At 32.2% G+C, this 72,089-nt stretch overlaps 1 long non-coding RNA gene across 4 annotated transcripts; it reads right to left on the reverse strand.

Annotated features, from left to right (window-relative positions):
• Positions 1 to 5,214: 5,214 nt before the first annotated feature.
• LOC129231514 (uncharacterized) lies at positions 5,215 to 42,759 on the reverse strand. 4 transcript variants are annotated; one of them, XR_008581259.1, is made up of 6 exons: positions 42,714 to 42,759; positions 40,683 to 40,784; positions 30,256 to 30,368; positions 11,980 to 12,075; positions 9,931 to 10,025; positions 5,215 to 5,817 (listed from the first exon to the last, which is right to left on the reverse strand). It is a non-coding gene; the product is annotated as an uncharacterized LOC129231514 (long non-coding RNA). The 4 variants fall into 4 exon arrangements; XR_008581260.1 differs by having other exon boundaries at positions 9,922 to 10,025; XR_008581261.1 differs by having other exon boundaries at positions 11,976 to 12,075.
• Between the last annotated feature and the right edge of the window lie 29,330 nt (positions 42,760 to 72,089).

Raw genomic sequence — 72,089 nt, forward strand, 5'->3', positions numbered from 1 at the left:
TCATAGAAATATCCTGCATGTCTTTACCATTTGTAAAAATGATGTTATCATGATGGCCTTTTACTATTTACATGCTGATTATCAGAAATCCAGGACAATTCCTACTAGACAATTTTAAAATTTTATATATAGATATGGAGTATTAATTTTTTTTTCAAAAATTAGCATTTATTTTCTTGTTATTTGATTTGTAATCTTACATATATTTTTTGAAATTTTTGTCATTTATTGTGTTTAAATTTTCAAAGATTACAAAATGTATTGATAATTATTAAAATTCAAACAATAGTAATGAATTTAACTTGCGAAACCAATCATATATTTTTACCCGACTGTGCGTGTGCGACGCAAAGGAGGGTAATGTGTTTAACAGTCTATGTATGTAAGTCCGTTTCTATGTGACATTCTACAGACTAAACGCCTTGTCCAATTTTGGTAATTCTTAGGTCAATCAATTTGTCTTAACCTTGGAAGTGTCACTAAACACATGACAGTAATCAAAACTACCATTTCAAAAACCAGTTGCCATTTTGTCAGTTTGGGATTGGCGCACGCTGGGTTTCGCACACTGTGTCGCACGCTACCTATGTGCGACAAATGCAGGTAGTTTTCACTGCCCGAATTTTTTGTTTACTAAGTCTACTAATTGGAGTCTCAGTGGCCAAGTGGTCTAAGCGATTACTTCTTCCACTTGTGGCGGTGGGTCAAGACACCCTCGCTCCGGATGTACATTCCTCTCTTTCTGATGTAAATTCTTTCATGTGTTCTTGAAATGAATTCTGTACTGTAATAAAAATAAATGATGGGTCATTCCATACAGATTCAACGGATGAGTACACTTGACCATTTTTAATTTTTTTGAAACTCATATCCCAAAAAGATGCTTATGAATGATGTTTAAAACCACTTTTATTTTTTCTCTAACCTTAACCCTTGATTTTTTAGAGGTTATAAAAAGTCATTTTCGCAGTCAAAAATGGGACTTTTAGACCTTTGCATTTTGGCCAAAATCTATTTGAATTACATTTATGGCAGCTAATTTTACGCTTTGATGTTAAAGTGCATAAGATGATAGTCTTACATGCTGAGTTACATGGCTGTAACTTAATAATTAAAATAATGGCAACAGGTTAAAGTTCAAGGTCTAATGTTAAATTTTTACTCATTTCAAAGGGTTATAACTGGCTTAGGGGATAAAAACACAAAGTGAAATATGGCAAAAACTAATCACTGGAGTCACAATAATGAGAAAATATAGCTGTAATTGTGTGTTTGTTTACCCTTTATAAATTAGGGCCCTTCAAAGATCAGAAAATTGAGAAAAATGACATTTTTAGACCCCTGTAAACCAAAAGGGGATGGAATTAAAATTAAAATTTCTTGGCCAATTGAATATTCCATTCAAGTACTATGCATGCTATATATATTGTTTTGTGTATTTGGTTTGTAAAAAAGATACAGGTCTTTGAAATTGAGCAATGTTGCTAGTTAATTTACGCACTAAAACAGTAATAAAAAGGGTGAAAACTTATTGCACTTTCTTAAATGGCCTATATAATATATTGTACTGGAAAACGATATTTTAAGTTTAAAAATAATTATTTTAATTTGATAACTTAGAAATATTTGGACATGAATGAGTAGTTCGTACATGATTGACAGCTTAAGTAGTTCATTTATATACTATCTACACGCACTAATTTTCAATTCATACAGACATAAGCTCTGTACATTAACTTATGTAACTTGCCTAACGTGCAAAAGCATTATCTACATAGTTGAAAGGAAAAAAAAGGTGCGTTTTTTATTTCTTGCTTCAGTGTAGTTTTGAGAAAATGAACTCACACAGTAGTACTATTGTTCTGGTGGTGACACAGCATGTGGCGTACTGAAATACTTTACTCAAATACATAACAAGAATAGAAAGAACTTTCATAATTTATGTAATCACGAAACGGATGTCAACTTGAGAGCTGAATGGCATTTCTATGCGATATCACACGGTAATGGACATTGTAACAGAATCAGAAGAATCGTAAAAAGAATTAATACTATTAAGACTAGCTTGCAAAGAACTACTAGAAGTCACATTTTACTTCCTACAGAAATGCATACCTTCTGCATTTTTGCTACTCAACATTGCATGTATCCTTGTGAGCATTCAGTATATTTAACTAGCTGAAAAAATGCTGCAACAGGGTGGCGACAGGAATGGCGAAAAAAAGTTCCCTGACTTTTCCCTGATTAAGTTCACTGAATTTCCCTGATTTACGTTACCATGGATAATGGTTTTCTTCCTTTACCCTACCTGAACACCATTGCATATTAAATAAAATTAAGTGTTTAAAACGTTTTAAGCTATTAATTAAAAATAAATTTTGAAAATAAGCTTTTTTTTTAGTAAAAATTGTATATTAAAATATCTAAGGAGAAATATTATAGGAAATCTAAAACAAATACTTTACTTCCAGAAACCAGTAAACATAAGAATTCTAAGAAATTATTAAAACCACTCTTAAAGACATATCTAATCATGATAAAACTAAAAAAGTTTATTTGGAAATAATTTTGAACTGAATTTTCAAGCAGCATAATTGTTGCTGCGAGAATAACAAGTAACTGTAAAAGTATAGAAATAATGCAGTTTTACTTACGTAAATAATGGACATAATTATGTAAAACAAATTGGAACCTTTAAACAACCAATCATATTGAGCTATTCTCTAATCAAGAACTTAGGTTTTAATGAAGGAATACAGCATTTTAACTATTAAAAAATAGTAAAAATATTTGCTTATGTACACAACTCAATTTCAAATGATTTCATTATTAGTCGGAAAAAATCTTTTGTAACAAATATTGAAATGTAAAAAAAACAGTAATTAATTTAATAATTTATAGTATATAACTTGGTTTTAAAATTAAAGAATTTTAAAGTCTGAAAAAGAAAAAAAAACCCTTCATATAATCTAAAGCGTCAGCGAAAGATAAAATGGCAAAAAACAAAAGTTGATTTTCATTTAACATTCAATTTTAATAATTAAATCAAAAATGCCAAGTAAAATACCTTTCAGCTCTTAGCAGAATCAATTAAAAAAAAAAAAAGAAAAAAGAATTTTTCTTGAAATTGTAATTACAGTACGCAAACTACTTCAAGACAATGAGTAGAGGCTTTAATGGCGGCTTCCTCTTTGCATGTAGGGTTGTTTATTTTACGTAGCATTAAAGGCCTGGCAGAAAAATTCAAACTACGTAAAATAAACAACTTTACAGACACAGACGCTTAGAAAGTTTATCCTGTGGTTAATAACTTAAGATTCAATACTTTGACCTTAAGGGAAAAAAAATGCATAAACATATGTAAGTGTATAATCGCACCTCAATAATTTTACTTTTTTAAAACAAATAATTGGTGGAAAATGCATAGGAGATAAAAGTATTTGATTTCGCAAAGCAAAAAAAAAATTTTTTTTTCTTCATTTGATCAATTTTCCCTGAATGTTTATTATTTTTTCGAAATTCCCTGATATTTCCCTGATTTTTCCCTGATTAATAAAGTTCCCTGACTTTTCCCTGATTTCCCTGATCTGTCGCCACCCTGTGCAAGAAAGGTTAGACTCTGCAAATAAAATTCCCAGTATAAGATTTAATCACTGCTTTATGCCATCGTATTTACATATTATCTCTGTAAAATTATTGTCCCCTAGAAATAGGTATGAAGAATAGTGTGTTACTAAAAAGATTATCAAAAGAAAATGCCCATTATTGTCAAAAAAGTTATTACACAGTTTGTGTTGATCACTAAATATAGAACTCCTGTCATTGTCATGCTCCTAGTACATTTTTAAAGTATCAAATTATAAATGTGCCTTGGTAAAGCATTCCAAAACGCCATATACTTGAGTCACCATTACAACTAGAGGACTACTAGGTGAGTTCATTTTTTCAAAACTACACTCAAGCAAGAAATAAAAAATGTGCTTTTTAAACTTTAAATTTTGTATATATAATGTTTTTGCATATGTTTAAGGCAATTTAGATATGTTAATGTGTATTGAAAATTTGTGTGTGTAGATAGTCTATAAATTAACTACTTAAGCTGGCAATCAAGTATGAACTACTCATTCATGTCCAAATATTTCTAAGTTATCAAATTAAAATAGTTTTTTAATACTTAAAATATCGTTTTCCAGTATAATATATTATATAGGCCATTTAAGAAAGTGCAATAAAGTTTTCACACTTTTTATTTATGTTTTAGTGCGTAAATTAACTAGCAACATTGCTCAATTTCAAAGACCTGTATCTTTTTTACAAATCAAATACACAAAACAATATATATAACATGTATCGTACTTGAATGGAATATTCAATTGGCCAAGAGATTTTAATTCCATCCCCTTTTGGTTTACAGGGGTCTAAAAATGTAATTTTTCTCAATTTTCTGATCTTTTAAGGGCTGTAATTTATAAAGGGTAAACAAACACACAAATAAAGCTATATTTTCTCATTAGTGTGACTCTAGTGATTAGTTTTTGCCATATTTCACTTTGTGTTTTTTATCCCCTAATTGAGTTATGACCCTTTAAAATGAGTAAAAATTTTACATTTGACCTTGAACTTTGGCCTGCTGCCATTATTTTAATTATTAAATTACAGCTACATAACTCAGTGTGTGAGACTATTATCTAATGTACTTTTAACATCAAAATGTAAAATGTTCTGCCATGATTGTATTCAATTAGATTTGGACCAAAATGCAAAGGTCTAAAAGTCCCATTTTAGACTACGAAAATGACTTTTGACGACCTCTAAAAAGTAAAGGATTAAGGTTAGAGAAAAAATAAAAGTGGTCGAGCGCACTCATCCGTTGAATCTGTATGGAATGACCCAGATGTGTAACAAAGGCAAGACACTCAGATTGTAGTCCTCATCGAAATAAACCCGTGCAATATAAAATAATTATATGTAAATATATTGGATGTTGTGATAAAATTCTTTTTCCTCAAAACCCACTTGACTAAAAAGTTAAAAAAAACATATATTTCAGAGCAATGGAATCTGCTGACAAAATCACAAAAAAGAACGAAAAATAATAGAATAAATTGTGCTTTAGTAATTTTTTTTTCCCTTCTTCTGAAAACAATGACTTGCAGCTTTCTGGAGCTAAAAATGTGGGCAAATATATTAAAGAAGACAAAAAAAGTACAAATGTTTTTAATTTCAGGAAGATTAGAATAGCTTTTCGAGAACAAAAATGATTTCTAAGTTATGTACTCATTTAGTTTTCTTTGTTTATAGAATGCCTTATTCCAGCAGAAGTGTGCTTTAAAAATCAGGGCAATTCATCCTAGGGGGAGCCAATTGTTGTCCTAAGAATAGACGCATGTAGTTTGAAGGATATCTTTTGGACAATTAATATAGTCCATTTGATGTACTGTGGATGAACCATAAATTTTGTCCGAAAGATAGCCCAAAGGTGAATGAATGTTGTCATCTGGACGTCCTGAGGATGTTGTCTTAAAAACGTCCTGAAAATCACAAAATGCTTTAGTCCTCGGGAGAGCCGCTCATCCAAGTCAGACATCCTTCTGATCATCTGAGGATGCATAATTAGTGGACATTCACTGGTCCCTGGGATGTCCTAGAATCACTGCGGGATAAAATTTAAACGTCCTGAGGATACCTATTATTTTGAAGATGCACTGAAATTACATTATTCGGACGGCCTGAGGAGGACCAAGTTGTGCTGTCTGGGCAGTATCTCTCAACTTAGCATTGTCACCACCTTCATCTTCCTCATTGGAATCCGAGTACCTGAAAGGCAACAAAAAAAAAAAAAGGTAATTTCCTTTCTCATGTAAGTTTATGACTTCCACAAGTTTCTCGAGTATGAGATAAACTTTTTTGACATTTTGACTGCAATGTATGGTGATGAAATGCAGAATGCAACTTCACTGAAACCAATTCTTGAGCTATTCAAAATGTGCTAAAAGTAGATTTTGACCTCTCTAATGAACTAGGAATGCTTCGTTCTAACCCCCCCTCTCCTGATAGCAACTAAGAAATTCCAAAAAACACCTTTTTAGAGAACTTGGATTCTTATCCGCCTCCTGCAATGACAGGGGCACATGCATGACTTGCCTCAACCCTTTGACCTTGCATGTGACACCTTAGCTTCCCAAGGTCCAAAAAAAAGGCCTCCTTTTAGTGAACTTTTTTGAGATTCAAAACAGGGAGTGCTAGAGAGGAACATGTTTGGACTCACAAGATAATAAATTTTAATCCCTTATTCTGGTTTAGTTCCACTTTGACTAACAAGAGAAAACTGATCTGTGTACGGACTAAATGTTCTCTTGCTTTTCCTTTGTTGTCTCTCTCTCTTTTTGGGTTTTCTCTAACATAAATTCCTATATATTTGTCAATGATGAGTTATACGATTTGCCGGTCCTTGTGAGAGGTTTCAGTGGTCTTTCTCAGAGGTATTTTAACATTGGGTATATACGGGGTAAAATCTATTCCTCAGAAAAGTGGTCGTTAATGGAGGTGGTGTCTATATAGAGGTGGTTGTTCATAGAAGTTTCACTATTTTCAAATACTTTTTTCTCTTATTCTGCAAATTATTCTAAACCTTCTAGTGAAAAAATATTTGTGATATCATGAAAATTGCCAAAGTTATAAATATTTTGCTTTACCTATGTCATTAGCGCAACACTTCTTGGAAAAGCAAAAATGTTTTTAAATACATTTTCAAAAATTAATGTCTCAAAAAGTATTCAAGATATCAAAAAAAAAAAAAAAATCACAAGGTTAATTGTGATGGTAAATGGAACAAATGAAAAAAAAAAAAAAAATCATTGAAATTTGAGACCATGGGTTTCATTTTCATTTGTGGCTAGATGATTTGATATGGAATGACCCATATGGTATTTCAATACACAATCAAATTCTCCAAAAACTATGAAACTGTTTTTTCACTTTGTTTCTAAATTATAACCATTCAAATTTTGAACATTTTCAAAAATGACTATTTTTGACCACTCATTACTTAAAAAGGGGAAGCAGCATCCACATGAAATTTGCCATGGAAAGTATTCTATATATAATGTTTACAATTTGTGATTTTCATTCTGTTATTCAAATTTGTCTATGAGCTAGACTTGGAACTGCAGAAATGATCATCAACTGTGAAGGGTTTTGTAAGGCATAATTCACACTAAAATGCACTGAAAAACACTAGAACACTGTTATTGATATTTTTAAATTACTTCACTTCAATGTTTTATGATTTATTTACTGAGGCATTTATAGTGGGTGGAGGGATTATTCATGAAGATGATAGGAAGTGGCATTATGTCATTTTGTCTTCATGAATAATCCCTCCACCCTCTCTAAATGTTTCTGTAAATAAATCATAAAGATTAATTTTGAAATGTAAATAAGTGTGCAAATGCTCACATATTTTCTAATGCTCTTCAAATTTCTAATGCTTCCTAATGCTTTTCAATGTGAAATAAGACTAACAAGGTTCTTCAAGGTTGATAATAATTTCTGCGATTTCAAGATTTCTCTCTATTTCATAGACCAATTTCAGTAACAGAAGGAAATTCACAGATTGTAAACATTACATGTAGATGTATTTCCTTGACAAATTTCATGTGAAAGTTAGATCCCCTTTTTAAGTTACAAGCTGTTAAATATAGTGTCTTATGAAAAATTTTCAAACTTTGAATGGTTATAATTTAGAAACTAAGAGAAAAAACAGTCGGATATTTTTCTTAAGCTTAAAAGCTATTATGATTCTTGTATTATTTTGAAACAACTGATTAAGATGTGAATTGTAAGATATGTATACAAAGAAAATATTAAAAAATTGCCTCGTGATTTAGAACTGGAAAGTACACTGGTGGGTAATTGCTAGGGACGGATTCCAATGGGTTATGTAGCGAGTAAAAAAGTAAGTGTAATTCGATGGTAAGTGAAATAAACTTATGCCTTAACTCTAGAGCATTGCAATGACGATAATTTATTGTGCCCTGAAATCCAGAAGGTGTTGAAAAGTGTTTAAAGGACCAAACAGTCATTTTGGGCTGAATACATAAAAGTGAATAAATGAAATTACCGTCCCCAGGCATTCCACCATTAGATATCAATATGGGATATGGCCACCACAGAGAGCGATGCAAGCTTTCACACGTCATGTGATGTTTCACACAAGATTATCCAGCAGCTGTTGGGGTAATTTATTCCATTCTTCTGTCAGTCAGGGTAAGGGTGTCCTTGCTTATTGGAGGGGGTTGTTTACCAGCAAGTCTGTTCCAAAAAGCATCCCAAATATTTTCAATATGATTCAGATCTATAGAACATGGTGCTGGCCACCTGATTGGTTGAATATTTTAAGTGAGCTAGACACTCCTGGACTGCGATTGTTAAAGACATGTTACGTTGCCATCCAAGAAAACAAATTTATTGCCTACAGCGCCACAGAATAAGAGAACATGAGGCAGTAGAACAACATTAATGCATCAGTAGCTGTCATAGTCTTGTTTGGAAGCAGAAGAGTGACATACAGCCATTGATCATAATCTTACCCATACCATGACACAACTTGCAGGATACTAGTCCTTTTCTTTTATGTTTGCCGGCTTGTATGCTGTACAACTCGCATGCCAGGTTAGTTGTTGTCTACAATTAGACAACAGACTGAGCCTGCTTTCATCTGAGAATAGTACACAAGCTCCGTCGACTTCTCTCCAATAGGGATGATGAAGACATCATTACAAACAAGGAAAACACCGACTTGTAGACAATGGGATGTACAAATCAAACAGACGGGTGTATAGTCTTACTGCATTCAAATGTCTGGCTACAGTTTTTCGGGATATTTGCTTGCTAGTAGCAGCAGGAACTCACTGCCTCACCTTTGCTACACAACCTTTGCTACCTCAGTAGCTGTGTTGCGCAGGTTTGAAATAATTTCCAAACTATCGAAACAACCCTGTGGCTGATGTCGAACTCCCTGGCAACACCTAACTTTTTCTGCCCTTCTTTGATGTTGCCAATGGCAGGGCCACCCATAAAATCATCTAAGGGATGTCAGAAAGACATACCAAAAAAATGCAAGTTCATCTATTGTTTCTTTCCCGTAAAACGTTGCTTTTCAACAACAATGGTCATCAAACGCCCAATCCTTTATCACTATCGGATTGGCCCCAACGCCTTATCAGCACTATCATGTAACCAGCAACGTCATGAGTCTAACATTTGCATACTCACAAGACGTTTTACTGTGTCCCAAACTTATGCTTATTTCCATATTTCCTTACCTTCCATTTTGTGGTTGCTAACCCTGCTATTGCTATTCGCCCTTAGCAATTGTCCATCATTGTATAAAAACTGACCCATATGCAATGAGGGTTAAATTGGGATTATACTGTACTATACAAATTACAGCAAATTTTTAACTTCTTCTGAAAAAAATTCAAGCTAAAAAAGTAAGAATTTCTTTTCAATGGAAGGATTTTTCCAAAAGTAAGAAAAATGGGATGCAAATGAGCCCTGCATATATCAAAATAATTTTGGTACAACAACAAATTCCTGACTGTCTATCATTTTGTAAATAAACTGCTCACGAAAGATTATTTGAAAAAAATAGGAGAAAAAAGTAAGAAAGGCTAAAAATTCAAAAATTAAAATTGATTTTTAAATCTAGGTAACTAAGTGGTGCCAAATGCCTGTCTTCAATCTTTTTGCTTTACTTTGATTTCTTACTGTTGTCTATCATCCATGTTTCGAATAAATAGACAAAAAAAAAAAAGAAGGATATATATTGAATGTTATAGAAAGAAACATTAAAATGAATTACATGGATTAAATAAATATTTACAAACATTATCCATGCACTATCAATAGAATACATACTTTGCCTACCTTTAGTAGAGTGCGGCAGCTTTATCACACAATGCTGAAGTTGACAGCAACTCATAAGAATGCTTTTGCATAGCCAGGAAGGGACATTTGGTAAACTAAAATACAATGATGAAATTAAAGTTTCTATGTACTTTGTTTGAGGAAAATGTTTTAATATTTGCACACTAAACTTTATAATTATATACAGTATAACTTTGATTTAATGATACCCGATTTAACGATTTCCTCATTTTAATGATACATTTCACTAGTACAGATTTAATTGCACTGAATGTATGTTCTCCTTGATTCAAAGTATCCCTGGTTTATGTTAAATTTCTTCTTGTCAAGTTTTTTTTTACCATTTATTAAAAAATGCACCAGTTTTATACTCAAGCAGATCAGTTTGAAATAAGCATGCATAGAATGTCAGAGTCCTTTTTACAAGCTTATTTTATTCAAATGGTAAATCATAGGATACATGGGGAAAAACTTTTTTCAACTAATCTTTTGCGGCACCCCCCTAAAATGTGCCAATAGACTACAAAATGTGATTTGCAAAGTTTCAAGTCATTTCGATGATATTAACACATGCCGCAAAGAGGGTAAAGTTACGAAAAACAGTAATTTTTACCAAAAAATTGTAGTTTTTCATCTATAAAACCAAAACTATTCATTCTAGAAACTTCGTTCTGGTCTCATTTTAAAGGGAATTTTATTCTCTTTAAGTCTAATTTCATCTAAATTCTTGTAAAAATTTATTGAACATTATTCAGGATTTTTCAAGTCAGGTCGTAGCTAATATCCTCAAAATCGCGTAAAAAGAACAAATCATTATAATATAAATTGTATTGCTTCTTTTAGTTAATTATTGTAACCCCTTACAATGTTAAGCTATCAGAGCAAAAACAGCAATATTATCAGAAATAAATGCAGTGAAATCCCGTTACAACGAATACTGATACAACGAAATATCTGTTTCAACAAAAGAAATTTTCAGCTCCGATTTGATTTCCATTACGTTGCTTGAATTTCATTACTACTAAAACCTCGTTACGACGAAGAAAATTTCTGGTAATTTGAAGTTTGTTGTAACAGGATTTCACTGTACTATAGTTATGTCTCTAAAACTCAAAGCTAAAACAAATATCTGCATGTAAAACTTATGAAATTAGCTGTAGAGGCCATAAATACGGAACGTTGCTTTCCTCCTCGGTGGTCAGCGCTCCAGTCCTGTAAGGGTTTTCAACCCTAAAGAGAAAGAAAAAACTACGATTCCCAGGATAGTAGCCTGTGTTCTTAGACGAGGACTTGTTAGGGCTTTCCTTAAAATGACAGTCATTTTATGGCTCCTTTCTGCAGTACAAACTCGCGTTTTGTGAGTACAGTTTGTTACAGAAAAAGTTTTTGTATTTAGCTTGTTGCTACCACATCTTAGAAGTTGGTTTGAAAGGAGTTTTGATTTGCAAAGTAGGTACATCAACTAGTACCTAGTATTTTTCAAGAATTTCAGGATGAATGATAGATAAGAAGCAATTCAAAGCAAGTATAGAAGAATAAAAACAAAATAAACAATCAAGGTGAAATTCCAAGCTTTCTTTTTGAGAAATAAAAACAGTAGCAGCTTAAGGATGCCTATAAGAAGTTTATTCCACTTTGCTTAACTTATTTATGGAGTCTTTTTCCAAACAATATTACTTTTCGAGTACCTGGCGCTATTCATCACACAGGATGAATGGAAAAGGCCATATGACGTAGTGAAAAGCAAAGGGATGCAAGTTGACTTCTTAAAGTTTCTTATAAAATGCATTTAAAGTGCAGATCCTAGGTAGATTTTCACTGAACTGTTTTTCTAAATCATGCTATATAACAGCCCCTACCAGAGCTACTAGTACCATCAAGACTTTAAAATGGTGCAATAATGCTGTTTGTAAAATGAGAAATTTTGATCATTAAGTTGTGCACAATTATAAAGCATGAACAAATTTGAGTGTTATCACACATCTACTCTTTATTCTTTCACACACACACTAAATTCTAGAACTGTCAAAGCATGATACACTCACTCACTAGACAGTACATCATTGTAATCCAGTAGATGTAGCTTCAACAATCTGTTTGTACACTATCTTGCCTTAAGCAGTACTCAATAATTCACAAATTTCTCTGAAAACAAAATATATGACTTGTTAAAATATAAAATAATTAGTGAAAACAATTATTGCAAATAGTATGCATCATTTCTTTTCAGGAGCAATACATATATTTGAAACCCCATATTATAACTCAATATTGATCCATTGTGTATATTATTATTTGTTTTATGTATTGTATGTATATACAGGATGTTCCGTTTTAATTTGCAAGACCTTTATTTTTGCAACCGTTAGTTCTAGATGTATACTTCCAATTGCAAAAATGTTCAAAATCAGATGCAGAGTTAAGATATAGAAAGTTTGAAGCACAAAACAAAAAAAAAAAAAAAAAGTCAAAAAATATACAAAATTTAACTTTATATCAGGGCCCTAGGTCCCCTCAATAGTATTTATAGAAATAATCTCCATTGAAAACTATTACTGACACAAAAAACGAGATACTTGTGCAACCAAAATGCAAGGAGATATTCCAGTTCAAAGTTTTACAGGACCATACAGAAGATGAGAATGGAACTTATCGCCCTTTCAGAAGAATGACAGGTCGTCAAAGTAAGAAAAACAAGGTATTTATATTTTTCATTGCTATTCAAAAATAAATGCAAATGTTTTGCCATAATATGCAAACACACATTGCAAAACCTTGAACAAGATGAAAATTCACACTTTATACACAGATATAATTTTAAACATTTGTTAACTGCAACATTTTTCCCCAAAGGTGTTATTGATGGCAAGTGTAAAGCGGTGTATGTCAAAAAACAATACATTTCATATCTCAGTGAATACTGGTTGTACTAGTTTCAAACTTTTTGTGTTGGAATTATTTTTCATGGGGAATATTTCCTTAAACATAAGTTAAGAGACCTGGGGCCCATATAAAAAATTATTATTTTTTTCTTTGACTAATTTTTATTTTCTCTTCAAATTTTCAGTATCTCAACTCTGCATCTGATTTTGAACATTTTTTGCAATTGGAAGTATCATCTAGCACTAACGGTTGCGAAAATAAAGGTCTTGCAGGTTGAAATCTCTCTCTCTCTCTCTCTCTCTCTCTATATATATATATATATATATATATGCAAGCCAAATATTAAACAATTTATATAAAATAATGATGAGAAAAAGGAAAATTGCAAGCAGATATTTAATAGGAAAAGACAAAGTATGAATCCAGAGCTCATCAGCCATGGAGGATTCAATAAATATGGTCAAAGGACCAAAAAATTTAACTATGAACTAAAAGAGAGTGTCTAAGCTCCAGTGTATGCAATATAGAGTAATATTGGGCAAAATGCACCACATGTTAAACTTGGTGCATGCTGAAAATGAAGGAAAATCAGAATCTTTCATAAAACATGGAAAAGGCAAAACAAAAGGAGGAAAGGTTTAAAAAACAATAGAAAAGGTCAGAGTTCACACAAAAGCAGGAAAAATCTCACCTCTGCAGTTACAGCAGAGTGACCAAATGTGTGAGCAACTCTCATTTGCGGACAGCTGTCCTGCATCATACAAGAATTTTGAGTGGCTGCCAGTAATTCAATATAGCCGTAAAAATGGAGGCGACACGGAAGTAATAAAATTTCATCAGTAACAATGCACACAAGACACTAGCATGTTCAGAAAGAATACATGAATACAATGACCATTACTTAATTAAAACATTTCATTTTAATACTCTTACAAAATCCAACTTTAGTGACATTAAATAAAAACCAGTTATTTTGAATGTTTTCATCATTGTAATGAGAGCTTTTACTATTTTCTTTTCATTTTTGTTCATTAATCTGAAGCGTCATTAACAAATGCCTACTAGGATTAAAACCAATCGTCTTTGGAGTGGGCTCTTAAGAATCTTATGTCCTTATATGTAACTTTTAAAAAAAAGTGGCCTTTTAGTTAATTTTTATCTTTGCCATTAAAGGATGAATTTTATGCCTCATTGCTAACGGGGCCTTTCTGAGGGACTTCAAAGAATTGAATCTCTTTCTTCCATAGCATTTCAGGAAATACCATATACGGTAAAAATCTTCATTAGCTGAAATTAGAGATTTTTTGCTTTAAAATGTTTAGGATTTTTTTTCTCTTCCAACTATGAAAAAAGCACAAGACTTTCTCAAGAATTTGTGACATTCACAGCAGCATCGCACAGTTTCTGCTATTGGGCCTGTGATATTTAAGTGCCTAGCACAAAGTGTGAATTGCTCAGTTAGAACACATCCATAGCTTTGCCTGCTAGAATAGCAAAACAGCTTACTCCGTTGATTGTAACAACAATCAAATCTCTATTATTTCCTTTTAAATTGATAGACTGATGCACATTACATTACTAACACATTGTTTTTTTTTTTTTTTTTTGTCTTTTGTTTTTTTAAATTTAATCACTACACTTAGTTCTTATGGAAAATAGTTTTGGTCTTATGGGGACTAGTTTTGTCCCTTTCCTTTTGTTTTATTTTTGGCACATGATATTGTCAGTTTTTAAATGCTTGTTGTTTTTTGTTTTTTTCTTGAAAACATTTACCAAGTTCTTACTTATTGGTATTTGGCAATTACATAGGACCAAAACCTTTTTTTTTTCTTTTTGCATCTTTCCTCTTCTGAAAACCAGAATTCAAAAGAGCAGCTACAATGCCACAGCTTTCATGTCCACATGTGGCATACAAAACACAATATCCATTTACACTGAAAATGCAACCTTCTTTTTACTTCAAGGGTAAGGCAAATTTAGTTAGTTTTTGGAACATGAAGCTTCTTAATCAAATTGTAGATCACATATAGACCAAGTTCTATAATGTAACAGTTTCAAATGAAGTTTCACTGCAAATCATACTAAACTGGGAGAATTGTTAGTAAAATTCGAGACAAACTTCATTTTTGCAAATTTGTTCTGAAAGTGAAAAATTTAAAAGCAAAGTTTGCTTTGCTTTTTTTCCTTGATGAAGACAGATGATGAACAATGAGTTAGATACCAAATCACTTGTTAAAAACCTCTCATGTTGTCCAAATGGACCTTCCTAATGAACAATAAATATTCTTAGTTTCTACAAGTATTAAATTCTTTTCTTCATTTGAAAATATTTCTTGAGCATTAAACTTAGCTTGAAAATAACCTATATGCATTATATTTAAAGTAACAGTTAACTAATGAGCAAAATTTAGAGGTCACCATCAGCCACAGAGCAATTATTGAAAAAAGTGGTGATGAAAAATTGATCATTCAATGGTCATCTGATTGCCCCCTCAAAAAATAAATTTACTAAAAGATTACAAAGGTATTAAGTAATTAGCAAAATATTTTCTTCCAAAATCAAGCTGCAGTCATTGTGCTTTAATTTATTAAAATATAATATTTACATTAAGTAATGTATTTAGGCATACTAATTTGAATAAATTTTTAAAATGCATAATTTTACATTTTTATTTTAAAAAATTGATAATATTTTTAAAATGTAGAGATTAATGAAATTGATACGACCTGCAACTAAAGAAGTTTCGAAGCCTTGGCTTTCACAGTTAACCATTCGAAGGTCAGATTAAAAAAATATAATATGAGTTAAATTTCTTGAAATCGGGGTGCCTATTTTATGACGCACAGGCAATACATTTATTGAGTAAAACATTTTGCTTATGCAACATAAAATAACTTTGTAAATTCATTAAAAATTGTAAATTTTAAAGTATGATTTGATGAAATGCCTTTATTGTGATATCAGTGAAACCCTAATTTTATGTTCCCTGAATCTACATTTTCCCCTGCATTTCATTTTACCCTCAGGTCGCAGTTTTTCTGTATACCAATAATGTTAATTTAACCCTGATTGTAAATTCGTTATTTGTGAATTTCCTGCATTTTAAGTTTCTCCTGGGAAGTAAAGAGAAAGAAACGAATGTTCTAAAATAAGTTTCAAATCATTTGTGATTTTTTAATGATGATTCACAATGTAAAGTTAATAGTTATGACAACAGAAATGCTACTGATCCACCCATAGCCCACTTTATAGATTTTTTGTCTGCCAATCAAGAAGAACAAGAAGAACTGGAAGCACAACCCCTCCCTTCTTTCAATATTGCACTGAAGAGCTTAAAAATAGTAAAAGACTATTTTCTTCCTCATAAAGAACAGGAAAAAAAATTTCAAAGTATTCCAATCCTGGAAGATTCTGCATTTACTTCGAACTCAATGACTAAAAAACAATCCACTATTATGGACTTTTTTCAACCTGAATGCCTGAAATGCAAATAAATGTGTTAAAATGATCTAAAATTGTATGTATGATAATGTTCTTATCGTAAAATATATATCTTATAGTTTGAAAGAGTCATTTTTACTACCTTTAGTTTTTTTCTATTTTATTTTTGCTTTTTATGTATTTCCCATATTTTATGCTTTTTTAACCCAGTTTCGTGAGAAATGTAAAATTGGGGTTACACTGCATTTAACTTTACAAAGTAACAACAAGTTTGTAAAATGCTGACACTGAACTTTAAAACTATGATTGCTTTATCGTAAATTTAGTGGAGAAAATAATAAGTGGAGGGGCAAAGAGGACATATGCATCCCTGTAAGATATTGTCATATGATTACAGAAAGCAATGAGTATATTGAATGAGTATATAAGCAAAATGTACTACTTCACTTCAACCCACATGCACTTGACTGATAGTGAAAAATACAAAAAAGCTAAATATTAACTAAGTGAATACTGCATCGAATATTAGAAGGTCCCAATTATTATATAAAACGTTAATAACAAGAAATAAATAATTTGATAATATCAAAACATTTTTTGACTTACTATTTGAGTATCAATTTTTGAAAATTGCTTGTATTGTCATATGCTTTGATTTTCAGAGGGATTTTTTTCTTGAGTGGAATAGACTACATATGTTACAACATAGTTAAAATATTTCTAGATAAGTGGCGTTAAAAGTGGAGTAAATATTTTGACATTTCACTTTGCCCCACAGTCCCCTATAGATAAAAAATGAATGGTTAGAAAAGGCTAAGTTGCAAAATGTTACTTTCATGAAAATGTGCTCCTGACATTATTTAACACCAAATGTTTGATGGAAATCATCAAATATTGTTTTATTATATGTTTCTTTCTATAATTATAAGTTCAAATTGATGCTATTTTTTAGTGGTGAAAACATAAAAGAAAAAAAGAGCTGCGTTGCCTAGCATCTAAAAGACAATTAAAGTAGGATATAATTAAAACTTTAGTTTCATCTTACATAGATATACTCAGGCTTTAACAACTTTTTATGTTGCAAGGTTTTTCTTTTCTTTTCTTTTTTTTATGTTCAAAGATAATTGATATTTATCCACTTTACAATGAATATTTTACTGATTTTGCTAGTGTGAATGTTTGTTCTCAAGATACTCCATTATTCTTAAAATATTTTGTAATTTTTATTATTCTATAAAGAAATTCCACAGTTCACATTAAAGAAACAAAGTGGAAAATTTTTGTACAGTGTGTCATTTATTAATTCATGAAATGGCATTTTTGATCTAACTTGAAACCAGGTTCTAACTGATTTTTTTTTTTGTAACAAATGGCTTTCTTTATAAGGTAACAGAACATAAGATGCAAAACAATGTCATGACTGGTTTACGTGCCTATCCTCAAACCTAAAACAAGAAGAATTTGAAAAGTTATTTCGAAACGATATTTAAAGATTGCTAAAATATGCAAACCTACTTTAAAAACTCATTTTCTTGAAATTAGTTACATGTAAAATCCTAGTCAAACCCATGTTATGACAACATGTTCTTGTACTAAAACTACTCCATACCACGGGTGCAGAATATGTCCAATCCGGCGATCTAGGATCAGGGGAAATTTTAGTCCTTTGGGGAAATTTTGCAGATTCAATGCAAAACATTCTGCAAGACTGAAAAATTTTACCGAAAAATGTTTACTGTATTCCTTCTTCCATGTTATCAACTTTTCCTTTTTGCACCCATACGTAGATTGTTTTTCATTTGTGTAGCCAATCGCTACTTTGTATACAATGGATCGTAGGTGCTTATGTAATGCAATTTCTCTTTTGGACGTGCATGCGCATAATGTATTTTCCCCCGAGAGGGTTGCTGCAATGTTTAGCACTCGTCTTTTGCCTCAATGCTTTTTTCGTAACTTGTGACCTGTATTGTTGGCATGCACGGCGGGACCGTGGTAACCCTTCGTGATGCTCTCTCACGTGTATTTAGAGTAATGCTTGTTGCAACGATCTTATTCTCAGCGTCGTGTAATGCTCTTAGGAGAATGTGTGCATGTTGATGAATATAATTTTTAAATAAATTTTCCTAGTTCTTTACATATTATAATTTATTGCCTTGTAAAAGTATACAATGTCAATGTTTAATAGCAACCTCTCACACATTCTCTAAGCACGGGGTGGAATGGCATAGAGAAAAAAAAAACAAGGGAGTCAGTATTACTTGCAACTGCTAATGTGAAAGCATCTTTGAATGCAGGCCAAAATCAACCTGTTGAACTGTATAATTCAAAAAGGTCATTGAATGATGATGAAAATCACCTTGATAAACCGAGTACTAAATTAAAGAAAGTAGACTTGCAACATAAACCAGCTGTTGAAATTTCCCCTAGTTCTTCCCAAAATACTGATTTTGTTGAAATTGATATAATGATACAAGCATCAATAACCAACTCTCTTCAATAAATCAGGCATTTTTGTCTCTAAATAAAAACGTTGGTGTAATTCTCCAAAAAAAATAAAAGTAAACATTTCAAGCAAGAATCAACTTCTGTCAAGACTCTAGAGATAGAGGAGGTTTGAAGCAAAACTCAAACTTATAAGAGTTAGCAAATCTGTAACACAAATATGTGCTCTAATGCCATGCATTCCAGAAGAAGCATAAATGATAGAATGCACATCATGAGTAACAAATTATAAAAATGTGCCTAAAGATGTGGCAGTTTTGAAAACAAGTTCATTTTGGTCAATTATCGTAGCCAGAAGGGCAACAATTGATTGAAGAAAATCAAAGCAAAAAATTTCAAAATTTCAAAGGCATTTCAAAATTTCAAGGAAAAAGAAATCCATGAAGAAAAGATTGAGCTAAAAGTTGGTAGAACAGCTTACACTGCTATTAAAGGTAGCGGCAGCAAGTTTTTTGTAAGGCTACTAAGCATGAATGAATTAAATAATGCAGATATTGGTGAACTGAAGCATTCTAGGGAATTTTTTAGCACATTTAGAAAAAATATTTTTTTTTAACTATGAAATCAAAAGTTGTAGATTTTTTTATGTTCTATTAATTAAGTGACCAATCAACTACCTTTAATTTCTATTAAAGCTGACAAAATAAGAAAACAATACAGAAATTATCAAATTACTTGTCTGATTACGTTAGTTGATGGTGCTCAGAGGTGTATTGCAATAGATATTTCTCCCTCTGGCACTTCTCACAATGAAGATGCCATTGTGAGATTGAAAAAAAAATAAAAAAAATCTACCTTAGATAACTTCAAAATAAAACTAAATTCACAACTTAATGGGATACCTTTTGATGGACAATATTTTGATCTTTCAGTGGACAAAAAACTAGTTTTTGTTCAGATATTGATCAAGAATTTTTCATCTCCTTAGGGATATAGCTCAAAGCTTGTTTTAAAAGATGTCTGCAATGTTGAATCTTGGCTAAATGCTCAGGCACATATTGATGGGAATGTAATGAAAAAATACAATTGGGGTATTGGCTATGAACAATTAATCAAAATTGCTCATGAGATAGATATTGATTATTTAAATCCTAAATCATTCCAACAAAGGAGATTTGTACAATGTTAGGTTTTGGTTTACAAGGCTTTTGAAAGGGACTTTCGAGTGTTTTTCACCAACCTACAACAGAAACGCAGGACTTCTAATTTTAAAAGGAATAATGCTGAAGCAAGAACTTACTCGTTGGAGCTAAACTGATCTTGATTTCATCTTCCAATTACTAGCTGCAAGAGACATCCTGGAATTGGTCACAAACTTCAGTTGCACAGTCCAAAATGTAAATGCATATATTTGGACAATTTTTCATTGCTTTGAGAGTTTCATGAAGTCTCTAGTTGAAATGGAAGCAGAAATGACAGCTGGAAGTGTAAAAGGAGCTAATTTCCCTTCACTCTTCAAAGAAATTGAAGATTTCAAAATCAACATTATCAAGACTGTTGATGATGATTGTTCCCGAAAAACAAGAAGTTGTCAAGCACTAAAGAATGTCCCACAAAATGAGTGTTTCTTACTCCTGAGGAAAAGAATTAAAAATCTCTACTCAATAATTATCAAACAACTCAAGCATAGGATAAGTGAGCTGAACATTGTCAAGTATATGAGACAGTGCTTCACTAGCGAACAACTTTTGAACCCTACAAAAGAGTCAAATGAAGATCCTCTATTTGTGGAAGAGTAACTACAATTTCTCGCTGAATGGGTGAGTATAAACAGAAAAGAATTAAAGTATACTGATAAGAAATGCCTTTTTGATCAATGGAAGACTTTGAAAGAGGACATTTTGAAAATGGAGTTCAGCGAAAAAGTTATGAACTCTGAAAGTAAACCAACAATTATAGAATTAGACAGTGGGGTAATAAAAGAAGCTTTTACTAATTCGGATGTGTGCACTGATGTGCTAGAGCTAGTCTACCTCATGGGAAACTGCTTGAAAATCTGCAGTGAGTCTGTATGTGAATCTGTTGGTTCTGTGAATGGAAACCACATCAATAACCTAACTTTAAAATTTGACTCTTTCATGAAGTTTTCATATTGTGGAATGGATCTCCGCTACATAGAGCAACAGAACTGTTAAGAGAATCTCTAAACAGACATTTTCATGGTGGAGCTTATCACTTTACTTGTTTTTCATCAAAAAAGAGACTTAAAATTTATAAAACATCCAAAATAATTGACAACATTTGCAAAGACAGTGGGAGATTGCAATTTCTGAATTGTTAGTTAAACACAAAAGTTAACCAAAATATTTATTGGTTAATGTGCATTTGTTAATAAATACTATGTATAAAACTTAGCTTATGGGGGGGATATAATTAATAGAAACAAAATTAAAAGTAGTTTTGTACATTATTATTGCTCTTTGTTATATTAAAAGTCTGACAGTCATGAACAACTTTTGTTAGTAAAAAATTTTGACTAGAGTTAAAGTGCCATGTTTTTCTTTAACTTTCATCATTAAAAAAAAAAAAAAAAACTTTGAAGGTCTATAAAGGCTGGTAGAAAAGAAACAACAAATTCATAGCTCATAGCATGATTTAACTTTATCTTGATTTTTATTTGGAGCTGTTCTTAAGTTGTAAAATATAGTCATATTTAATGAGTCAAACAGAAATATAAGATTGCATGCTACAAATTTATATTCAAATGCTTTTTTAGCACTTAAAACTTTTCTCTTACTACTCTGTTTTGGCCGAGTACCAAGTACATGCAGATTACTCAGTATATCACTTGTGACTTCTATATCACAGAATTTTCTATACGTATGGCAATATTTAATTAATTCTCAAATTGATATATATTGTAAAATTTTGGGAAAATTTTCACATGGATTGGGGGAAATTTCAATAAGGAAACATTTTCCGCACTCCTGCTTGATATATGCTCAAAACATTTACAAATCAACCACGAACCTTATTAAACATTTTAAAATCTGTATGAAATTGAAATCAATTTAATCAGCAAAGTACAATATCCTTGAAAAAAAGAAATATAGGTTGCTCTTGTAAAGCCCAGTAGTCAATGAATCAACATTTATTAAACACATAGGGTCATATAGTAGAACACTGATATAATGCACACTTTTGGATCTGAGGATTTGTGATACATAGGTTTTGGAATTACAGCGAAAATTCGGTGAGTCGAATTTCGATGAGCCAAAACTTCGATAAGCTGAAGTGAATCTTTATTCCTGTCTAACTGAATGGAGTTTTATTGTTATTTCTTTTCGATAAGCCGAAGTTCGTTAAGTTGAAATATTCGTTATGTCGAATTTTATTTCATGATTGTCGTCAAATTTCTATTGCTAAAGTGACTTTGTAAGAAAAAATTGTGTTTTTTTTTCTCTCCCCAAAAAGTATGAACAAAAGAAAGAAATCTGCACTATTGCATTATATCAAAAGGCGTCTTGACAAAGTGGGTCTAATACATTTCTGAAACCGATTAAAAACTTGCGGGTAATAACTGCTTTTCATTTTAAAGTATTGTTGACTTAATTTCTTCTGGTAGAAAAGAAAAACCTGAATATTGGGGAAACCAAAGGTGTTTTAGCACAGCCAAAAATGAGATGGAAAAAATTACAGGGAGAGGTGCATACATTTGAGATTTTGGAAAAATCCATTTTTGTGTAAAGGGGGAGGGGAGGATGGAGGGTTACTGAATGGAAGAGCTATTTTTGGGATTTTGTGGTAATATACGAAGTTGCTGGTCTTTCCAAGACCGACCTTTTTCTTTCATTGTAATATAAATAGAATGCGGTGCCATTTCATTGATTCTTGAAAGTTTGGGATCAAATTTTCAAATAGAATAAGGGAAAACTTAAAATTTTAAACTTTCAAGAAAAACTTGAGTTCAATTGTGGCGTAGAAAAGAAGGAGGAAATTTCATTAATATTTCCCCTCAAATTTTCAATAATTAAAAAAAAAATGTTTGGATTGGTGGTATGAGGGAAAAAAACGGTGCAAGAAAAGCAGCAGATGTATTGCGCGTTTTTACATAATCCCGTCCGAATGTTCTCAACTCCCTCTTAATGCTTTAAAAGTATCCTAGGACTATTTAATGAATAAACAAATTTCTGTTCAAAGCAATGTTTGATAAGAGATTTTTTTTTTAAATATCTTTTTTGGTAAGTTTTCGGTATTATTATATACAACCATAAAACTATAAATTCATTTTGCAACCTATACAAACTCTTGAATTTATTAAATTGTGTACGTTAATTATGTCAAGTATATATCATCGCTGCAGAGCAACAGTAAGGGATCCAATCCCAGGAATAGCTGCAAGATATTCTACTAATCCTTTCAGGTGACGATTTATCTTTGATACATTATCCTATCACTTTTTTCCCTCATATTATGAATTTAATGAATTTCAGCGGTAATATTTAATTTTATTCTATCGTTTTATATTCGTATTCAATAAGCCGAATTTTCAATAATTCTAACTTTAGTTAACTTTATGGTTTGCATAACAGCTGCATTTGTAAGAACCATCAGGTACTTTTTTTTTACTGTAAATACTAATTTTCTTCATAACGTAAGCTCAAATAGGTTAATTGAATGATCGGAAATAAAGAATAGCAACTTTACATGTTGCCCCTACTAGTGACAAAGTTTGTCCCAAACATATCCCATGCTCACGAATAATGTAATTTTGAAGCAGCAAAAAATGTTACTGGGGTCATTCCACGTCAAGTGATCCAAAGTTTTTTCATCACATTTTTGGATTGCTTTGAAATTTGACTCATTGATTGTACCCTTCAAGGTAATTGGGTAAGACCAAATTTTATTTTTTTTATTTATGAGACGCTTGAACATAAAATGGACGATAACTCAGCATCAAATATAGATAGACATATTTGGTAAAAAGCATTTTAAAGCACATTAGTTGCTGTTCAATATGATATGCAGCATGACTAATTTTGTAAAAAATTTCATTTTTAAAAATTTAAATTTAAAATTGAAATTATTTAAATTTAAATAATTTAAATTTAAAACATATAATGAATTTTTTTTTTCAATTCCAAAAAAATTTTTTTTATCTTTATTTGTACAAAATTTTAACTTGGGATCTCAATGGGATCATATTTTTATGAATTTTTTAATAAAATTTGACTTAATAAATAATAATATTTTCCAGATTCTATTTAGTTAAATATGGGGCTCTCTGACTGGTGATGGTCTAGTGAGTAGTAAGTAAACATAACTATGCTTGATATGAGCTGGGATGAACTTGTAGATTGGTAAGCATGCCCCCCCCCCACCACTTCTTATCTTTTTTTTTTTTTAAACTTTTAAAAATTTTAAAAATAACTCGAAAAGAAAAGCTGGTATGTAAGAGTAATAATCAAAACGAACATTGCCAAACATCAAAAGAGACTGAGGCTCATAAATGGTGGGTGGGGGGGGATCACAAACACTAAAAGTTGGGAAAACTTTAACAGACAAAAAGAATCAGGGTATATTGTAGATATGCTGTATGCTCTCAAACATTGAGTAGACATATTATGTACATGATAGATACACATATTGTGTATAATGGTTTGCTGGGAGTATACCCTCAGAAAAATTGTTGGGAACATCACTGAATAGACCCCCACTCATTTGCAGCTTTTTTTTTTCTTTTTTGGAAAGTGGGGTGGTAGAGTGAGGGAGGGGGGAGACAATCTGGAATGATGCTTAACATGGAAAGTTATGCTCAAAAGAGCAAAGTTTGTTTGATATATAACTGCTTTTAATATATGTATAGATAGATTTTGTTGCATTACTCTCTTCACAAAAGAAATTAAAAAGAGAACAAGCAATAAAAAAAAGTAAAAACAGCTGTTCTCCAGATATTGTAGAAAGTTATGTGTGGACAGACATATGATCTGATACTTTGATTTATTTGTAGTTTTGTGTGAAAATAATGGAAAAACATTAAAACAACATGGAGGAAACACTATTTTGCTATGATCTTGGAGCAAACTATTTTTTTCCTCCCTCCGAAATTGAGGGTTGGTGCTGGGGTAGAGGGTAGGGAATGAAATAAATCATAACTTTCCTTATCAGATTTTGACAGGGGTCTGTCCAGGATTTTTCACAGGGTCTGTTTTTTGTAAAAATCAATTTATTTTGTGAAAAATCAAATTTTGCAAAAAAAAAAAAAATGTAAAAACGATATTTTTGAATTTTGAGATGGCGCAACTGCATCACTGACAATTAAAGTTGAGTGATTTCTCTCTTTTCTGTTGAGAATACCATTCTTGAGTGTTTTTCGAGTATTGGGGTACATCGCTCTCTGAGAGATGCACCCCTCAAGTATCAATATTTATTTACTATTCTAACATTATGTTAAATAATACTAGAAATGTTATATGTATAGTATTTAAAGTAATTGTAACAAAGAAATTCAGGCAGGGGTTCAGCATTGAACCACTTTTTGAACCAAGACATTGTGTAAGAGCACAGAACTTCATTTAAAACTTAGAAATTCCGTGATTTTTACAAAAATAAAAAAATGTTTTATATGTTTACCTCCTAACAAAGCGTACTAAACATAGAAAATTCGAAAAATCAGTTTCCCATAGTGGATGCAAAGAGATTGCAATCCTCAAAGTAAAAACATCAAAAGTATAAAAACGGCTTGTAAAATAAATATTTTTGATGAAATTATTTTAGAATTGCAGTTTAGAGTCCTATGATAGTCATATCTTTAATGTCTGGACACAGTTGAATCAAAAAATAAAAATAAAATAAAGTAAAAAATGAACCATCGATTCAGTATTTAAATTTTTGATTCATAAATGAAAATGGAATTCCGCTTTAAAAACTTGAAATAAGCGTTGTTATAAAAATAAAGAGACTTTTCATTTATTTGCACCTTAATAAAGTGAAGTTAGCTTGAAAAAAGAACAAAATATGATTCTCATATCGAATGTAAAAAGACTGTGCTTTTCAAAATGTAGGCATCTAAAGAAAAAAATGATAAATAAAAGAGTTTATTTAAAATTAAATATCCTTTTTAGCATCGAAAAATCAAGCCCATATAACTTTCTCTCAAAATAACAATTAAACATCGCCCCACCAAACGCTAAGTGGCGAAAAACAGTTAAACATCGCATCTACACCTACCAGACGCTAAGTGGCGATAAGTTTAAAGTTGGTAATCCTATCTGAAGCAATCACATTCCTCCTTCCCCCCCTCCCTGTCCTTTAAATCAGGAGCGGGGAGAAAAGTGCTTACCACTGCTGAAGGTTGACCCTTTTTCAGAAGTTTACAACAACACCGCTGCATAAAACAAACAAGCAAAATGATAAACCAAACTGACTTTCAGCTGTTAATTTCTTTCAAAGAAATCAACAACAAACATTATATTTATTTGGCCTTAGTATTTATTTATCGCTTGCAGGAACATAACAAGAGTGCAGATTTTTTTTTCTTTTGCAAAATTAGCACATATTGTATAAGTTGAACCCTCTAATTTAACTTTAAAAAAGGTTCCAAACATTATCGTTTTTATGCACGGAAATATGCTGCGTTATTTTGATTTGAGATTTGTTCTTCCAATAAACAATTTATGAAAGACCCGTTTTTGTTTATCAGAATTTTGTGAAGGGTCCATTTTGGTTGGTCGGGATTTTGTGAAAGGCCCGTTTTGGTTGATCGGATTTTTGTGAAGGGTCTGTTAACGAACCCAAATTTCCTCCGGCTAGACCCCTGATTGAATTAATCAAGTACACTTTTGTGAAGTTAAGATCTAAAAAAAAAACACTTGGTCTGCAAAAAAAAAGAAAACATATGGGGTAAAAATAATTCTCAATTCAATCCCTAGGTAAAGCGTGATACTAGTATAGTGTTAATCGTATGTATGGGTAGGGGGGATTGTCTTGTTTTAAAGAACATTTACCACATTTAAATAAATTTACTATTCATTATGTTTTATTTTATTTTTTTACATTTTGAAAACTAAAAAGAAAAAAAAAATTTAAAAAAATTTAAAGTGGTGGTGTTGTGGGGAGGAGGCAGGGGGGCTTACCAATCTACAAGTTCATGCCCGTTCATTTCAACCATAGTCATATTTACTTACTACTTATTTGACCATCACCCCAGTAAGAGAATCTCATATTTAACTAAACAGAATTTGAAAATTATCTTTATTTCTTAAGTTAAATTTTATTCAAAAATTCATAAAAATATGATCCTGTTGAGATCTCAACTTGAAACTTTGCACAAATAAAGATAAAATACACAACATTTTTGGGGAATTTTTTTAAAAACCATTATGTGTATTCTGAGAAATTTAAATTTTAGTTTTTAAGAATGAAAATTTTTACAAAATTAGTCATGTTGCATATCATATTAAACAGAAACTAATGTACTTTAAAATGCTTTTTACCAAATCTTTCTATCTGTATTTGGTGCTGAGTTATTATCCACTTTATGTTCAGGCATCCATGAAAAAATGAGGGTTTTTCCAAAAATCAAAGTCTTATAAATGAAAAAATAAAAGAGATAAAAATCTAAAAATTTGAACTTTTGATTACCTTGAAGGGTACAATCGATGAGCCAAATTTCAAAGAAATCCAAAAATGTGAGTATAAAAATTTCTCAAATTTTGGATCACTTGACACAGGCCGAGGACTGCTGATGGCCTTTGAAAAAAGTGAGAAAGGTGACAAATTTGAAAACAAAGGTGACTAAAAGGTGACAAAAAAAAGTAACTAAAAGGTGACCAAAAGCAATTTGTTAAGAACTCAAAAACCAGAAAAGGATTATCTCTTTTTACTAACTTTTACCAAAATAGCCTATATGCTTTTTGTAAAGATTTCTACAGTTTCACTTTCAATAGATGTTTTAATTTTTTTCCATTTTCTTAGTTTCTTCTTCACAATCCTTTCTTTTTTGCTCTTCTTTTTGCTTCTGTTTCAATTCCAAATCCTTTTTCCTTTTACATTCCTCCATGTATGTTGTGTAATTTGCGTGTGCTTGTTGTGCACATTTAATCATTTCTGGACCAATTGGTAAAGGAAGCAAATAAGGATATTCTTTTACAGCGTCTTTAACTATAAGTATGCTGTTTAAAAATCTTTCAGTCCTTACTGTCTTATTTTCACCTAAAAGATGCTTTGAAATGGAAAATAGTCTTTCAATGTCAGCATTACCATGTGATAATGCAAATGAAGCTTTTATCACCTTAGAAACATTGGGAAACTTTAGAAGATTGGAAGTTGAGTCCTTTTTTGAAATGTGCTGCTGCCAGTAGATATCAATGGTTTTGTTTTTGGATGCTTCATCAGCTTTTTCCAGCTGCAAAAGTTTCCATTCATCTTGCAACCTATCGAGTGGAACATTAAAAGGCATGATTTTGGTAATCTTTATCAAATCCTTACAGCTTCTAGATTTACTTCTCTCTTTTGGATCCAAAAATTTGAAACTTTTCAGTAACCCGTTTGATATGCAACTTTCTTCTATTACATACTTGCATGCAGTCACACAATGCTTTTTAAAACCTCTTAAAAACATAGCCTTTTCATTTTCTTTCAGTTTTGACAGTTCATCTGTCACCTATCCACTAGCAACGAGATCTTCAAGAGGTAGTCTGTTACCAACTACAAAAAGTTTATCCGGGTCTACGTTTGAAAAATCAACTTTCTTTATGACAGCGGCTTTAATAACTCGAGCCATAAAAGTTTGAACAATGGTCTCTATTTCTTGGTACAATTTGTGCATCATAGGCGCTTGGCATTGAAAGCGTTTCGTGAACTGCATAAACAAATCAGCAGATGAAAAGATAAAATGCAGCTCAGCTTTTATAGAAGGTCTTTTTAAAACATTTGCAACAGCTTTATATGACCTGCATTGCATAGCTAAATTCTTTTTCAAAGGCACATGTTTAAAAAAATAATACTGAAGAGCATTCCACTGTTCCTGTAGTCTGTTTGCTGCAGGTCCAAGAGTAAGCCAATGGGTAGTTATGTGTTTCAGGAACTTCTGATGAGGTGTATTTAGTTGAGCTTGCACTTCTTCGAAGTCCTCCTAACGAGAAGACCAACCATCAAAATAGCTATAAGTACTAAGAAGTTCAGATGCTTCTTCACCTAAATACTGCAATGCTTTGACATACGCATTATGCATTGTATGAATACTGCAAGTACCAATATTTATTAGGCTTTTTTCTCGTGTCTCAAGGATAATAGTGTCAAACAACCTAAAAACCTTTTTATTAACATAAGGACCATCCAAAGGAAAGCATGAGACATTTATTCATTGATAATTACTTTCGGTAAGTGCTTCACATAGCTCCTCAATCGAAATTTCACCAACTGCCTTGCTCAAGAAGAAAGTTTTGAGATGCCTTGCTGTGATGCAACATTGGTTTCAGACCAATATTTTGTTGTCCGTTGCAGTTCTTTTTTGTATTTGACATTGGTAGTTTCATCAAAGCTCAAAGTATAATAGGATAAGCATGCTTCTTTTAACATACATTCCCGAAAATAAGGAGCAAGTCCATCTGTAGAAGGGATAGAAAGACTGGTTCTGCTCATAGGGTGCAATTGCAAGCGATAAAAAAAATGCCCCGATTTCCCGATAGCATAGTTATTTTTCTTAAACAACAACAAGGTGGGGGGGGGGCATATTTAAGGCTATTTTTTAAATTAATTTCACTGTTAAAGCTACCATTCAGATACTTTTCAAAGATTTAATTATTTAAAAAAAAAAAATTCCTACGACGAATTTCAAAAAAGCTGAGAAAGTTGACAAAAGTTGCAAAAGGTGACGAAAAGTAACCAAATTTTCAAAAGGTGAGAAAGGTGACTGACTCCTCGCCCTGCTTGACATGGAATGACTCATTGATATTAATTCCAAGTAAAAGCAACAAGTAACAAAACTCATAACAGAAATCAAATTCTGTACAAAAATCGGGATTCCAGAAATTAAATCTTTTTGAACAAAGAAAAAAAATTTAATTGTGTGATTTTTTGCAAAAAAACATTATTTAAATTTCCTTCTTTTTAAAATATTTATACTTAAATTTTCTTGCTGAAATGTTCCACATTTTTTTCAGACAGTAGAGTCTCGTCATATGCTGGTTTTTGATTTCCCCCCCAATTTTCCTTCTAAATATAAGCAACGTCTGGTCGACTAGAGATGAATTTATATACATATGTGGGTATATATGTTACATTATTAAAGCTTAATCAAACATGCCTTCTTTTGGACTTTTCAATGTAAATTATTTGTCTTAATTTAAAGACAAATGCAAAAAAAAAAAACCGAAAAGCAAGAGATTCTAGGTGCTATTGTTTGAAATTTGGCAAAGAAAAATAGAATTTTGATATGAAAATCTGAATACCAAAGACTAATGTAAGTAAATTCTTGGTTGTTGAACTAGAACTCTTATAAAAATTCAGACACGAAAAATGAAGATTGGAAGGAAAATTAGTAATATCAAGCTCACCTTTTTAGATGCACTGTAAACAGCTTCACTGTACAGTGGAGTTGAGGACAGCCTAAGGAAGATTGCCACAGTAAAGAACACAAGGGCTCATTTGCCATTAAAATCAGATAAACCTAAGAAGAGAAAAACAAACTTAAGATGATATAAGATAATCTGGTTTTGGAGTTTTTAAACATAATTCGAATTTTGAAAACATGAAAGTATTAACATTTAATTAACTGCAGAAAAATAAAATCGATCCATGTTAAAGTCCTCAAAACCATATTTAGTTACACATAACTGCCTCTCATTAATTGACTAGCAGCAAAAATTGTGTGATAAACACAAAAAGAAATAACTAAAAATGTATCAAACAAATACAGAAAGTATGCAATTAATGTGGAAATGAAAAATAGTTTGTGTGTTGTGTTGTGTGTTGGTGGGGGGACAGAGAGATTCTGTTTATTTAACAGATTAATAATTTCTCTATACCATGGTTCGATATTTACGCTTCTGCTTTCTTTGTGATAAATAGGTTACCTGAAAATGCCCTGAAATAGGTTAGGCAGCTGCATTTGCTTCAAGGTGAAAAGCGCTTGAATCTGACGAACATAAAGCTAAACATTGAAACCTTATTTGAAATCTACCCAGTGAAAAGGTGTACCTTGAAATGGGGAAAATGAACATATAAGATTTCTTTTTTCAATTTTAATTCCCAATGTTTCCTGTTTTTTCAGACTTGAATTTAAAGATAGAATATACTAATGAAAAATATACTATTGATTTTGAAAAGTATGTCAATGATCTTAATTACGCATTTTTCTTAAAAAATGGGTTGTTTTTAAGAAAAGCTTAAAAATTTTAAATTTTATTTTTAAGTTTAAGAGTGACTGGGTAATGTAGCTTTGTGTGTGTTTTTTACATTTTCTTCAAAATAAAATTAGGCATTTATATTTTCAGTAATATTGGTGCTCAAATGTGCTAACTTAAGATAGGGGTCAGTTAATATTTAGGGAGGTGGAGGGGGGGCAAAAAAGGTTGGGAATGTGCTAACACTACAAAGCTGAAGAAAACTGATGAAGAGAGAACAATTCCCTACAGCCTGGTTCTTTCTGGGCAATCCAATATGTAGAGGCAGCGAAGACATCACAGAAAGTTACTTCAACTTTCATGTACTCTACACGTGGGGTTAACATGTGCTTTTGCATGGAGCACACGTTTCTACTTGACATTAAATAGGTGCTGTTTCTCCTTGATACAACTCAACATATTCCAAACAATACCATGCAATGGATTAGCAAGTTCTGGGAACAATTTTAAATCTGTGCTGATCCTAGACAATAAGATATGTACCACCCATACAGAGGTTAGGTACTTCCCCATTTTTCTTTTTTAAAAATATCTGCAGTGGACCCGAGAAAACTATTTAATAATGATTTTAAATTCAACAGATTGTTTAAAGCTCTTTAATTACTTATAAGAAGTAAATATGATTCAGAGATAGAGCAAAATATGGTTCTTATCTCTATTAAAATAACATGAATATTCTTTTCAGTTTGATCATAATGACTACCATTAAAAAAGTTGATCACACCATTAATCGACCATCACCACCATATGCCCTTTCATCATTCAATTAAGCTATAAATAAAATTCAACACAAACCTAGAGTTAAAGCAACTAGGGGTTTGCTCAGTATGTTTCACAGGGTCCACTTTTTGTGAAAAATCAAGTAATTTTGTGAAAAATCAAAACTTTTTCTGAAAGATCACTGTTAAAAATAAAGTAATTTTGTAAATTTGAAATTACAAAATTTATAAACATATTGATGTATTGGTGGAGATTGGGTTCATGGCTTAAACTGGGCACCTTTAAAATAATTAGTTGGGAGTTTTACGGTATTTTTTGTCTTTTCTGGGGACAATATCATTCCTAAAGGTTTTCATAGTATTGGGGGATGAGGGGGGGGGGCGAAGATGGGGTGAGGCATCGCTTTTCAGGGCACTCTTGATGTATCAATATCTATAGACCATTCCACATCTTGTAAATTATATTAGGAATACAGTCGAACTCGCTTATAACAAGAACTCAGATTTAGAGAGGAAATCAAAAAGATTTGGTTGGTACAATGTTAGTACAATGTTTGGTTGGTACAATCTACAGGAATAAAACTCGCTTTTAATGAGCAAACCTCACTTAAAGCGAGCAATATTTTTTTAATTCATAAAATTTGTTCATTCTTGATTTCCTACACAGAAAAAAAATTACATTTTTGGAAAAATTCCATTAACATTTTAAATTCAACTGAAAGCTAGAAATAAGAAATAAATCATGGGAACAAATGATGACACAGCCTTTTTTTTTTTTTTTTCAAATTTGTTCAGTAGAAGAGCATTTAAAAATTATATATTTTCTGAAGAGAATGGTATCATTAACTGAGTTACAATTCCAAGGATATGATAGATGAAAATCAAGAGAGGGAGAGAAAAAAAGAGAAAGGTGACCACCATAATGACAAACATGAAGAATTTGAAGTCAAATAGCCCTTGACATACTTGGCTGGCTTCTAAAGTGCAGAAAGACTTCAAACTATTTTGAAACCTGGGATGTGAATGACAATATTTTTCGTACCCCACGTTCCTAGAAAATAATAACAAGAAAAGGACAATGGGACAATTCAAATCAATTAACTAACCACTTTGGTACTGTACAGAAGTATGAAAACAACAAAGCAAGCATGCATAAATTGTCATGATGTTTTTCATGAACCCGTTTCTCACGAGCACTTAGTTAAAACGAGCAGATATCACGGTCCCTTTGAGCTGGTTATAAGGCAGTATGACTGTATTAAATGAAGACGTTGTATGGAGAGTAAAAGCTTAAAATTATTGAAAAAATACAATATTTCAGGCAGCAGTTCGGTATTTAACTTTTTAGGCACATGAAACTTTTACAAAGCACAGAATTTCATTTAACTCTTTTAAATTTTGAAATTGTAGTTTGAAAAAAAAATGTTTATTTGTTTATCTCTTAATAAAGTGTAGTAAGCATCAAAAATGCAAAAAACTCAATTCCCACAGCAGATGTAAAAAGATTTAAAAAAGGCATAAGAATGTATCTTGGTTAAATTCTTTTAAAATTGCATTTTAAAGGTTAAGGAGAAAAATTTTTTTACATTATTCATAAACCTTTAAAAGTTAATTGCTTTAAATGTCCATATTTTAACAAATTTTCAACATTTTAATTTCAAACTTTAGTTTTATGCTCCTCTTGTATGCTGTCAAATTTTCTGAAAGTTTGGTCAGCTTTGATAGAAAACTGTGTAATGAGCCAAAAACCTTCAAATAAGATTCGTAGTTTTGAAAGAATTGCTTATATCGTTGTGAAAATGTGATACCTTCTTGAAAGTATGTAAAATAATTGTACATAGTAAGCTAACTAATTTCTGAAATTTACAGCTTATTCTCAGCTATTTACAATAAATGATGATCGAAAAACATTTTTGTTTTCCTAAATTTGTTACTGATCCCCTAAACCAGCGTTTTCCAACCGGTGGTTCGTGAACCCCAGGGGCTTTGCGTGAGGTTTTTAGGGGGGTTGGGAAAAAAATACTGTAATGGCGGATTTTTAGCTTTCCTGTTTCTGATGAAGTCTCATGTTCAAGCGGTTTCAAGCAAATTCTGCTCCTTTTTTTATTTACTTGTCTCTCGCACATCCGATACTCTTATCATTAAAATATTTGCTTACTTCTTGACATATTTTACATTTAAATAATTTAGTCTCTCATTGCAAAGTGCTGGTTTTAGCTTTTCCATTGAGAATGATATCCCTGAAGCCATGCTGAAAAAGCTCTACTTATGAATACAATGTCTTCAGATGAAATATAATTTGAAAGCGTTCGTTTTCTCAGAAGCTTTTGATCGAAAAGAATGATTAAACTTGATGAAAATATTACATAGAGCATATGGGAGCATCTAAAATATTTTGATGTTTAGCTTCTGTACCATTAATTTGAGCCAAAGGAAGAGCTATTGCTCTGCTCTTGTGTTGTGTCAGAAATGCATAGAAGTGAGATCATGCTGTTTGTTGCTATAATTTTCACACTATATATTCTACAATTTACTTCAAGCATTATTTTTGAAAAGGGGGGAAAAGAATAGCTAGCAATTGAAATATAACAAAAGAAGTATCAAAAATTAATTACTATAAAAAGTTTTCGTGGGTGCAAGTTTCGCAGTGTGAAGTTTACATAGTAAAAAAAAAATCACAACAGAATTTAACCATGCAACTTAATTTACGCTCTAAATAAGGAATTTATGAAATTTGTGAAGAAAATGTCTTTTGTGGTAAGTGAGTAAAAAAATATTTGTCTGGTTAAAAATTATCTTTTGTGTAAAAATTAGAGTAAGTAAGTATATTGAAATATAGATATTTCAATTACTTTTAAATATAAGCATTTCACTCTGCACTTATAGTATAATTACAAGAAAATGCTTCAGCAATCAAACGATTAATGCATGCAATATATCTCTATCAATCAGCTAGGCGCATAGTCCTTTACCAGTAGACTTAAACCAACAAATCTTTTTCATTTTACTGTAAGAAAAAAATTCATTTACTTAATCTGAGGCAGTTCCCTGAAAGGTATTTTAAAGATCATTCTTTATTTGACTTCTGATTTAGTGATAATAGAGATAAATGTAAGAGGAGGTGGGGCAGGTTGGTCTGCTTTTTTACTTATCATTTTTTATCTCATCAAAAAATTTAATAATCAGTTCAATTTTTTACAATATGTTACAATAAACACTTCTCAATCCTACAGATTTTTTCAGAAGAGCTGAATTGATGAACTTTTTTTACATTAATTTTTTAACAGAACCTCGTTTAAGTGGACCAACGTGCCCCATGGGTGGGGTATGTTGGTCCACCTGGTGGGGCACGTTGGACCACATAACTCAAACAACATTTGTTATAATTTTAGTGATAAATACTATTAGACTTTGTAACTACCTTATTCTCTGTTGTGTGTAAAGTGAAAAATATTAAGTTTAAAGATCAACATAACATATTAAATTGATTTTTTGATAAATCATATTTATTTAAAAACAGCAATAAGCATTCACCATTAGTACACAATTATTTTTTTTTAAATCAGAAGAAAAATCATGGAATATTGTTATAATTATTGAGGTTTAAGAGCAAAAAAAAGTTTTTAAATTATGTGGGGCAGGTTGGTTGGGTACCCCACAAAGGGTGGACCAACCCACCCCATCTCCTTGGTCTGAAAAAGTGATGTCATAGTTTTTTTCTTTTTGACAAAAAATGAAAAAAATGCCAATTGTATTGAACTAAAGGAATTTTCTTTATGAAAGGAGCTCATTTTTTTTCCCACAATCTTGATGAAAACCATTAAAAAAAATAAAGTTACAGTTTTCTGAAAATTACTCAGGACTACTGAAATAACTTTCTGGAATAAAACTTGTTCAATATAATTGTACCATGTGATTTCATTATAGGATTTGTAGGACCATAGGTGCTATTTGTTAGTCATAAAATAAAAAATATAGGGTCAGGTGGGGTAAAATGGGTCATGGGGTGAAATGGGTCATGCTGTGTATTTTTATTAATAAAAATTTTTGGTCTGGCTGAATTTTTCTCAAACTTTACACAAGTTATGAGGGGCTTTTTGGCTACAATTCTGATTTTTTAAAAGTTTCTGTGTAAATTGCTGGGAGCACTACACTGACATTTTGTTTCTCAAGTCACATGTGAATTTTTAGGAAGTCTGACAAACTTCTTAAAATCTTGCTATACATTTTTTTTCAATTGAAATTCTCAAGTGTTATCAATTAGAACAGACTTTCATCTACAATTTGCGAAAAACAGGTAGAAAAAGTATCAATTCTTTCTTTTTTTATTGCTATTTTCATGTGGTGGAGTGAAATGGGGCATAGTTAGGCTTAGCGAATTTTAATTCATAATGAGAGTAAATTGACTTTCAAAATCCATAAATAGGTCTTAAACGGAAATTTAGAAGATTTTTACATGTAATAAAAATAAAGTATGTATTATTAATGTGTAGAATTCAAAAGCTAAACTTGCCATCCATATTCAATTTACAACCTATTACCTACCTACTCTTTCCTAATTCAATTTTTTTATTTATTCAATGAAAATGCCTGGGGTGTATGTAAGAAAAAGGGAAAAGAAAAATTCAGACTATGATTTAGAGGCTGCACTAATTTTAAGTTGAAGGTGATTTAGCAATTCCTGCAGCTGCAAGGAAATATAATATGCCAAGAGAAACATCGAGGAGATGGGTCTCCAGTGAACAAAGTCGAAAAGGTTGGTTAGACGTACAACGCTAAGTGAAGAAGAAAAATGTATTGCTTCAGCTCTACAAAGTGCGATTCCCCATTTGATAGAAAGATACAATCATTGTTGCTAAGGTATTTATAAAGACTAATTCTGAAAAATGCAATTGTGGCACTCTTGGCATAGAGTGAACCAGGAATTTTGAAAAAAGATCAGCATGCCACTTATGTAAGAGAAAGCAAGAATTGCTCACGAAAGCAAGAGCCTGGACATCTTCTAAAAAGCAGCAATCGAATGAAACCCAACTCTTGGATGAAGAAATGTCGGAGTTACTTATGCAAGAACCAACACCTGGGAAGTGGGTTCTTGTCTAATACACGGGCAAGAAATCATCAAAAGAATTTGTTGATCACTTGACATAAAGTCGATGACCAAGATTACAACAGCGTAAATTTTCTACGAAAAGCCAACTCAGGCAAATACTACATCTTTCCTGAGTAGGAAGATACAGAAATTGTTTCTAGATGTCAAATTCTGAAGACATTGAATGAGCAGAATTCGATTGTTGCGGACATTATATTTTTGAGTTTTAGTTCAAAATATTTTGGTGTTGAATATGTTAAAATAAATAAATGGTTCTTTGGAAACAATTTCTCTTAGCTATTGTACGTGTTTTGGTAATAATTTCTTAGTTATTGTATGTTTCTATTGCAATGACCCATTTCACCCCATTAAAACCCATTTCACCCCACCGTGGGGTGGAATGGGTCAGATACTTTAATTGGTATTTTCAGATTGTCAATGACAACAAATTTCAATGAGAAGCAGCTTAAATTAAAGGGGAAGAATCAGATGTAAAGAAGAAATTTTAAAAAAAGTACAAAAAAAGTTTATGGGTTTGCAAATGGCATCATTTTAAAAAATAGACAAAATCCACCCCATTTCACCCTACCTGACCCTAAATAGTATTAAAATAATTGAGACCGGTCCAACGTGTCCCGCGTTTCAACATACCCCACCTCCCTCTACCCTTGTGTCAGAAAAATTTCAGCCAAACTCTCTCCCTCTCTCTCTTTGGCCTCTTTGTTCCACAAATATCCCATTTTCAAAATTTTTTTAAAAGTTGATTGAAGCTCATTGCAGAACAATCACTGTGCTTATTTTTTGGTGAATTTGTTTTGCATTAATTTTTTTAGCAATCATTTTAGTTCATAGCAATAATTGTAATTCTATATTTTGCAATTATGTTTTCGCTCTTGTTATAAACTACAGAGCAGCATCAAACAAACAAAAAAAAAACTCCCCAACTTTATTATCTATGTGTGTGTGTGTGTGCAGTTTTTTTTTTGCTTGTTACTTATTACCTAGTACCCAAGGGGTTTGCAAACTTCTTTTGGAGTTTGGAAATGGGTTATCATAGGGGAAAAAGTTGGGAACCGCTGCCCTAAACGAAAGGATGATATAACTTTTATTGGAAAATGACAGCTGGAGCATACCTTTTACGTGACAAAAAGTTACAAAGTCTCTTATTTCATGAGAAATCCTAAAAAGATGACTTTTTGAAAGTGTCCCAATACTTTTCGTCATATAATGTAGGGGGAGTGGTGCACCTTGGGACATGGCATACCTTGGGACACCATACATTTCAGCTTTAATTTTGCAAACAGAAATTCTCTTAGAACATCATCAGTGACAGCAGGATCTAATCCTCAGTGTACTTTGGAGTTTCTCACATGAACAGGAAAAGCGTGATCTAATTTTCTTTGTTTTGAACGGTTCGGAGTTGCATTGTGGTTTTTATTATTAAAAATTATAAGTAGGAAATGAACTAATTTCAATCCTAGCATGTGGGAATTAAAACATGTCCTTTCATAATAATTTTAAGGTTAAAAAATATATTGTGCTGCTAAGTCTAACTTTTAAAAAGTTGATATATAATAACAATCTTAAGCGGGGCAGGTTGGGACACACAGCGGTGGGGCAGGTTGGGACACTGTCACAAGCTGCTCCACTAATTACAGTACAGATAAAGTCTATTTCATTGTACTTAATAAATCTGATGAGTTTAAATGAACTAAAATTGAAAAAATTGCTACTGTTTTATAGGAAATTGATTTTTCTATCTAAGTTAAGAATTAAAATATTAAAATAAAAGAAATGGTGAGATCTAGAAAAGAAAACAGGAAGTTCCCTGCTGTTGATGTGTCTTGCTATTGAAATAGCAGCAGAAAATGTTATTAGTAAAAGAATTTCCATTATTTAAGATGACAATTATTAGGATTATTGCTGGTGTTCCAAGGTGCCCCACCTAGTGGGGCAGGTTCGGACGTTGTAATGACTTTATTTTTTTCATGAAAATTTAATTTGATGAAATAATGGAGCAAAATAAATTTTTATTGAAGCAAAAATATTTAAATTGCATGCTCTGCTAAGTTTGGTGAAAATTAGTTTGAAAATAAAATTTCTAAAAATCATTATCTAAAAAGTGTTTCAAGGTGCTAAGGCCTTCCCCCATCATGTTATGTGTTGAAATTCTATAGCAAATTAGATTTTTAAAAAATAATTTACGCAACTGCATAAAAAATTATTAGCTTGTACTTCGCAAACTTGTGAAAGCAAAATTTTCATTCCCTGTTAAGGATGTAAAAAAATGCAGATTTCAACATGTAAATGCTTTAGAAAGGAACTAAAAAGCAGAAAATTTGAAATTTTTGATAACTAAAATGACTTAAAATAGAGAGAAATTAGAAGAAATATATTTGAAAAAATAGAAACTACAAGCAATATAAATGCAAAAAAAGAAGAAGAAAACATGAAGAGCAAGAAACTTTTTACATTTGCCATTGTTTGCAAGTTGACACAGAAAAACAGAAGTTTGATACGAAAATGTGACTTTCAATATTTCCAACAAAAAATTATACATCATAAAATCCTGAAGGTAACCCCCTATTTTCAAAACAAAACTCATTAATTTCAGAAGGGGGGGAGGATAATAATTGAGATTTTTTTTTTTTTTGAAAAATTAGCAAAAATAATTGTTTTTAGTAATATTAATTTCAGAGAACAGAAAAGAAATAAGTAAATAAGATAAATATTAATGAAGAGTGAGAAATTAATTAATAAAAACCTGTCATAATTTTCTAGTAGTTATAAATTGCATGTGGGCGCCATTTTTTTGAAAGAAACAATTTTGCACCTTAAGTTGGCAAAACCCTTATAATTTATCGCTTGAAAATTCATCATGTACTGAATGTAATAAGGTTGAAGTAAAAGAAGCAAAATCTTAATGTTCTTGTTTCAGAATAGAAGCAAAAATCGCAATCACAGCAGCAAATTCGTTACGAAGATTGTAATATCGAAAACTGACATTTACAAAGTTCGCGAACGTAAACACAGAACAAATCTCTTAATTGATTTTACAAAATATGTATTTCTGATGATCGTAAACTCGTTCAATTGCTTTATTTCTCCTTTTAAAAAGGTTATTTTTGAGTTCTGCGCTCATTTTTAAGCAACGCATTTCCAAAATAGCGCCTCGGTTTGAAAATGGTGTCGTGTTGGAGATTGTTCATTTTCACAAGTCTGAACAAAAATGCTCCTTCCAAAATGAATAAAAAGCAGACAATCATATAAATTTTATTTTGTAATACATATGAACAAAAAAAAATGGCGCCCTTGCATCAAAAGGAGTCTAGACATTTTGGAAGGAATAAACCATGGAGACCATTTTTTATTTCTTTTTTGTTCAAATCATTGTGTTTTCTTTTTTTTCTTTTTTTTTAGGAAAGAAAACCTGCACATGGAGGGAGAAACTAAACCTCTGTAAATGCTTTCCAAGTAAACCAGAAAATGCTATCTTTTTTTTTTTTTTGGAGGGAGTGGCAAATGAAGATGAACTGAAAATTTTTCAGGTGAAAGGGGGGGGGGTATATTTAGGATTTTAGAATGATTTCACTTTCTACAAAAAAAGGGGGGGGGGGGGCTATAATCGATAGGGGGGTTACTTTTGAGATTTCACGTTAAATATAACAAATATTCTATACCAGTAAAACTCTAGTTGTGAAACTAATTTTTTTATAAAAAGTTATGCATGAAAAATGAAGATTGGAAGAAATTTTAGTCATTAAACTCACCTTTTAAGATACAATGTAACTAATGACTGCTACTTTTGAAGCCTACTTCAAGCATCATATTTGTGAAGGTTCAGCTAAAACAGCTTCACTGTACAATACAGCCTGGAAAAGTAGACATGAACATATTTCAAGGTGATTTATTTCAAGTATTTAACAATAGCGAGGATTTCAATGAAGAACCCAGCTTTAAAAAAAAAATTTATTGAAAAAAAAACAAAAATTGAATACATAGCAGATTTCCCAAAAAATTTTAAAAGTTCATTTAACTTATCAACAAAGTGATTACCTTGTTTACATGGTCAAAAGTTAACATTTGTTTCATCTGTCAGAGGAAAAAATTCCCGACTTTCCGTAAAGAGCATAAAGTTAAGGGGAAGTTTTCGATAAAGGTGCGTTTTGGCGAATTTTGAAAAATTCGCCAAATTTTTTGGCGCCAAAGTCTAGGCGCTATTTTTCCCGCTTTGCCAATGCAAAAAAAAAAAGGGGGGGTGGGGGGGGAAACGTATGTTTTTTTTACTAACCTACTGGAAAATGAATGAAATGGAGATTTTGCAACAGAAATACAAGGAAATTGGAAAATAAAAATGTAAACAAAAGGTTTAAAAACAACTAAATCGCGAGAAATAAATACTAAAAAACTCAACTGCTCAAAAGCACTAAATATGAACTAATCTAAACAAATAAACCCTAAAAATTACATTGAAATGCAACAAAAACTAGGCAAATAAATACTATAAAAACGGTAAAAAGCATTAAAACTAATAATTAACCTATCAAAAAAAGATCGAATACTCCCCGGTTTAAGAAAAATGATTTTGCTTCAAAGATACTTGTATAAAAACATATGAAAACACTTTCAAAATAATTAAAAATATTTTGAGGATCGAAAAATTCCTTTAAAACATATAAATCATATAATTAGTTCTCAAATAATAGCATTGTTCAGATCGTAACTTTGGGACATACATCAAACTTCCAATTTCCTTTTTTTCTAAAAACGTTTACAAAATAAATAATGTGTCTTTACTTTTGTAATTTGTGGAAAATATTATGAAAAAATTATTCAGTTTGAGATTCACACCCTTATTTTTTCTTTTTTTGAAACCTATGGAAACAGTTTTTTTAAAGAAAAATTTTGATAGTACATTTGCTCGGTTAATGTTTTGAATGTTCAAAAAATTGTGCCTTTTAACAAAGAAAATATTTTTAAAGGGTATTTGAAGAGCATTTTTTCCATAATTTATGTTAATTCTTGTCTCTATACGGTTTTATAATTTAACTTTTTGATAACATTAAAATGAAAGTTATTTGGTGTTAAAGCTTCAAATTTGAGGTCTGTATTTGCTCCCACCTTTTGAGAACTGCCCTAGGGATACATGACTCTGAAACTAATTTCTTTAACTCGCAAGTTAACACAACACTGAAAAATTCCCATTATTGTTTATTACTTGATCATACCAAAGTATTCTACGCTGGCCATGGCAGTTCAATAACGAACGTAATGAAGCTTTTCCACATCAAAGAAAATGAATACAATCATCGCGGGAAAATCTAACTTCACAACCGATTTTGATAACAAGATTTCTAATAAGAATAAAAGAATTCTTTTTGTAAAACTTGATGAAGATGTACGAGCACTAGAGAATTTTTATTACAAAATGCTTGGCCAAGAGGGCCTTCTCATAGCTTCCGCTGTCAGACTCGAGTACATTTGCACTCTTAACATTCGAAAAATTAGTTGCGTTCTAATCTTGTTTCTGTACTAAACTCACGTAAAAAGTTGTTAGCAGGACCCGCTGCAAATAAGTATTATCGGTATCGCACTACTCATTTACTACTTTTTTTTAATGCATTATATTACATTACAAAAAGTCTAAATTGCTTCGTTACTTGTAGCGCGTCAGTTCTGAAGAGTGAGTAAAACAAAATACATTGCTACTAAACAATTGTTTTTCAGAAATCTGTTGGAATACTACGATGAAACAATATTTTTACTTTCTTATTGGATTTGTTTATAGTTTAAAAACTCACTGCAATCCATTCTTCTGATCAGCCCGGCATTATTGTGGTTGCCAATAACAAACAGAGACATGAGAAAAAAGATAGTGCGATACATGTCTAACTGGAGTGCTCTTTGCTTTACCAGTTGCATTTAATTTCAGTACAGTTCGTGCCGGATAGAGTCCCTATAAAACGTAGGTTTCATATAGGGACTCATGTGCAGTAGCGTTATAGGGGTTGGCAATAGTGGCACTCGCCAGGGGCGCAGCAGCCAGGGGGCGGCATTTCAACTTATTTATAAAAAAAATATGTAGGAAATGCTTTTTTCATTGCAACTTAAGAAATTTTCTTAATAATAATAATAATAATATAAAATTAATTTGAATTCTGAAATTTTGAATTCAAATTATGTTTTTCGCAATCACGACAGGACCCTACTCATTAGAGTTATTGTTTCTAGAAACGGCTTCTGTCCTCCCAAACCTGTCTTTCCTCCTATGCGGTTACGTGCGTTTAGTTGTGTGTGCAGGGGCACGTGCGTGCATGTATAAGCTTGTGTGTGTGCGTAGATCTGTGTGCATGGACTTAGGCTTGTGTGTATGTGTGTAACGGCTTCTGTGTGGGAGTGTGTATGTGCGTAACGATGCGTGTGTGCGTATGTGTGTGAACGTGCGTGTGTGTAGGATATGGACGCCACCGACCAGGAGAAGCGGCTGCCGGAGGACAGTGCTGAGGACCGGAGAAGCCGGTGGGCGGTGGTGCTGCAGAGGCCCCCAGTCCAAGCTGAAAAATTAGCCACAACGCCAAGGAGCGTCAAATGAGAACAATAAGCAATCGTGATTGCTCAAAAAAACTCAAAAAATTAATTTGAATTTCAAAATTTTGAATTCAAATTATGTTTTTCGCAATCACAAACTGAGACATGACCCTACTCATTGGAGTTATTGTTTCTAGAAACGGCTCCTGTCCCCCCCCCCCAAGTCTGCCTCTCCTCCTGGGCGGTTACTTGTGCATATTGTGTGTGTGCGTAGACCTGTGTGAATGCACGTAGGTGTGTGTGAGTGTATGTGTGTGAAGTCGTGTGTGTGTAGGACATGGACGCCTCCGACCAGGAGAAGCGGATAGCTCCAAACCGGAGTTGCCGCGCCGCGCCGCCAGCAGAGGACGGTGGGCGGTGATGCTGCAAAGGCTTCTGGTCCAAGTTGAAAAAGGCACGGACACCAAAAACGGTCAAATGAGAACAATAAGCAATCGTGATTGCTCAAAAAAAATTAAAGTTTTTTTTTTTTTTTTCTGATCACAAAATTTGTAAAATGCTTTAAAAAATGAAAAAAAAAAAAAAATCGCAAGAAAAACAGCTAGAGACACAGCTATATAACATCTACCGAGAAGGAACATTGGGCATCATTGAAAACAATTCTAAAAAAATATATTAATTAATTTGAATTTTGACATCTTGAATTCAATTCTTTCGCAATCACGAGTGTGTGTTTGTATGTAGGCGTGTGTAGTGTGTGTATGTATGTAAGTGTGTATGTATGTGTATGTATGTAAGTGTGTATGTATGTGTGTAGGCGTGTGTGTTTGTGTCTGTGTGCAGGCATGAGTGTGTGTGTGTGTGTGTGTATTATGTGTGCGTGTGTGTGTAGTTTTGTATGTATGTGTAGGTGTGTGTATGTATTCGTGTGTGTGGGATATGGACGCAACCTGGAGATGGTTTTCGCTAGAGGAGCAGCTTCGTGAGGCTGGTCGACGGTGCTGCTGCAGAGGGAGGCGGAGGGAAAACAAAATCATAGGACATCAAAACAGTCAAGTGAGAACAATAAGCAATCGTGATTGCTCAAAAAACAAAAATAAGAGAAAAAATTACAATGCTGCCTCCTATTTGTCGAATCAACGAATTAAAATGTTCCATGTGGGCGAACCTAGGGGGGGGGGCGCAATTTCTTTAGTCGCCGGGGGCGCTGGACCCCATTGTTACTCCACTGCTCAAGTGCCAGATGCAGAAGCCAAATGAGATGTTCTAACTTTCCCTCTGAACTTGATTTCTTCTAAAATTATCGAAAGTTCTTAAAAGAATAATCCAGCTAAGACATGTTACGTTTAAACGTTTCAAGATGGTGTCACAACGTTAGCAATCCCAGAATCTGGAAAATTTTAGGCAAATACAAATTTTTAATGCTTATACTACTGTTCTATAATATGTTTAAATTATACTTATGTAGATAATGTGTTAAGATTCCGGCTGATGTGCCGTGGTCTGAGTGTTGTTACTCCAGAGCGGAGTAACAACACTCAGATCACGGCACAACAGCCTGGTATCTTAAAACATTATTGACACCGGCCGTGAAAGCATTCATTTGTAATATAATGCAAACAATTGCAACCTACAACTGCGTATTTAGGACTTCAATTTCGAAAAACTCCCAGGAAAGCACATCTCCGTAAACCCTTAGAATCACCCCCTTCCCATAACTAAATATTGTTTAGTCTTCCGTTTACGTTCATCACTTCTAAATAATTTCTGGGGGAGAACCTTTGAAGCCCTCTTCTCATAACATCATTGGAGATCATCTGCTACTGCGTTTCCGGAATTTCAGGTTCGAAAAATTCTTGGACCTCCCCAAACCTCTCCTCTTACGAAGAGTACCAAATATAGTCTAAAACTTCGCTTCCAAAACTACAATTTCGGCAAATTTCCGGTAAAAGACTCGCAGAAAACTCCTGTATTCAATTTCGAGATCCTTTAAGAAAAATTTCGAAACATTTTCCGACGAAAGCGTCCAAATCTCTTTTCCCCCAACACTACCAAAATTCGTCTGAAACTGCGTTTTTAGAACTATAATTTCGTTTTTTTTTTTTTTTTTTTTTTTTTTTTTTTTTTTCCCCCGATGGAGATCCCCGATCCGTCCCCTCTATCATAATCTAAGATAATCTGCATGCATCTGTTTTAAAGTTTCAACTTCGAAAAATTACCGGGCGAGTGCCTTCAAACTTCTCAACCTCCCTAACACTACAAAAGATTGTTTAGAATGGCGTTTATAAAATTACAATTTCGGAAACTTTCCGGGGGAGAATCCCCCGAACTCCCTAATACCTGTACGCTTGCGATTAGGTTTCTATTGCTAACCCACCTACACCAGGAGTTGAAATCTTCCCCTCTCTCTCTTTCTCTGTTAAAAATTGAGGGGCCGCTAAACTCATGCACTCCCCAAGTTTTTGATCTTGCGACGGTCCTGCATTTGTTTCATTGCTCTTTTTCTCGTATTATCCTTTCATTAAAAAAAAAATTATACTTGTTGTGTTCATAGGGGGGGGGGATAAATTTACCCCTGGGCTAAGGGCCGGTTTTGTGCAATCGTCCGGGCCGCTTTAACTGTCCAGTCTGGCCCTGACCAACAGTGACAAAGGGAAAATAGTAAACAATAGATCAAAGCTAACCTAAAATTATAAATGGAAAAAGATATGAAATGATTGTAAACAGTGAAGAGTCAAAGAATGGACGTGCAACAAATACCAACAACAATTACTACAAATTAAAATATGAAAAGAAAACCAGTAAATCTACAGTTTATGAATAATTAATAAATTAAGGATAACCACATCCTCCCTAACCAAGCATAAAATATAAAACAAGGCAAGAATATCACTAAAAGCAATTAAAAAAGTAATGATTCATTGCTAGCTTAGTACCGTAGCAGAACATTGTAGCAGGCTTGCTGGTTTCGTTTTTATCCGATTTATAACGCCACCTATACTTAATTTCAATTCCCAATAAACAGAAAAAAAAAAAAAAAAAAAAAAAGAAAAACGTGCATGAGGCTTTCATCACCCCACATCAGATTCGTAAAAATTTCGATATTTATAATGAGTAAATGAATTTTAAAAAATCATTCATGATTGATATGCAGTAAAATTTTATCAAGTATGGAATTAGGTTTGAAAAAAAGGCTGTTATCGTTGGTTTCTAAGATCAGAGTGGAACCCTGATTTTACAATATCTATATCGTAATTTATCCTGCTTCAGACATCATTTTCAGTTTGACAGTGAAAATTGCTATACCGGTATAATGTTAAAATATTCCGAACCTTACATTACTATTTTTGAGAAAACCCGCTTTATTTCTTAAAATAAATCAAAATCATTTTTTTCCCCTTCAAGATAAGTTTGTTTCTTAGGCTGATTGAAACCGTCCATTACGAAAATGTTAGGGAAAAAAATAGATTTTTTTTAAAATTGAAGCTTCATAGAGTTCTATAGAAATTCTATAAAAAACATTCTTTAGAAAAGTTTTCTATAGAAATCTAAAAAACGGTATAAAGTTTTCTAGAGATTTCTATAGAAAATTCTTCAGAAACACTTCTTTGGAAGCGTGATATAGAAATCAATTAAGAGAATGGCAAAGAATATATAATATTTTTATAAAAATTATATTGTTTTATAAAAATCTCTTCAGCTGTAGAGAAACAATTTGTATGCTAATGCTGGAGTTTCATATTAAAATTAAACTAGAATATCTGGCAAAATGCATAGCAATTATGTTTTTTTTTCAGCACAGTATAGATCATTTAAATTATCTAATATGCAAGAAAAAAAGGGATACTTTGTTTCACATAAAGATTTTCATTTAAGGGGAGTCAGTACCCCCTATACCATCAATGTTAATTTGCAAAGGTTCATGTACCTTTTTCTATAAATCTATTAAAGATACAACAATGAAACTTTTTCTGTACCTTAAGTAGACTTTTTCTCTATACTGAAGTAAAATTTTACAGAAAGGAAGCTTAGTTTTTATTTAAAAAATTCTAATGCGTAAGTCACTGTATTTTTTTCAAAAAATGCCATTTTGCAACACGAAATCAGCTCTATAAAAAAATATTTTTGGAATATGAGAAAAATTTTACTTCAATATATGCAACTAGATATATGGAGTAGGTGATAAAAATTTCAAATCCTAACACAATTTAGTTTCTGAGAAAAAGGAACATTTAGTTTCAAAAATACCATTTCGAGATATTGCAATTTAAAGGGGAAGATCATACCTTATGAACATATGTTTGCTTTTTTTTTTAAGCACTTTTTAACTTTCTTCTAATATGAGCACGATCAAGAAATTTGTATCATTAAAAAGGTATTGAAATGGAGTTTCAAAATATATAAAAATCAAATTTTTGAAAGTATTTAGGGTACTGACTCCCCTTAATTTTCACGTTTCTTATTTAATACATATTTTATTCTTATCTTCTGTTTTCCTTTTCGAAAAGTAATCTATCCGCATTTTTTTAACCTTTGCCGTAAGCGGCAGAATAAAAATACCGCAGTGCTGTAGCTAATCCGCGCCAAACGTGCAAACGTCGTTGGCGCCATATTGGATATTGTTGCGGTGCGTAGTTCACAGGAGAAATATTTCAAGCCACAATACTTGAAACAGTTAACTTAATGTTTTACTAGTTGCACAGTTCGTGTGCATTTTTATTGTTCCAAGAATGATAAGATGTTTTAGACTTGATTAGATGAAAATGTATACACTTCCATGCACATAGTGTTTTCACTAATGTAAAAGTTGATCTAACACTTTATTTGCTAGAAAAAATTGAATATAAATCTACTTTTTTAAATTTCAACAATATGCTGATTTTAATGACATGTCTCAAATTATAGTTATAGGATATTACGAATATGTTAATGTTATTTTAGATTGTTTTTATCCGCAGCTTTTCAAATTAATTTTATATTCTTCAAATTATTAAATGATATTCAAATTATCCATTAATTGAGAAGTATGATATACACCTAACTAAACTACATTTAAAAACCTGTATGATTTTTATTCAGTTGGGGGGTTGTTAAATTCATCAAAGATTTTATTATATTTCTATATAATGTTGAAACGTTTTCTATAGAATGTGGTGAGGTCTTTATAGAATACCCTACAGAGTATTCCGTACATACTTCATATATTATATTATTTATGAGAGATTTCTGTAGAAATACTCTACAGAGTTTCTATTGAAAATTCATCATGTTTCTATACAGTATTCTATAAGGCGTTCTATAGAATCCTGTAGAATTATGGCCCGTTTTTCCATATGCAATAGGATCTTTTCATTAGATTATACTATTTTAAATATAATTCTATAGAAAATTTTCGTAAGGGATTCTGTCAATCGTTCTGTTCTGTCTTATTGTCTTTATTGGTAAAGCATTAAAATTTTAAAACACATTTTATTTGCTAATGCGAACTCAGGAGCAAGGTTAAGAAAATGTTTAGTACATACGAAAATTTTCTATAGGATTCTATGTAAAAAAAATACAGAATCTCCTCTACAGAATCCCATAGAATTATGGCCCGTTTTTCTATTGGTTTTATAGGATGATTTTCTATGGAAAACCATATAGAATAGAATATTCTATAGAAAAAATCCTATGGAGTCTACAGAGAAACTGTCCATAATTCAATAGGATTCGATGGATACTGTATAGATTATTATATAGAAACCTTATTGCGTTCCATGGAATACTCTCCCCCCCCTTTTATAGAGTATTTTATAAAAAAAACTGATCACGTTCTATAAGAAAAACACGTTTCAACATTATGTAGAAATTTCAGAATCTTTGATGAAATCAACAACCCTAATTGAATAAAAATCATATGTTTTTAAATGTAGTTTAGTGAAGTGTACACTTCCTAACTATTGGATAATTTGAATATCGTTTAATAATTTGAAAAGCATAAAATTAGTTTGAAAAGCTGCAGATAAAATCAATCTGAAATAACATTAACTTTCGCTATATCCAATAAATTGTGATATGTCATAAAAATCAGCACATTGTTGAAATGAGAATGGAAATCAGATTTATATATATATTCAACTTCTTCTAGAAAATAAAGTGTTAGATCAATTTTCACGTCAAAGAAAACCCTATCTGAACATGGGAATGTGTACCCTTTTTTTAATTAATCAAGTACGTAAATAAATGTATAAAAAATTTCATCAGTTTTCGAAAAATAAAAATGCACCCAAACCACGAACTGTGCAATGAGTAAAGTGTTAAATTACCTTACAGCAGGAATTAAAATGGAGGGAGCAAGTCTAATTATTGGCTGAGCCAAAAACACTGCAAAAAAAGCTGCTCCAAAGACCTCAAATCACGCGACTTATCAACGGTGAATGGTTGGCACGTTTTGCGTGAAACCAGAGAAAAAGCCTGATTTCTTCCAATGCTTTCCTTTAAAATCTATCACGTGACTTGGAGTCTTGGATTCACGAATCACTTCCTCCATTTTATCTCTTCTCAATGTATATCTTCATGTTTTAATTGTTGTGGCTTAGGTTCTGTAAACTGCGCTCCGCAAGAGCCGAATATTCAAAATGGGGGCACGTTACTCTTAGCACATGTGGCGTGAAATATGGCGTATTCACTACAGAGTCGTGCAGTAGCTGCCGCGTACAGCAAAGGTTTAAAAAAAATGCTTTTGAAATGAAAAAGAGAAGACATGAAAAATAGAAAACGTTAAGTTCACATTTTGTTATTTATGCAAAAAAAATTCAAATGTTCTCTTTTTTTTTCTTTTAGTATACAATGTTTTAAAATAAAATATGCACCAAATAAAAACACGGAAAATAAATACAAATCTTGATGTGAAACCAAAATATTACCCTTTTTTTAAGCACAGCAGATAGTTAAATTACTGTGCTAGAAAAAGATCAAATTTGCCCGATATTCCAGATTTTTTTTTTAAATATAAAACTTCAACACTGTTAAGCATACAAACTGATTTTCTATAGTTAGAGACTTTTACATAAAATACAATTTTATATTTTTTTCCAAAAAAATATCATGGTTTTCACCACTCTTGATGGATTTCTATATAACAATCTTGAAGAAATTTTTCTATAGAATTGTCTATAGATTTCTATCAGAAACTTTTCTAAAAAATATTTCTTATAGTAAGCCTTTCGATTTCTATATAACTCTATAAAGCTCCATAAGATATTTTCGTAACGGATAGAAAATTGCTCAAAAATTAAATCCAAAAGCAAAAGACAAGTGAAAAATTACAGATTTCTTTCAGAAGTCCATTGGAAAAGTCAATTTTTAACACCATGCTTAGTTTTTTACATTAACTGCCCATTATTTTCCAATAACGTTTCTGAATTCTTTTACAGTGTACGCCGGCTGTAGTTGTTCAGTGGACGGACTCTCTCTATCTGAACAAGGACCGTGTCCAGGGTTTCATAAAAGGAGGGGTTATGTCATAGTGAGGGGCATAGCAATGGGGAGGGGGGCAAAATTCCTAGAAGCCTTGGTTTTAAGTAATATTGAGACCTCTATTATTGTATTTTTTTACATTTCAGAGGACTGTTATGAACCTCACCTCCCAGAAGGTAAATTTAGGCTGAGCTAGTAACCTCAGTATTCATTCATTCTATTGCTTGTTTAGACACAAACCTTATTATCTGTTTACTGTGCGGTACATTGCAACAAGTACTAAAAAATTCCTTAAATTCTTTTTGGGCATTTGTCTCCGGTTTTGTAAAAGGCTTAGCAAAAGGAAAGGCCAATTACATTACCAAACACAATTGCTATGCATATTCCTTGCGGCAACACTCTTCTCTTTTTGTGAAACACCCAAGTCATCATAACCTCCTTATAAGAAGCAGTATTAAACGCAGTGTATGCTTTGTATTCACAGCCCATTCAGCGGTTTCTTCATCACAGTTTTTCCAAAATATGATTTTGGAAAGAGACGACAATCGTCAATTGCCGGGAAACTTCATAGAGAATTTTTTTAAAAATGTTGTAGACAAACTTACATTAAAGCAACAAATGTGTGCTTTTCTTTCATTTGGGTTTTCATTACTTTTTCCTCAATGGGAGGTGTTTAACCCCTAAAACCTTCCTCTTGGACTCGACCCTGCACTCCCTAAGGTGAACACTTTGATATTTTGAACACATTTTGATGGTCCCGGCGAAACTCCATAGACTTAACATTGGCTGACCTCTGTGTACTCTGAACACCCCCAATGCGAAACCCCATAGTATTATGAACGCTATCTTTAACCCCCTTCATATACTGAACATGTTCACAATCAGTACTCGGGAATTTCTATGAACCTAATTAGAGAACCTGAAATACACTCGCAATTTTATCACAATGATTGGAGAGCATTAAGAAGATGAAGAGAAGAAGACGAAAAATTATTTTTGCTGATATCGCTGCATTACATAAAATCATTCAGCTGAGAAATATGAGCCTGAAGTTTCTGCCACTGAAATGTGTATTTCAAGAATCCAACCATTGTATCAAGTAGTATTCAATACTTTTAAAGTACGATTACCTACAAACAATATGTGGCCGGAAACCTTTTCGCTTCAAACGAAAATACACAGTGCAAATGCATATTAAAATAACTCTTATTTTTACAGGTCATGTTTTACAGATAACTGTATTATAATATTTTATAGTACCTTAACACTTTTTAAATTAAAAAAGAATGAAAGAATGAAATGCAAGAGTTTATATCCTACTGAGTTAAATTGGATATACACTTGCTGCCAATACAAAAATCAGCACTTCTAACTTAAAAACTGGTATAGCTCGCTTGGCAAAGTGCTGAACATGGTAGATTAATGCAATAGAATACATATGCATGCATGTCCAGTCCCTCTATATAATGAATACCCTCATAAACTGAACACTTTTGTTCGGTTCCATGAATGTTCAGAATACATTCCAATGTACTCTGATTATTTTCCGACAGACTCCCAGCTGGTTAGTCACCAAGGTACTCACCAAGTACTCTGATCCACTTTAACGATTGCATTCGTGCACAGAAAAAAATGTTATTTATGCAGTTATAAGAAATTTAGAACTGTTTAATTTTTTAGAAACAATTTTACGTAAGTCAGTGAATTAAAAAAGAACTCTAATTAGCTTTTTGTTGCACACCTTAATGTGTCTTGCAGCAAAGAATTGCATATGAACAGCAAGCAAATACAAAGCAATAACTTCTATTTTTATTAGAAAAGCAGGCATAAGAAGTATTTCAGGATTAAAAGAATATACTTCCATCTTTCTGTGCGAGTAGAATCCTTTTGGTGGTTCCGACTGCTCCAACTTGATTATCTCGAACTTATTTATAACAGAAGAAAGCACTTCCAGTACTCATTCTTCAAGACAGATGGAGCATCTCCCAAAACTCTAAAGAGCCCCCCCCCCCCCTCAAGAACGAGAGATATCAAAGACATTCAAACGATAAAATACCCCTGAAAACAATCTAAAAACTTCAATGCCATAGTTTGAGCAACGGCCCGCCTTGGTATTTACTCCTGAAAAGCTCCCTCCGGCTGCTTTCTATTAGCATAATCTTTCTGCCCTTTCTATCCTATAAATTGCTATCCTATAAATACTATCCACTAGTGCGGCCAGAATTCACAATCTGGTGAGAAAAAACTATAATATTTGAATTGGCATCATATGTTAAAACCAAGGTTTCTGGAGGTTTTACCACCCAACCCTCTTTTTGCACCCCTGAAACCGTTAGAAAATGCCCTTGGCAGCAAGACATTACCAAATATTCTACGCTTGCTAGCAAAAGTATTAATGGGATGTGTACAAGGTTTTTAGTTCTAGAGATGGGAGAAATGAAGACCCAGTTATAGCTTGACCACGGAGAGATAGCTGATGACCTTGAAACGGGAACGAAATTTGTATCCTTTGTAATCGGTTGTTTGTTAATATTTTGCAATATATAGGATCAGAGAGAACACCTCTTACTACTCGGCGCTTTCTGGTTGATATTACCTATTACAAATGATAAAAATGATGTTTCCACTTTCAAAGTCCTCCGCCATTTCTCCAAAGTCAAGCTTTACCTTTGCTGGTGGACACGGCAATAGCCATAATACCGATGGTAAGTAATTGCGTCACCTGTTACAGAGACGAAAGAAAAAAAAAACTGTTGATTGAATTTTATTGCAGCTCCCAAAACTTTAACGAATCCAATAATTAGTATTCAATGTTTGATTTTCGAGAGGTTTCTTGTGACAACTTGTTTGAGGGCTCACGGAAATTTGGCACTCAAAACCATTTTCTTCATATTCGAACAATCGTCAGTGGTAAATGAGTTTCTTCAAATTTAAACAGTGAACGAAAAGTTAATGGAACATTATACACATTAGATTGAAAACTGATTTTTTTTTAAATTTTAAAAATGCAAAAGTGAACTTATGATTGAAGTGTTTTTCATCTGTATGCATTATATCACATGCTTTTCGGAAAGAATGTGGTGTCCATATCTTGGGAAGATTTTTAAAGAGTTAAATGTTACACAGAAATTTTTTTAGTCTCGAAAACATTGCAAGCAATTTTAAGTATTTGTAAAATATATTAGATGACTGTAGTAAAAGAAGGGAAAATTTTCTTAAGTAGCACTTTTAAAAAGATACTTCACCTAATAATTTTCAAAGAAGACTGTGGGTATAAGCTTACACTAACTCGTTACCTTAGTAACAGAAAAAAATTTATTTAGCACAGTTGAAAGAAACATTATTATGCACTTTGCTTCCTTTTGATCCAAGCGGGAAAGGAATTCAGCACGTCACACACACATTTGTAGTTCTTAAAAATTAAGCTAATTTTGAGAAAACGGGTGAAATATGGTAATAATATTCAAATTGAATTGATATCAAAGATTCTGATGACTTCGAGCTTGGTCTCATTTAAATATTCAATTGGCTGCAAGTCAGTGAGAGAATCATATGCTGAAATAGGGAAAATTTTAAGGCTTCCCTTTTCCGAGAGGAACATTTAACAAGTCGGCGTCACTCAGGTGATTTTTTAATGAAGTTGTCACTAAAGTTTGAGTGAATTTAGGATATGGCGAATGGAGTGAGGGGGAATTCATTAAGTTGACGTTTCAGATTACCGATGTTTTTTCTTCCTATTTCTGCATTATCTTACATTACATTAATTGTGGACTGGCTATACCCTTAATGCGGAAAGCATTCTATTTCTATAGAGTTCACTTTGCATAATTTGTTCTAAAAAGGTGTTTTAAATCAGGATGTATACCAGGTCAGTTTAAGGATACGTACCACGAAGGTAATACGACTATTCATTTTTAGTAGACTAGACATAAATAAATAAGCACCTTTTTGCTACAAAAACGTTAATAATATTTTAATAATTGTTACCATCATTTGAAAAAGTTATATCAATTCACAATAACAATATGGAAAATTTCAGTTGTCTTAACAAAATTCTTTCGCTATATACTCTAGGGTCTGGTGGGGGAAAGTGGTCAAAGGAATAAAGTGGTCATACGTCAAACAAATGGCTATAGCTTTTAAATAAATGTTCGAATGAATGTGAAAATTTTATTTTAGAGTAGGGCAGTTAGAAACTACATTTTGAGTACAAAATTTTGCAACTGGCAAAATTTTATTTCATAAAAAAATATTTTGTATGAATATAAACAAATTTAAAATCCGAACATCTCATTTAACTTCCTTGGGAAATTTTGTTTGTTGGAATTATGAACAGATTGACTGCACATGCAGTTTCCTACATGTCTCAAGAACTCTTATTCATTAGCATTTAGCTGAATCTATTTTAGATAATTTTTTAGAACAATTTAAGTAAGATGGGGTAAAGCGGTCACAATATTAGGCTTAATGAATATTGTTCTTCTAATGTCACTTAATATTTAAGTATGAAGCAGATATAAATTAAATATTAATTTCACTTAATGTGTATTGTTTTTACAGTAAACTCGGTTAAATATATGAGCATATGCGTATGCATACTAGCGTGGGAACGTATATAATAGATGTATTCACATCAATGCACCAATAAATACGTATGTGGATATCTGCAAGTATTTTTTATCTATACAGATTTACATTCGACTATACAATACATTAGACTATACACGCATATACTCGCTTACACTCGTATATATACGAACACTTATATATTCAGGTAAACACGTATATATGCATACGTACTAGAGTAGACACTTACATACAAGCATATGATATACAAGTATGCAGGGTGAGCTTAAATTCTTGGGAAAACTAAAAGGTGTTAGAGAGGAGGATAAGAAGTAAGAAATATATATATAAGGAACATATGGTCATAGACACAATGCTGACTCAATATGTGCACGTAAAGCCAGAAGCCGATTGATAGATGCAAAACAGGTCACAAATTTATATATATATATATATATATATATATATATATATATATATATATATATATATATATATATATATATATACAGTCGAACCTCCATATATCGAACTTCCACATATCGAAATTTTCTATATATCGAAATCCCAGCAAATTTATATGTTCATTACATAGAAAAAGTGTTTCTATACATCGAAAAAATCCCTATATATCGAATTTTTTTCGAGACATTCGTAGATTTTTTTTTCCACTTTAGACTTTGTCTTATTAAAATGAAGGTTAGAGGAGAAAATTATGTTCACTAAAGGTTGCTACGAAACTAATAAGGAATCTGGGGTTGAGGGGTGTGTAGAAAGGTCGTTGTTTCGTTCTAGAGTTCTTAAATTCCCTCAAGTTTATTTCAAATCTTAGTTGTAACCAGTAACATTGTAAAATCAGTTTCAAGTTATCCCTTTTGTCTGTTGATTATCATTCCTAGTCTTTTTAGCTGCAGTAAAAATCATTCAAGTTAATTAGGTTGATTTTTTACTTTTCTCTCGATTACATTGTCAAAACGAAAATTCCCTAATGTTGCGGATCAAGTTGAATTGCTAAAAAATGAAGATGTATGAAGATGCAAAAATATGTAATTTCTGTCATTTTTTTAATGATTAACTTTTATTTAATTCGATGCTCGTATAAATTAGAAATTGGGTTTCATACACGAAAATTAGCTTTAATTTTTATGTTTTAGGAGATTTTTAGGATAAAATAGGATTGTTTCTATGTATCGAAATTTCTATATATCGAATTTTTTCCTGGCAACTTGCTACTTCGATATACAGAGGTCCAACTATATATTACACAAATTCAACGTTTTAGGTCTAAAAGTTTTAAAGCGATTGATGAATTTGCGGCCTGCAGCCGTAATACATGCGTTGCAATCACAAAGCATTCTCTGTCGCAATAACTAGACTTTTAAAAAACTTCCATCAGTCGCTGCACCTTCGTTGCGATCCTTGTATCAGAGCTATTACTGGTCGTAACTTTTAACAACTGCTCTAAATATTTCTTAAAAACTAAAATGTTGAGTAAAATCATCTTTGTGCAACAAATTTGTGACCTGTTTTGCATCCATTAGTTTCTAGCTTTGTGTGCATGTAGCGCGTCAGCGATCATAAGTTCCTTATGATTCTTTGCTTCGTATCTTTCCCTCTCACACCCCTTAGGTTTTTGAAGAAGAGCTTGGATTTACTGTGTAGGCATACATGTATACAAACGTATTTACACGTCAATGTACGTATATGCGTCTATATAAGTACATAATCGTGGGAACACGTATATATACTTATTTACTCGTGTTTCAATATATATATATACTAGCTGACCCGGCCACGCGTTGCTGTGGCGAAGTAGTTGGATTAAAATAATCCTTGACTCATTATTTTGATAGAATAAAATTAATATTTTTAATCGAGCTTAAAATATATAGCCGATTTTAAGACATATGAGATTGATAATGGGCGTGTTTCAATGTAAAAACGATTCATAAACGTTCCTGGAAAATAATGGGTAGCTGATGTGGCCAATTTCTGCCAGTAACGTGTCATGTAAAAACCAGGAACGTATTCCGATAAAATCGAGTAACTTTCCTGAAATTATCTCGGAAGCCTCCTGAAGATTTCAAAGTTCTTCCCGTTTGAAAATAGTCGTGTTGCTGGAACTTTAGTGTAAGCTTAGGTAGGTATAAAAAAAGCTTGGAGCCTTTCTGATTTATTAAGGAACTTCCATAAGCAGTAATGCAAACATAGCCAAAGCTTAGCCAGAGTTGCAAGCAAATATCGAGAATTTTTAGTAAGTAACGATTCGGATTTTTTTTTCTACAGTGCAGGCTGAAGCAAGTACTTATTGAATTCAGTAAGTACTAACAAAATTTTCTATACCAAAAGCACTATACCTATGCTTAGTAAATTTTGTAAGTATGACTTTGGCCAAAAAAAAGCAAAAATAACTTGAAAGTGATGGTAAATATCGAAACTGATTGTAAAATAACCGAATGTAGTAACTAAGCGTAAACCAACATACACTTTTAGATTCTACACTACATTTTATTCACCTCTGCTTTCTCTATAGTTCGTAATCAATAACTTCTTTACAAAATACACTAACTAAATAACATATAAAAATTAAATTTTTTCAATGAAGTAGATAACATTGACTTTGAACTATTGTTTCTATTATTTGAAAACTGAAAACTGTCTAAGCGTTAAGTTGTGCACAATGTTCTTGCTTAACCAGTATTTTGCTGATACGAAAAGTAAGATAACTTTCCACTTGTGAGTAGGCGATATATGGTTGCCCATGAGAGAAATATTTATGTTTCAAGTCCAAACCGAAAGAAGACATTGTTTGTTTATGAGATCTATTTATGGTCTTTGCAAAAGCTAAACGAATCAAAAATTGAAGCCTTTCAAATGTGTTTGAAAATTATGACGCTATTAATGGATTACGTGGCAACACAAACATTTCTCCTTTAAACTTTCCAGTCAAAATTGTTGACTTTTGATGAAGAAACGTGTACCGTTGCGTAATTTAGGTGGGTTTAAATCGCGAAAATGAATAAATTGTTGCGCCAATTTTCAACCGGAAATCGTGTAGTCGCATTCCTGGTGTATCCAGGGAATTTAAAAATTCAGTTGGAATGTTTACTGCTTTGTTTTCATCGACAACTGTATAGGCTTGTTCAGCATCAATGTGGAGCTTTTTTTTCCAGCCGTCAGTAATGGCTCATTATTCGCAAAAAATGTAGCTAAGACAACGTCATTGCTCTGTTGTTATACGTTGCAAATCAGTGCTAACTAAGTCGGTGGCCCAACAATCAAGTGACGGCATATCATAATAACTAAGTGGCAAATTTGAAATTAAAACGCAAAAACCTTCAGTCAAAACTAAAGCTTCATATTCATCTCCGGTGTAAAATCTGAATTTGGACATTTGTGTGTTTGTTAAACTTTATGAAATACGTCTTCAAACGTGAAAGTTATATAGTTTCTCCATAAAAAATGATGATTGTGTTGGATAGTATGTCGTCAAAATTGTTTTAAACAGTTGACGAATACTGTTTCTCCTTATGTCAAACCTGCATTAGAAAGGTCAACTCCCAATGACTTTGTGCGACCAATAAATACAATTTGCGACATGCATCGAGATATGTATTTGACAGTCGACAATTGACGATCCACAAATATTCCTGTCTGTTCGGGAATGTTTACCGAAAATAAAACTGCTACAAAACCAGCGCGATTACAGAGGCAAATATGATTTTTAAAAAAATAAATTTATCTCGGAATAGACTCTCAATTAGTTCACTTTTCGTCTCAACGGCAGTGTAGAAATTGTCTGGCTATTTGTTGTACTGTATATTTTGATACAGTTCAATTTCCCCGTTTCCAATACATAGCAATTGCTTAGAAAATACTTGTGCGATTAGATTATTTTGCATTTATACTCGCATGTTCATGGCCAATCGCATTATCTCGACATTACGCTATAAAAACGATTGTTTTTAACATGCGTTGATTTCATCGGAATAATTGGTAATGTCTGCCGTAAGTCTCCAGACAGTAGTCAGACAATTTCGTCTAAAAGTTTATCGTTGCCGTTCAAATCTTGCACAATCCTATGATGTGCGTCGAATGAATGCTTTTACTCATGAGCCATAGTACACTTATCCCAAATTTTAATTTCACTCTCTTGCAACACTGCAGCCATTCCGCGTTTTTTTCTTCCTTAATGTTTCAGATTGCGTTTTGTTTGTTATGAATATCTAATAGGCCACTTTAAAGCTGAATGTGCTGTTCGTCCACTATCTAAAAAAAGTAGCAGCAATGCCTGACGATGCAACTGTCACTGCAATTTTCTGTTGCGAACGTATCTTTGCAAGAATTAATTATATTAAAAATCTCTTGGGGAACGCAATAAAGAAAATAATTGTTTTCCGCTTTAATTCATTAAATTTCCTGAAAGTAACCTGGAATATTTTTGAAGAATTCAGTAGTCTTCTTGGTTATAGGCAGTTATGATTCTGGCAGCTTCAGAGAAGCCTAACGCAGGTTTAATATAATAGCCTTGAACCTTCCTGCTTTTCTAAGAAAGCTCTCAAAGCATTAATGCACGCATTGCCAATGCGAAGACAGACTCTCAAGCAAGTAGCTGGAATGTTACTCCTCTACAACTCTTGCAAAGCTTCGTGATCCAGATATCTTTTCGCACTAATTGGGTGTTGAGTCAATCTGGACGAACCGTAATCGCTCTGAAACCGATACACCTATTAAATACGTTTAGTTAATCTTGATACTGGTGGAGAAAAATATTTTCCACAACGGTGTGAAATCTGCAATTTGTAGCAATTCAAGGAAACGTTTTGAAAAATATAGTTGATTTTCTCAGGAAATGAATAATAACCTGTAATATCCCGAAACGTTATATGGAAATTCTAAGCAATATTTCTAAATTTTTTGTCGTGATTTTAGCAGTAAGTCATACGATGTTAGAGTTATATCGATTAATTAACTTACACCGCCATCTATTAAGAATTTTTAGAACTAAACAATCAATTCACACTATTATTGCATAATTAATATGAAATTTGCAATAAAAAATTATAAAAACTATCCTATCTTTTAAGTTGGACCAAATGACACATAGATATGAAATTTGAGAAAAATCGGTTGAGTAGTTTTGGAGTTTACCCCGAACAAACATCGTGACACGAGATTTTTATATATATATATATATATATATATATATATATATACGTGAGTAGACACGTACGAACACGCACTGAATGTATCCACGAATTAATTCGTGTATACTCGTATATGTATGTATATATACTTATATGTGAGTTATATATGCGTATATACGTCTCCTATACACGTTTTTACTCAGGTATGCACGTATGTAATCGAGATACAAGTGCATACATGCATATCATATATATTCGTTTATACGCGTATATACACGTAACACGTATATACTCGTGTAAAGACGAAAATACTCCAGTAGGTAATCACGTATACATGCTTCAATACTCGTGTGTACGCGCATACACTTAAGTAGGTACGTGCATGTATGTATCTGATTTATACATGTATCTATTCATATATGAAAGTATTTACTCATATTTACACTACACGTATATACTCGAGCCTACACACATATACTTGTGTATATACTTGTAACTATAAAAATAATCGAAACATACAAATATTAGGGGTATTTAGAATGGTTTTGCATCTATTTTTAACTATGACCCCTTTTACCCCATGCTATGATCACTTTCCCCCACTCCATGGGGTAAAGTGGTCATAAATACATAGTTAAAAGAGAGTGTTATAAAACTTCTTTAATCAATATTTTTTTCTTAAAACTCAATGTACCGTGTTATTTAATAATGCAATGTAAAATAAAAATAAAAAAATTTTGGAAAAAAAATAGAACCGACTTCAAAATTGCTCTAAAAAGTGAAAAATAATTCTATTCTTTAAACACCATCGATAATACTTTTAAACATAATAATTTTTGAAGTTGGCCCAAAAACAAAAAGTAAAATCCATTGTAACCATGCTTCGTTCATATTGTTATCAAAAAATCATCCAAAGTTAGGAACGAAACATTTATATCGTTACTCAAGTATGCTGTCATCAATGCGTAATGCATGTGGTAGTGAAGAAACTGGGCCTGATTTAATTTATAGTTGTAACTGAGTTATGGCTGTGAATGATTTTATCGATCGTTTTTGCGCCAACTTCAAAAATTATGTTTAAAAGTATTATCGATGGTGTTTAAAGAATAAAATTATTTTTCACTTTTTAGAGCAATTTTGAAGTCGGTTCTATTTTTTTTTCAAAATTTTTTTATTTTATTCTTTTTAGTGTAAATGTATTTCAGAAATATTAAGAAGTTACTATAACGAAACTTTACCTTATTTTTTTCATAAAAATGCTCCATACTAAAAAAATAAAAACACGCCTTAAACTTTAAGCGATTGACAATAAAAAATTATCTTTGTTCCTCGCTGGAATTCATTTGTGTGTTAATTTAATTATAACCATTTAAATATTACGTTTTCCCTAACTAATTTACATTTCACAGCATAGTTGCTTTTTATGCAATCCTGTATCTCCTTACTCAGCCCAAATCATCTGTTATTGACATACTTGATAACGAAAAAAATACTACTATAGTTGAAGCAAACCTAACCTAGTAGCATTGTGAAGGCTAAGCAGATCCTAATTACTGCATAAACCTCGCTTCCACGTTAGGTTTACCCCCACTATAGAGCAATGACACTCAAGAAACTTGATGCTTGCTTCAGAGAAGCCTCCATTCAAAATTATCACCACAATTACTATTAATATTATTGTTGTATGGCACCAACTTGTTGAAACAATGGGTTTTATAACGAATAAATACCTTTGTGCTGAAAATTCAAAAAATCAGTAATCCAACGTCAGAAAGCACAAATATTTGAAGATATTGCAGACACGTGTTTCGGTGTTACAAGGAACACCTTTTTCAATGCAAAGAAATGTGAGCTTATAGATGAAAAGTCATCCGAGAAAAGCAACACGGTGGAACAGGAGACAGTATAAATATCAAAAACTAGAAATTAAACAAAACAAAAAAGATAAAATGACACCATGGAGGCAAAATTTATTATATAATTCCATCAGGAAAAAAACCGTTAAGTAATAAATTTTCCAAGAAAACCCATAAACAATGCAAAAAATCCAAAAATGAAACCACTCTGAATAAATTAGCAATAAATTTACCAGCGGGAAAACTATGTATGAAAGCAATGTATCAAATGGAGAAATGCATTTAAGAACAAAGTGAAGGATAAACATATTGGAATTAGTTAATCACCAAACGAAATAAGAAAGCAAAAAATGAAAAAAATAAAAGTAAGAAATGTACGACATTTACATAAAAAATAATATGAAAACTAAACCAATTTTAACAAAGGAGTCCACACAGAAGAAAAATAGGGAATTGCAGTAAGATCATTGACTAAATTAGAACGGTTCCTCAGGATGTGGAAAGATTCCCAAAAATCAAGATCCAACGAATTGGGGCATTTTTGGATAATTTGATAAGAGTTAAAATCAAAAGAATGATTTGATTCCCAACAGTGTTGGGCAATTCTGGATTTATTCAGCTGTTGTTTCCTCACATAGTTTTGATGTTCTTTTAACCGAAATTTCAAAGAACGGCGGGTCTGTCCGATGTATCCGAGTCCGCAATTGCAAACAATTTTATAGATCCCACAACAATTAAGAGGATGAATAGGATCTTTAAGAGAAGAGAAAGAAAGTTTATTAATAGGAGAAAATACCACTTGGAATTGGAATCGCTTCAGAATCTTAGCAACCTGAAAACTAATACCAGGGAAGAAAGGCAGAACAACTAAATTCTTAGTGTTAAAAGGTATATTAAAAGCAATATTTTGAGATTTTTTGCAAAGTTTTTTATAAATGGAATCAACTAAGGTGGGCGGATAGTCTCTATCAACAGCCACAGCTCTTAAATAGTTGAGTTCCGCATTAAGAAGCTCAGGGGAAGAACTTTGCTGTTTCATTACCCCCACATAGATTATCGTCTCACCCTCCTAATCAAAAATATTCAGCTTTCAACACATTTGTTTATCGTGCAATGAATATTTGTTCTTCCCCTGAGCTTCTTAATGCGGAACTCAACTATTTAAGAGCTGTGGCTGTTGATAGAGACTATCCGCCCACCTTAGTTGATTCCATTTATAAAAAACTTTGCAAAAAATCTCAAAATATTGCTCTTAATAGAACTTTTAACACTAAGAATTTAGTTGTTCTGCCTTTCTTCCCTGGTATTAGTTTTCAGGTTGCTAAGATTCTGAAGCGATTCCAATTCCAAGTGGTATTTTCTCCTATTAATAAACTTTCTTTCTCTTCTCTTAAGGATCCTATTCATCCTCTTAATTGTTGTGGGATCTATAAAATTGTTTGCAATTGCGGACTCGGATACATCGGACAGACCCGCCGTTCTTTGAAATTTCGGTTAAAAGAACATCAAAACTATGTGAGGAAACAACAGCTGAATAAATCCAGAATTGCCCAACACTGTTGGGAATCAAATCATTCTTTTGATTTTAACTCTTATCAAATTATCCAAAAATGCCCCAATTTGTTGGATCTTGATTTTTGGGAATCTTTCCACATCCTGAGGAACCGTTCTAATTTAGTCAATGATCTTACTGCAATTCCCTATTTTTCTTCTGTGTGGACTCCTTTGTTAAAATTGGTTTAGTTTTCATATTATTTTTTATGTAAATGTCGTACATTTCTTACTTTTATTTTTTTCATTTTTTGCTTTCTTATTTCGTTTGGTGATTAACTAATTCCAATATGTTTATCCTTCACTTTGTTCTTAAATGCATTTCTCCATTTGATACATTGCTTTCATACATAGTTTTCCCGCTGGTAAATTTATTGCTAATTTATTCAGAGTGGTTTCATTTTTGGATTTTTTGCATTGTTTATGGGTTTTCTTGGAAAATTTATTACTTAACGGTTTTTTTCCTGATGGAATTATATAATAAATTTTGCCTCCATGGTGTCATTTTATCTTTTTTGTTTTGTTTAATTTCTAGTTTTTGATATTTATACTGTCTCCTGTTCCACCGTGTTGCTTTTCTCGGATGACTTTTCATCTATAAGCTCACATTTCTTTGCATTGAAAAAGGTGTTCCTTGTAACACCGAAACACGTGTCTGCAATATCTTCAAATATTTGTGCTTTCTGACGTTGGATTACTGATTTTTTGAATGGGTTTTATGTTTAATCATTTAATAGGGAAATTGCATGAAATTTACTGTTTTTTGACCATAACTTTTTTTCTAACGAACAAATATGGTCAAACAAAGTAATGGGACCTAAGTTGAGCCATCCCCTATCCATTAAAAGAAGAATCATCAAAATCGGTCCTCTAGGTGAGACGCTGTGAGTGGACAAAAAAAAAAAAAAAAAAAAAACATACATACGGTATGAACTGATAACCGCCTCCTTTTTGAAGTCGGTTAACAAAAAAAGTTTAAATGTTTAAAGAATTTATTGTATGTCTTATAAGTTGTGAAAACCTATGATTTTATGACCACTTTACCCCACCAGACCCTATGCAATAAAAATATCGAATCCCCAAGAAGGAATTGTCAGAACGTTACGGCATTTTACATAAATGAGGTAAACAATGGTATAAAAAAATGCTTACCAAAATGATGATTTATTACCGGAAAAATTTGAAAAAAATAAAGGTTTTAGTACCCTATTAACATCGTTTAGTGCTTGAATGCACTAAACGATATTGGCGAGCGCTAAGGCAAGTACTATACGATGTTCTACGTCATCTTATTCAACATTTACTGTAAAAGCACCTCTAATTCGATCAAACTCGTCCGAAGTGATCTCAGGTATGCTCGATCTGTGACAAATCAGGGGATCGAGCGGTCAGAGAAGGTGATAGCGTGAAAGAGAAAGTCCCCAGACACCCTCGCTGTCTGTGACCGAGCAGTGTTTTGTTTAAAAAAAACAGCTCCTGGGAGCCCCGCCATGAGTACTAACACATGAATCTGCAGCAAGCCATAAAAGTACCATTAGGCTTCAGTGGTGTTGTGGATCAACAATAGGGGTGAACATGTTTCGCTGACGATGTAACCATATAACATCACCATAGCTGTGGGTGCGGTGTACAGCTGAAAAGCAAAGGAACTATTAGGATTTTTACAACTGTGTCTCCACAAGAGTGCACGACTGTTATCTTTACCCAAATTAAATCTAGGTTCGTCGCAAAAAGTTGATCTGGACTCATTCAGTTGCAATCCCGCTTTTGTTTTCAATGGCACGCCGCTCCAGCAGCTGGTTGGACACTATCGAGCACCATGGTATATGATACATGGTCACCCCTAATATTAATCCACAACACCATAATAGATTAACGGTACATTTGTGCTATTCTTCAATCACATGTGTTATCACTCATGACAGGGCACTCAGGAGCCATTTTTCAAAATGACAATGTTTGGTACATAGCAACGTGTTCAGGGGACTTCCTCTTCCACATTATCACCTTCTCTGGCCTGCTCGATCCCGTTGAATTATGACAGAGGGAGCATATCTGGAATCACTTGGACGAAAAATTGGACAGTAGGGAGGAACTTTAAAAAATTTTTTGAATTTGAATTCACGATAGATGTATCCGCCCCTGAGTACAAGTGGACCTATTGAGTGGACCCCGGCTTCCTTGCCACATGCAAGTAATGGAAAAATAATGAAACTGGTAACTGAATTGGCTCGAAATGTCTGCGGTTCAATCACATGAGAAGGAAATACAAGAGCAAAAATTGACTCACGTGAGAACATACCACAATTTTATTTAAAAAAAATAATTTGTCAATGAAGTAGAAACAAAAATTATGCTGCTGTAAATTCGTAATCATTTAAGGTTTTTGAATATTTTTAAAATATAAAACTATTTTAATTTTGTAATTGGTTACTTTAACGAATTCTAATGTTTATAACGCATTTAAGAACACCTTCTTTTGTTATATTATATGTGCGATATAACCATAAAAAAGGAAAGGTTTTAATTTTTTTTTTCGTACTAACTTCAAGTCCTTTTTGGCCCCTGAACATATTATAGTACAGCAATTAGCTTTTTATTCAATTAATTGAGCCTAAAAGGCAGCTTTTCTTTACTATTCGTAAGATTTTTTGAAAAAATGTTTTTAAAGAGCCATTTTTGTTCCACCGTATTGGGCAGTCTATGAGTTTGATTGAATTAGTGGCGCGTTTGCAGTAACTATGATACGAAAGGGTGTAAAACATCTTACCAGACCGTTTTGCGTAAATACTTGCCTATATCGTCTCGTACATTCACGCTAGAGATGGCTCAACCAACAAGGTAGTAAAGCCTCCATTCGATTGAGATTTTTCCAGTAGAAAATGATAATTTTGCTTTCATTTTGTAAACACTTCCTTATAACAATGTTTTCCTTTTTTATGTAAAATTTCGTTTCTTTTTGATGCTTTTAGGTGCGTCGATTTTTTCTTATTTAATGTGCTCATAAATTTTTTCTTTTTGCTTTTAATTACTAATAATTCAATAGTCTAGTCATTCATCAAGATTTTACCACCATTGTATAGAAATGAAAACTTATTGAGAAATGTTTTGCTATACCTTTATTTACAAGTGAAGCTGACGAGTGAGTAATTTAATGCATTTGCATCCGTCTTTCTATAGTAAGTGTAGTATGTACCAATCGAATAAAGCGGAAGAAAATCTTGAAAATGCAGCCCTTCCCCACCATCTATATTTATTCTAAAAGATTTCTCTCAAAGTGCTTTTATACATATTCCATGCTCTAAATTTTTTTTCAGAAAATGCGGTAAAATGGAAGTCTGGTTTAAAGTTCTCTGTTCAAGCAAAATGTGAAATATTGTATTTACATCTTCTTAAGTGCAGTTTTTATCTTTTACTTTTTGAGAGTCCAAAAACTTAAATGTCAGAGCTTTTTAAGTTAATTTCACAATTTAGACTTTGTTGGGTTAATTAACACAACTACCGCTCAATGTTTGTTCACTGTAATTATAATAGTGTACTCAATTCACACGTGATTTCTGATTTCATGTTATGATTTTTTTTTTATTAAAGAATTATTGATTTTTCAATTATCAATGAAAAAATCATCTATCTTCCTGCAGATGGGTTAATACCAGAGTTACCAACTTTGGAGAAACAGTTGAAGGAGCATCTGTGGTGATTTTGAGGAGCAATTTGAAATTTTGTGGAGCAACTCAGTATTTTGCATAAAATCCACTAAAAAGAACTAAAACCACTAAGCTAAAACTGTTTTTGAGCTTTGATTATCATTTGAAGCACTAGCATAAAAATACAAAACAGCTATAGAAACTTTGTCATGCTTAAAAACGCTTGGTCAGGAAATGCGGAGCGAAACAACTTTTTTTGCGGAGCTGCGGAGTTTTGCTATTTTTCAGGAGCAACTCCGCAAAATGCGGAGCAGTTGGCAACCCTGGTTAATACGAACACATATGAAATAAGAGAGAAACTATTAATAGGGATTTGGACTAATGATTTAATTACAGATGGACTAATGACAATGACTCATTTAGAGATTGTATGCTATATGAGAGGGATTCATAACGGTCGTAAGCAGCTATTGATGGAATAGGAAGCCATTTTTCTGGTGATCACTCTCTAACTTCAAAAAGGCAGAAGGTGAGGAAAATCGAGCGCAGTATGACTCCAAACATCTCCACAAACTTTCAATAATGTTCATGTCAGGAGACGGGGGGGGGGGGGGGGGGGTAGTCAAGCAATACGTCTTATTTCCTTCTCATGCTCTTCAAGCCATTTTGAACGATGGAAATAAAATCTGGACAAAAGGACGCACCTGATCTAACCCTCTCCCCAGAACTGGGATGGCGAATTTTTTTTAATTGGTGTGCCAGTTTAATTATGGTTCGTTATTTTCAGGCGTTCAGCGCGACACTTGTTTTATGGTTCTTAATATGCCTCCAATGCAAACATGATTTTAAAAATGCTAAAATATTATATTAAGAAAAGATGAAGTGTCCTTCAGCGACACCATATATTATAAATGAAAAATAAAGTAAGGATTCTCTGTCTTAAATGGCGTAATTTTGGGTAGTATGAAAAATTAGATGCAAGAATATATTTTTAAATATTTCATATTAATTGCCTTTATTTTTCACTTAACTAATGTTTTCTTTACAACGCTTCCCTTAAAACTTTTTACGTTTCAAAAAACATTCATTAAACTGAGAAAATCATACTAATACTATTTCCCTTTAATTTTCCAAAGTATCCAAGCTGCTCTTACTCTCTTTCTCTTTTAAAAACAATTTATTAGGAAAATTCTAGGACAGTTTTAAGTGTCGTTTAAGCAAAGGAAAATAATAAAACTTGGTTTCAACATTTGTACTTAAATACGTCAAATTTGTGTTCTAAGGATCTTATAATCTCAAACAATCAATTTGCAGATCGTCCTTTTCCTTTCAAATCCCTATTTAAATCGTTATATAACGTTTTTAATCATTAAAAAAATAAACCACACAGCCAAAAGGGATTTATGAGCTATGTAACGTCTCGCACTTCTGTTGTAAAAAATCATTTCTCCAAAGGATTGGCGAAAATGTGAAGAACTTGTTCAGCACTCAGCCAATGAACGTTTTTGCAGATAAGGAGTCAACCATACTGAAGCCACTTCCTGTAGCAACTTCGAGAAATGAAAACTATTTAAAGCACATGCAGATATGAAGTTAAAAATTTTACTCATTTTGATATTTCACCCAAATTTTCAATATAGTGCTTATTTATACAAATTAACAAAGATATTTTACAATGAGGTGTTGAACTTCTTCAGCAGAAGTTTTGAAAACTTGGTATGTATTCCTGTCCTGTTTGGGGTACCATAAGACACAATTTTAGTTACACAAACTATATTTTTACTTCTGGTTCTTACTTTATTTCATTCATTTCATATCTTTCTGTAGTCGTGTTTCGTAAACACAGCAATACCACTAATTCCTTTCTCATATTACATCTCCACAAGAAAATTGAACGTATAAAGCAAATCATGCTTGCAATCATCGGTGCTTTCAATCAAGACGTAGTGTAAACATCTTGACGTCGATTAAACCAAAGAATTCATTTTCTTTGAAACATCTTCACTCATTTCTATTATTATAGACTACTGCCAAGAAATTCTTCCGTTCTGTTGATTTATTTGTTGTTCGTTCAGAAATTCTTCAAATAACTTGCTGGGCGTAACTAAGGAAGCGATACTCAGAAATTCTTCATCAAAATCAGTTTCCCATGATGTGTGCGTGTATGGGTATTTGTATTTCTGTTTATTCGTGTAGTACTTGAGAGGACTGATAATCTGAATATACTTCTTTTTACATCCTTCATACTATAATGCGATTATCTGTATTTTAATTTTTCAAAGTATTAAACGTATGTCTAAATCATTATAGGGGAAAATTACTCATGTAAAATATGGGTTCAATCTTCTTTAATTGTTATGATAATTACTTTATTCTAGAAACAAAGTACTCTATCTGCGAAACGCTAATGAAAATACATTTTTACTCTACAAATACTTACATTCTAGTTTGCCCAATATTATTCTTTTTCAAAGAAATGTATAACGCGTTTTATACTGCCAAGTTAATGAGGGTAATCCGTTTAATCGACTGTGAAAGAATTTAAATTTACTATACAGTCACTCTGGATCAATATTACAGATTTTTATTACATCTTCGTCGGACGTTCTCTGGGATTAAAAATGTGATTAGGTATAACTTTTTCCTTTTTTACATTTGGTGTCTGTTTAATGTAGTTTAGTTAGTTATAACCATTTTTATAAACAAACATTTCGGAACATTATTTTTCAAAAAGGATAAAAAAAAAAAAAAAAAAAAAAAAGCGTAAAGAACATTTTTATTTTTCTAATCCATTTCTACTTTTAAAGTCAAAATTACTTGTTCCATTGAATATAGCTCTATGATCGTCTTGCATGATATTATCCTGTCAATCTCATTCTGAAGAAAAATTGCCAATTCTTTTACGGAACCAAATGAAAAGAAACTTAAGAAGCTCATTAAAGTACTCTTGATTAAATTTTCTGATGTAAGTCTGTTAGACATAAATCAAAGAAGCACTTTATAAAGGAGTCGAATAAAACATTTTAAAACTTTCTTTGATCATTTTTTTTTGATTATTCAATTCCTTTTAACTTCTTGAGAAAAATTGCTCGAATAGTTTATTATCACTACACTTCATGCACGCTCAAAAAACATTAATGAAAGGCATTTTTTTTTCATTGGGGGCTTCCCCACGAACAGTATAATATTAGAGTTTTCTACTTCATTCGTTTGAACTTTTAAGTGAATCGCAGTTAAAGAATGAAGACTTTCTTTTTTCAATTATTTCCTCAGTATGTATTATGACGGCGATCGGAAGCGTAAAAAAAAAAAAAAAAAAAAAAAAACTTTGCCTTTTTCTGAATTTTTTAGCTTTTTAATGGTCATAAATGTAGCATATTTGCGTGATATTGCTTGCACAGTTGTCTTAGTTATATGTAGTAAACTGCTATGGTGCATACATGCCATCAGTATTACGTTTACTCTCTATTAATATAATTTTTGGGCAAATTTAGGCTCTCGATTTTTGATGAGACTGCAGGTTAAAATGATACTTAATGACAAAAAAATTAAAACATTAACCTGAAATTGTTTTGTTCTGAGTAACATAAAAAATAATTTAAAAAAGTTCTTTGCACACGTAAAAGTTATCTTATAAGAAGATATTTTCGTGTTTTGCTTTCATAGTTTAAATAAGACATTAGTAGAGGAAATTGGCCAAAACCGGACCCTCTTCCAAAGCGGATTATCGTTCTCCTGGCTCTATAGTGTCCTGTAGGGGCTCTACACTGTCCTGCTCCCTACCGACGTCAAGTGATTATACAGTGGACGCCGGTTAATTTAATCATTGGTTAATTTAACTAACCGCTTTAATGAAACAAATCGTCAAAAACAGAACAAAATCCAGCTTTATTGAATCAGTCACTTTATTGAATCAGCCGCTTTATGGAATGAAAACTGTTCAGAAGAAACGTGAATTATATCAGCGGCGACCACTGTAGAACAGTCCCGGCGTAGCCTGTAGAAGACACTTAACAACTCTTAGATAAAGTTCAGCCAAGGTAAATAAAATGTGTCAATGCTGCACAATATTAGTTGATTTTCTTGTTAGTGGACGACAGTACTGGAAAAATGGTATTTTTTAAGAGATTTTTGTGTATATCTTTTTTTTAAGTCAAATGAAAATAGCATTTTCTGAAAAAGAAAGTTACATGTATGCGCATTGGGAAATGTCCCCGTTCTTAACTATTTTTGGAGTAAAAAACTTTTAAATATGCTGTTGAATTCCTTAGTTACAGCTGAACTCGGATAATTGAAAATGCCAAAAATCCACGAATTTGTTCGTATTAGCCGTTATTCGTAACAATCGTGAATAAGTGTCATTGTGAAAAAAGTAAAGAAAGGCTTACCTATATTTAAAACATACTAATTACTACTGTTTACTA

The sequence above is a fragment of the Uloborus diversus genome, chromosome 10, assembly GCF_026930045.1.
Source record: "Uloborus diversus isolate 005 chromosome 10, Udiv.v.3.1, whole genome shotgun sequence".
In the NCBI taxonomy this organism is placed as follows: Eukaryota; Metazoa; Arthropoda; class Arachnida; order Araneae; family Uloboridae; genus Uloborus; species Uloborus diversus.